The sequence below is a fragment of the Erinaceus europaeus genome, chromosome 17 (assembly GCF_950295315.1).
Source record: "Erinaceus europaeus chromosome 17, mEriEur2.1, whole genome shotgun sequence".
Classification (NCBI taxonomy): domain Eukaryota; kingdom Metazoa; phylum Chordata; class Mammalia; order Eulipotyphla; family Erinaceidae; genus Erinaceus; species Erinaceus europaeus.
The window spans coordinates 67,270,028-67,330,975 of record NC_080178.1 but is presented as its reverse complement, the minus strand read 5'-3'; the positions used below and the strand labels follow the sequence as shown (position 1 = coordinate 67,330,975).

Below are 60,948 nucleotides of genomic sequence, written 5' to 3'. Positions count from 1 at the left end.
AGACACCTGCAGACCTGCTTCACTGCCTGTGAAGCGACTCCCCTGCAGGTGGGGAGCCGGGGTTCGAACCGGGATCCTTATGCCGGTCCTTGTGCTTTGCGCCACCTGCGCTTAACCCACTGCGCTACAACCCGACTCCCCCTGCTATTTCTTATAATACCAATAAAGTGGGCTAAATAATGAAAGGTTTGGGCACCTTTAGTTTTAGGTGCTTTGAAGGCATCTCTACATTGAATTGCTCAGTATGTCTTTAGGTTCAATACATTAGCCCTCTGCCTTAAAAGGAATGAGAGGGCCCTGGATGGGAATATTCCTTCTCTTTGTCCTCCATGGCCTCTGGTCACTCACTCATCTTCTGCCCACCCGGAACTAAATCACTAGCCAGGGCATCTGCAGTAATCATTGCGCCCATCATTCCTTGTTTCACATTTGCAGCGCTTTTTTCTCCCCTCCTTCCTTCTCCCCTGTGAATTTCTACCGAGGGAGGAACGATGTGTTCTGCGAGGACTTGGTGTCATAGCTTTATGTTCAGCAGCAGAGAATGGGTGTTAAACATCTGGGTTCCAGTCTGATTTCACCACTTACTTGTGACTGCAGGCAAATCACTTTATCCCTCTGAATCTCAGCCTCTGCCGCGGGGGTGGGGTGGGGGTGGGGTGTGTGTGTGTGTGTGTGTGTGTGTGTGTGTGTGTGTGAGAGAGAGAGAGAGAGAGAGAGAGAGAGAGAGAGAGATGAGGGCCTTGACTGCACTGGGGCCGGTGAGGGGCTGAGTGCACAGAAAGGCTTTGATCGCGAGTCTGGCACAGTGCGAGCGGTCGATGCATTGGCGAGATTATTCTGGCCAGCACCGTGTCCTCACTGCCGCTCCACCAGGACTGCAGGGAGAGCAGCGGCGAGCGAGCGCCGCCCAGCAGGCAGCCTCCCTGGGGGGGACCCCGCCGCTCGCGTCCCACCTCCCCGGGGGCCCTGCAGGGCGCGCAGGGTGAGTGCAGGGGGCTGGGGCGGGGCTGGGCTGGGCCAGAGCTCGGGGGTCCGGGGACCCGCCGACAGGGGTGTGGGCGGCTGGGGGAGCCGGGCCGGTGGAGGGGAGCCTGGGGAGCGGGGGGCTCTGGAAGACCCGGCGTCCCGCGGGGCGGGGTCTCCCGGCGAGACACAGCAAGTCGCCCCCGGGGCCTCGCGCTCGTGCCCGCGCCCAAGATGGCGCCCCGCCCCCCCCTCCCCGCGCGCGCCCCCGCGGCCCCCGGCGCGCCCCCGCGGCCCGCGCGCTCCTGGGCGGGGGATGTTGTGATGGAGAAGCGGCCGCCGAGCCAGAGCCCCGCAGCCTGAGCTACCTCCGCCGCCCGGGCCTGGGGCCTCCCCGCGCAGGTAGGAGCTGCCCCTGCTGGGGCCCAGCCCCGGCGGCGACGCGATCTCGACCCCCCTCCCCCAGCGACTGGCCGGCCCTGAAGCCCCTTCCTCGCGGGGTGGGTGGGGGGTCACAGGCCTCAGCCCCGCGGGTGGCCCTGTCCCTGCGCGCCTTCCCTGCCGCCCCTCCTCCAGGAAGGCTCCGCTTGGGTCTTCACACCACCTCCTCCTCACCTTCACCTGCCCCCCACCCCCGCTCCGGGAAGGAAGGATGGCGGCGAGTCTGGGGGTGCAGGTGCAGGGCGGTGGGGGACGGGTGTGGGGGAGGGGGGTCACGGGCGGGAAGGGGGAACCCGGTTGGCAAGGTAGGTTGGCTCGGATTTCTGCAGGGTCCCAGGCCTGCATCTGTCAGGTCGCATTCCGTTGCCCTCGACGACCGAGGGGTGTGCCTTGGGGCCCCGCGCTGTCCCCGGTGCATCCCCAGGCCCTGCGCTCACAGCAGCAGCAGCTTGCCGTCCTCCTCCTGCAGGCCCCGAGGTGATCCTGAGCCCGCTTCCTATGTGCCATTGCGTTGTCTGGAATTTAGGAGCCACCTCCAGCGTAGTCCTGGCTCCAAGCCCTGACTCTGCACTTGCTGTCATTTCCTTGTTTCCATTCATTCTGAAAACAAAACAAAACAAAACAAAACAAAACAACCCACACCACTGTTTCTGTCCCCCCCCCCCACTAAAATTGTTCAAACCAAGGTCACTGGAGACCTCCATGTGGCCCATCGACACTTTCCTGCTATCGCTTGGTACCTTTTAGTAGTAGTCACTAAGCTCATTCTCCTTGAAACATTTCCTGCTATCTTCTCCTACGGCATTGTCTGCTCCTTTTAATCTCATTTGCTGCCTCCTTCTCCTCCCTTTAGATGCTTGGAGGAGGAGGGGAACCTGATGATTCTTGGTTTTGTCCTGAGCTACAGTCCCTCATTGTGCACTTCTAGGGTTCTTTATACACGTCCAACTCTCCAACTTATATGTATATGCTATATGCTGATGAACTCTAGATTTATATGTTAGAGCCCTACTTTTCCCCTAAACTCCAGGTGTAGTATCTACCTGCTCTCATGACATCCTCTTGGAAATTCAACAGGAATTTCATGCCTACACTTCAAACGCTGAAACATCTACCCTCTGTTACTTCTCTCTCTCTCGCTTTAATTTTTTATTTTATATGTTGTTGGATAGAGACAGCCAGAAATCGAGAGGGAAGGGTGAGATAGAGAAGGAGAGAGACAGAGAGACACCTGCATCCCTGCTTCACCACTTGTGAAGCTCCCTCCCTGCAGGTGGGGCTCAGGGGCTTGAACCTAGGCCCTTTTTGCACTGCAATGTGTGTGTTCAACCAGGTGAGCCACTGCCTGGACCTCCCTCTATTCCTTCTCTACTCTACTTCCAAATCAATTCTTTCTTCACATTAGGAATGTCTAGTCAGTTTTGCAATCTGGAATCAGGGCAACATTCTGTTAGCTCCTCTCTCACTTTCTACATCTAATGCCACTAAATTCTTTGATTGTCTGCTCCCTAACTGTTTTCCAAATCCATTTGTTTCACTGTGTACCCACTGCTTCCAGACTTAATCCAGGCTACATCTCCCCCCTCCTTACTGTCCTAGTAGCATACCTTCTTGCCTGCCTCCTATTAACTATCTTCAGCATAACATTGTTTTTTATATTTATTTATTTATTTATTATTGGATAGAAACAGAGAAAAATTGAGAGGGGAGGGGGAGGTGAAGAGGAGAGAGAGACAGAGAGAAACCTGCAAGCCCAGTTTCACCACTTGTGAAGCTTTCCCCTGCAGGTGGGGACCATGGCCTTGAACCTTAGTCCTTTGCACACTGTACTGTGTGTGCTCCACCCCCACCCCCCCAACACAGCATCCTATATCCTCCTTTTTAAAAGAATCTGATTGTTTATCCATTCAGTGAATATGCTTTGAGCAGCTGGTGTGAACCAGGTACTGTGTTAGGTGCTGGAAAGATGTGTTGATGAGCAAAATCTCTAGGGTCCCTGTCCCCATGGAGCTGACAGTCAAAGAAGAGACAATTAGATAAGAATAAAAGTACAAGTGTAGTAAATACCCTGAAGGGATGAGGTATGGTGCCTTGAAAACATAAGAACACAAGCGAAACTGGTCTGGGGCATGAAAGGAGGGTCAAGGAAGGCATCTCTGAAATCATGATATTTGCATTGAGATATAAAGGATGGGTTGGAGTTAGTTAAGCTTCCCCTAGTTTGAGAGGGTGGGGGAGAAGGTTCCAGGCAAAAGGATTATTACCTGAAAACAGCTCAGGGAAAGAGAAAGCAAGATGTCTTTGAGGAATCCAAAGAAGGCCAGTAAAACTGGAGAGCAGGGTGCCAACACTGTAGAGGAAAGTGGATTGAGAACTTGGGTCGTATTAAGAGTTTTGACCGCGAAGTCTCCATCCTTATTGTGCATGATTGATAGTAGTGAGTGTGGGGTGCAGAAAAGACCCAACATTTTCCTTGGAGAGAAAGCTGCCAGTGGCTGGAGATGGATTGAATATGGGGGAGCCAGCGGGGGGTAGATAGCATAGTGGTTATGCAAACAGACTCATGCCTGGGGCTCCAAAAACTTCAGATTCAATCCCCTGCACATCCATAAGCCAGAGCTGACTAGTGCGCTGGGAGGGAGGACAAGGGAGAAAGTAATGTGAATGTATCACTATTTTTGGCTTATCCCACAGAAATATGAATGGGCGGGCATATAATAATTTCATGAGCCAGGAACCCAAGAGAGGGCCTGTTTGGGTGTGGGAGAGAGAAACACGAACGGTATGTTAGAGAGAGAATGCATATATGAGTCTGGAACTCAGATGAGGAGCCTGAAATGAAGATGCAAATTAGGAAATTCTCCATCTGTTTCAGTGGTAACTGAAGCCATAGGCTGAAGGAGAAAAGGGTATAAGGAGACAGCAAAGATGTCACTACACAGTGCGGAAGAAAATCAGAAGCCGGCGTGTGTAGAAATCATGGATGAAAGTTGAGTGCGAGGTCCCCGGTGTCAAATGCTGTTGAGAGAGAGGACAACCGAGATGAAGGCTGCAAGTGTCTGGGAGCTGAAACGATGAAGGGGGTCATATTGACCTTGGTAGGAGCTGTGACTGAGGCACGCTGAGAGTGAAAGCAGGGGCTGGCCAAACAGTTCACCTGTTTTGCCAGATTGGAGCTCAATCCAGGTTCGAACCTTCATGGTAGTACTGTAGTGCTTGGGAAGCTTCTCTGCCTTAGTCTCTCTCTCTCTCTTTCCCCTTCTTTATTTCACCATAACACTGCTCAGCTCTGGCTTGTGATGGTTTGGGGGATAATTTTTTATTTATTTATTAATTATTATTATTATTTTGCCTCCTATAAATGGGTTATTTCTGGGGCTTGGTGCCTGCACTACAAATCCACTGCTTCTGAAAACCATTTTTCCCATTTTTTTGCCCTTGTTGTTAACCTTCTTGTTGTCATTATTATTGTTTTCATTGTTGTTGTTGTTGGATAGGACAGAGAGAAATCGAGAGAGGAGGGGAAAACAGAGGGGGAGAGAAAGATAGACACCTGCAGACCTGCTTCACCAACCGTGAAGCAACCCCCCTACAGGTGGGGAGCCAGGGGCTCGAACTGGGATCCTGGTGCTGGTCCTTGTGCTTTGCACCATGTATGCTTAACCCGCTGCACTACCACCTGACCCCATATGATGCGGGAGATTGAATTTGAGAACTTTGGAGCCTTAGGCATGAGAGTCTCTTTGCATAACCATTATGCTATCTACCCCCCTGCCTTATTTATTTATTTATTTACTTATTTATTTTTGTCTCCAGAGTTATCACTGGGGCTTGGTGCCAGCACTATGAATTCACTGCTCCTGGTGGCTGTTTTTTCATTTTATTGGATAGGACAAAGAGAAATTGAGAGGAGAGGGAAGATAGAGAGGGGGAGAGAAAGACAGACAACTGCAGACCTGCTTCACCGCTTGTGAAGTGACCCCCACCCCCTGCAGGTGGGGAGCTGGGGGCTTGAACTGAGACCCTTGCATGGGTCATTGTGCTTTGTACTATGTGCATTTAACCCCATGCGTTACCCACCCCCACTCCCGCTCTCTTGCTCTCTCACTCTCTCTGAAAAAGTCAGCCTAGAGCTGTGAAGCCCTGAGAATGACAAAAGAAGGGATGACTGAAAAGGAGTGGGGGTGACAACAGTGAGTACTGTCAACTCTTTCAAGAAGTCTGTCTGTGTTGGAGAGAAGAGACAGGAGGAAGGCTGGATGAGTGCTGAGTCAACTAAGATGCTGTTTTTAAATCAGGAGGTAGTGAATCCCATTGACAAGAGCCTAACTGTATACACAAGAAAGAGGAAAGAGTGGTATAAAATTTCCAGAAAAGCATGAAAGGAAGAATTGAACCAACAGGCGAAGCAACTGTTTTACATAGAAGGAGAGAAAGAAAAGGCCAGATGCAGAAGTCAGTAAGACAGTATGTTTGGGGGTAGATTCCCAACTGATGACTTCTGTTTCCTCCATGAGTCAAGACTAGGTGTGTATGTTTGCGTGTGTGTGTGTGTGGGGGGGGGGGGTTGGGGGTGGTGTCATCTGCTCCAAGGGAAGAGTGGTAAACAGGGGTAGTCCAAGGAGAGTTGTGTTCTTGTCTCAGCTTGGAAGTTACCTCTTTTTTTTTTTTTTAATGATTTTTTGCTGATTTTTAAAAATATTTATTTATTTATTCCCTTTTGTTGCCCTTGTTGTTTTATTGTTGTAGTTATTGCTGTCATTGATGTCATCTTTGTTGGCTGGATAGGACAGGGAGAAATGGAGAGAGGAGGGGAAGACAGAGAGGTGGAGAGAAAGATAGACACCTGCAGACCTGCTTCACCACCTGTGAAGTGAGTCCCCTGCAGGTGGGGAGCCAGGGGTTCGAACCAGGATCCTTACGTGGGTCGTTGCACTTTGCACCACCTGCGCTTAACCCGCTGCGCTACCGCCCGACTCCCAGAAGTCACCTCTTGGTTCCCATGGTGCTCTGTTCTTCACCCACTGTAATATGCAATCACTTATTCACTGGGAGCACTTACTCTAGATAGTGGGGCTATACTGTATAGTGTAATGACTTGTTCACTGTTTCCTGCTAGACTGTGAGCTGGGAAGGTTCCAGCTGGGGATATAGTGCTGTCAGGGTAGAAGACCCTTCACCTTGAGCAGTTTGTACCCTTCCCACCCTTATGGGCTGATATGACCCCTTTTTAGGTTTAGTGGCTGCTGCTTTAGTTGATGCTTTGAGCCAAAATCCATTTGCCTTTTTCCATCCTTTGAGAGGCTCTTCGTCTGAATAACCCCACTGAGAGTGAGAAGTTGTGTCCTTGTGGATTTTTTTCAGTTTTGCACAGATTTGACTCTCCTTTAATTTCAAAACAGTGAGGTGGTGGTTTATCTACCTCTTTGAGGTGTCAGGCTTCTGCACTCCTGACAGAGCAGAACTTCCCCTCCCCTCCCCGAGTGACCTGACTCTTCACTCACTCAGACTGGAGGTATTTGTGCCCTTTCAGATAGCACCTCCAAGTCCTAAGGAGAGCGGTCCCATTTTGAGTATCTGAGAACCTGGCTCCATGCCCCAGTGCTTCAGAGAGGGGCTTGTCATCCCTCTGGGCCTGTGAGCTTGGCAAAGTCATGGGATCTTCCTCCTCCTGTAACTCATAGAGGTGACACTGCTGAACAGCCTTTGAGCCAGGACTTGGCTTAAGCTAATTCTTTTCTCTCTTTCCCTTTCTTTCTTTCCTTTTTTTAGAGGGATTTTTTTTTTTTTTTTTTGCCTCGCCTCCAGAGCTTTTCTGGGACTCTGTGCCTTGCTGATTGCACCTCTCATGGCTGACTTTTTTTTAATCCTCAGGTAGAGGGTGAGAGACATAGAGAGATAAAGAGATACCACAGCACTGCTCCACCACTCATCAAGTTTCCCATTTTGTATGCTGCTCCCATGTGGTGGCCAGGGGCTCAAACTGAGGACCTCATGCATGGTAAAAGTGTGTATTCTACCAGGTAAACTATCTCCTGGCCCTGTAACTCCCTTTTTCTATAGCTCATCCCTCACCTCTGGGTACCCATCTTACTTTCTTTTCTAGGACTCTTTATTATATTATTATTATTATTATTATTGTTATTATTACCAGAGCATTGCTCAACTCTGGCTTATGGTAGTGCAGGGAATTGACTCTGGAACTTTGGAGCCTCTGGCATGAGGGTCTCTTTGCATAACCATTATGCTGTTTTCCCCTGCCCTCCAGCACCATTTACCCTTTTTTTTTCTTTTTTTTAAAAATATTTAATTTATTTATTAATGAGAAAGATGGAGAGAGAGAGAGAGAGAAAGAAACAGACAGCCGCACTGGTACATGTGCTACCAGGGATTGAACTTAGGGCCTCATGCTTGGGAGTCCAATGCCTTATCCACTGTGCCACCTCCAGACTACCCTTTTACTCTTTTTCTAGCACTCTCCCTAGCACTCCCATGGCCTGTTCACACAAGCCTTTCTTGGTATCTTTCTCCAAGCTTCCTGATTTCTAGCTCCTCTCACTGTTCTGTCTGTCTCCGGCATCCTTCCATCCCCTCACACCAAGGACTGCACTCGGAGGCACATGCTCACACAGCACACTCCCCTGGGTACTGGGGATGCAAAGTGGAGTAACAGTCTCGGGCATTCTCACAGAATGTGCTGTTGGCCATTGTGAGACAGGAAGGAGGGCACGATCCTCTCGTCCACTTGAGGAGGGGGAGAGAGAATTGGACAGGAAAGACAACTGACTATTCAGCAGCTGTGACCTCTGAGCCAAAGTTTGAAACATGAGTAGAGGTTCCCACAAGCGGAGACAGAAGCCCAAACCCAGAGAGCAGTGTCAACAAACACCCAGGGCTGTGAGCAGGTGGCATGACCTGGAGCCCACCCCACTGTATGCAGCTGGAGAGCCAGGTGTGAAGGGAGACAGGGAGCAGGAGGAGGTCTGTGATGTCAGAGGGCCTGGCTTTAGGAGGCTCCTGGGTGCCTTGCTACCAAGCACAAATATGATCCCAAAGACAGCGGTGAGCCATCTACTTTTTCAGAAGAGGGGAATGACACAATCTGGTTTCCATTTTTGGAAGATTGCTGTGGTTCTGGGTAGAGACAGAGCTGTCTATTTTTTTTTTTTTCTCATTTATCCCAGTGACCACGAGTTTTCTTCTTGCCCAAGTGGAGCCACACCAAATAGTTCCACGTGAAGCAGACACGGGGACAGGAGCCGCTTCTCCCTGCACTTGGCACACGGAAACTAGAGCATTGTGATGGGCTCTGAGGAGCTAATCTTGCCGGAAGGGAAGGAGAGCTGCGACTCCTGCCTCAGGACCATACAACGCACCTGAGAGATGGTGCAGCCGAAAGTGTCTCACCCCGACCTGTGCTTGGTGTTGAGGGCTACCTGCAGATGCAGAGGGTCAGGAAAAGAAAGTAGCCCTTAGTGGGGAATGCAGATGAAAAATTGGAAAAGAACTGTGTGGTGGGGGGGCCGAGAGCAAGGTGGTGTTTGGTAGGGGGATGGAGGGAGAATTAAGTTCTGGGTGTTTAGGGATCAGTAAATATCAAGTGTGAGCTCTGAGTGAGGAAACCAGGTTGAGAAGGGGAATGTGGCTGAGGCCAAGGGATTAGGGTGAGAGAGAGCTGAATGGTGTTGGCCAGTTGTATGAGATGGGGCCAGCGAGGGTCCAAGAACTGAGTCCTTCATAATGGAGGTCAGCAGGAAGTCAGGGAGAAAGCAGGCCCCTTGGAATGGACCCTTAAAGGGACAGGGACATGGACTGTCACTGTGGAACAACTGATTTTTTAAAAAAATTATTCATTTATTCACTTTTGTTGCCCTTGTTTTATTGTTGTCGTTGTTGGATAGGACAGAGAGAAATGGAGAGAGGAGGGGAGGACAGAGAGTAAGATAGACACCTGCAGACCTGCTTCACCACCGATGAAGTGACTCCCCTGCAGGTGGGGAGCCGGGGGCTTGAACCGGGATCCTTATGCCGGTCCTTGCGCTTTGCACCACTTGCGCTTAACCCGCTGCGCTGCTTACTGCCCAACTCCCTAACTGATCTTATCACCTGAAGGACAGGTGCATTTTGACTATGACCAATGGTTGAGACACAGTAACATGACCAATGAATGTTTTCAGTCACTAGAACTCCAGTGCGATATCCATTGCACCACAGAGCCACCTCAATGAATGTTTTCTTTTGCATTTTTCTACGGCACATGGGGGTAAACTCAGGGTTTCACCATACACTATACAGCTGAACAGCTTCTGAGTCCAAAAATTTTACTTTTTTTTTTTTTAAAGATTTTATTTATTAGTGAGAAAGATAGGAGAGAGAGAACCAGACATCACTCTGGCATGTGCTACCGGGGCTCAAACTTGGGACCTCATGCTTGAGAGTCCAAAGCTTTATCACTGCGCCACCCCCAGACCACCAAAAATTTCACTTTTTAAAGGAGAGTGAGAGATGCAGAGTGAATGAGGAAGGGAGGGAGAAGGGAGGGAGAGGTGGGTGAAAAGAGATGCCTCAGTGCCACTTCACCATCCATAGAGCTCCCCCAGTGTTGCCCGTGGTGCTCCCATGTAGTGCCAGGGCCCAAGTCATGTGCCTGGCAGTGTGTACACTTTGCTGGGTAAACTATCTCCTGGCCCACCAAGTGTGTTTTTTGAAACTGGCAGAGGAGATCCCAAAATGGTCTTAGAGGAGATGAGAGGGTGGTTTGACATATTATTTCCACAAACAATTACTGGGTTCCTATTCTGTGCCAGAAGGACCATGCATGGTTGTGGATCTAATGCATAAAAAAATGATGGGGGCAGACTGTGCCACACCTGGTAAAGCACACATGCGTCTGTGCACAAGGACCCAGGTTCAAACCCAATCTCCACCTGTAGGGGAGAAGCCTCACAAGCAGTGGAGACATGCTGTTGGTATCTCTCTTTCTCCCTGTCTCTCTCTTTCTCTCTGCCTCCCTTTCTGTCTTCCCCTTCCTTCTCAATTTATCTCTGTCTTTATCAAAAGAAATAAAGATTTGAAAAAAAAAAGAGGGGGTCAGGCGGTAGTGCAGCGGGTTAAGTGCATGTGGCGCAAAGCGCAGGGACCGGTTTAAGGCCCCTGGTTCAAGCCCCCAGCTCCCCACCTGCAGGGGAGTCACTTCACAAGCAGTGAAGCAGGTCTGCAGGTGTCTATCTTTCTCTCCCCTTCTCTGTCTTCCCCTCCTCTCTCCATTTCTCTCTGTCCTATCCAACAATGAACGACATCAACAATAATAATAATAACCACAACAAGGCTACAACAACAAGGTCAACAAAGGGGGAAAAAGGCCTCTAGGAGCAGTGGATTCATGGTACAGGCACTTCTTCTTCTAGCATTTGCCCTTCTTCCGTAGCCAGTCAACAGCGTCAGGTTGAGCCTGATGTAAAGTTTCGAGACCTCCTTTGAATCTGGAGAGGTGGCAGTCGTTGACTATGTGGGTCATAGTCTGTCTGTAGCTGCAGGGGCAGTACAGGCACTGAGCCCCAGCAATAACCCTAGAGGCAAAAAAAAAAGAGAGAGAGAGAGAGAACAAAATCCTCTCCCTGTGAAACTGAAATTCCAGTTGTGAGACAAACTAAGTAAATAACAACAACTTATCAGATGGTGGTAGTTGCTGGGGAAGGGTTTGGGGGTGGCTGAGAGAATGTGGTGGTCTGTGGTTATGGAAAGGGTATTCAGGGAAAGGCTTAAGGAAAAGGTGACATTTGTGCAAAAATATAGAAGACCGGAGATGGGGGGGGGGGGTCAGGTGATGGCACAGCGGGTTAAGCGCATATGGTGCAAAGCACAAGGACCGGCACAAGGATCACGGTTCGAACTCCCAGCTCCTTACCTGCAGGGGGTTGCGTCATAGGCAGTGAAGTAGGTCTGCAGGTGTCTGTCTTTCTCTCTCCCCTCCTTTCTCGATTTCTCTCTGTCTTATCCAATGGCAACAATAGCAATAAGGATAACAACAAGGGCAATAAAATGGGAAAAATGGTCTCCAGGAGCAGTGGATTCCTAGTATAGGCACCCAGCCCCAGCAATAACCCTGGAGGCAATAAATAAATAAATAAATAAATAAATAAATAAATAAATAAAACTGGAGGTCCACATCAAAGGCACGTGCGCTGACCCAGACATGGGCCACTCGTGGGACTGATGCTCTAGAGGGATCCCCCCAAATGTAGTACTGACTGCCAGAGGAGCCCTGAGTGGAGTGGAAGGCCTCCCTCTGTGGCCTTCTCAGCGCCAGGTCCTGGAGAGCTGGGTCTGTAGCTCATTCTCGCCTGTCCTCACAGTCCCTGGCTTGGGGTGGCACCAGAGGTGGGTGCTGATGGGACCCAATGCCCAATGGTGACAGGAACACAACCCAGGGCAAATTCCATGGTGAGGCTGAGGCTCACAGTGTGGCAGGAGAAAGGGGGCTGTCAAGGTCCAGTGTCCAGAGCCCATGAGCCTGCCCCACACCAGCTATGTCCTGGCACAGTCAGCCGCCGCGGGATAAGCTGGGGTGGGGAGGCACAGAGAGCCATTGTGTGGAGGCTCTGCTGTGGGGAGTGGGGGCAAAGTGGGCACTGACTGTGCTGTCCCAGAATGCTCAGGGCCAGTGAATGTGGGTATGGTGGGGACTGTGGGCCCAGGCCTTGTCTGTGATGGGAAGCAGGACTTAAGCTCAGTCATTATCATGGGGAACCAGCTCAGAGGATACAAAGTGGTGTGTGTTCTCCTAAGCTTGAGGAGATGAAAAGGGGTGGGATGCAGTCCTGAGGCAGAAGCGGGGATGCTGCTCTCTGACCTGGGGCTTCAACAAGGTCTCCCCCTCCCCATCCTGCAGGATCTGCCAAGGCCATGTCTGTCCCATCGTCACTGAGCCAGTCGGCCATTAATGCCAACAGCCACGGAGGCCCGGCGCTGAGCCTGCCCCTGCCTCTGCATGCTGCCCACAACCAGCTGCTCAACGCCAAGCTGCAGGCCAGCGCCGTGGGGCCCAAGGACCTGCGCAGCGCCATGGGGGAGGGCGGCGGGCCTGAGCCAGGACCTGCCAATGCCAAGTGGCTCAAGGAGGGCCAGAACCAGCTCCGGCGCGCTGCCACAGCTCACCGCGACCAGAACCGCAACGTGACCCTCACCCTGGCGGAGGAGGCCAGCCAGGAGCCAGAGACAGTACCTTTGGGCCCCAAAGGGCTGATGCACCTCTGTTCTGAGCTGGAGATCTCCGCCCACAACGCTGCCAACCGAGGGTTGCGGGGACCCGGCCTGATCATAAACACCGAAGATCAGGAGCCAGATGAGGGAGAGGAGAAGGCAGCTGGGGAGGCTGAGGAGGATGATGAGGAAGAGGAGGAGGAAGAGGAGGAGGACTTGTCTTCTCCCCCAGGACTGCCCGAGCCCCTGGAGAGTGTGGAGGTCCCTCCGGGGCCCCAGGCCCTTGCAGATGGCCCCCGGGAGCACAGCAAGAGCGCCAGCCTACTGTTCGGCATGCGCAACAGTGCGGCCAGCGATGAGGACTCAAGCTGGGCTACATTATCCCAAGGCAGTCCATCCTACGGCTCCCCGGAGGACACAGGTACTATGTGGGGAGCTCACGCAGGGGATGGCAGAGGGCAAGGAAGGCAGAGGTCAGCCCTGGCATGAGCCCTTGTCCTCAATCCCCAGCAATCCATACCCAGGTTTCTTGAAAGAAGCCATTTTTACCTTCAGAGAATGCTAGAACAAGACCCATTCCTCAGGTGCGCCCTGATCAACAGTAGATGAGACCTGTTGTGTGTGTGTGTGTGTGTGGGGGGGGCACTCACTAGGGACCGGCTTTCTGCTCAGCATCACTGTACTTAATCTTCACAATAATGCTTGAGCCACTGTATTGCCCATGTTGCAGATGGCACAAAAAGAGGACTGGAGAGGTTTAGTAGATTTCTCAGAAGTCATAGGCATTCTAAGGTCATAGTTGACCTGAGATCTAAACCAGCTGAGTCCGTGCCCAAGCTCTTGGCCCCCATGCTACACTGCTGTCTGTGGGTACAGCACAAAGCCCCATGGTGCCTTCAGCCAGATTTTAACAGACCAGGTCTAGAGGGAGCTGCAGTATCTTCCCAAGGGCAGATTTGGAAAGTGTGTGCAGAGTGCCACACTGGGCATTCTAAAGATATTGTTTTGCCAAGAGTAGGATAGGAATCAAAGGAAGAAGAAAAGCAAGGAAACAAAGGGAGAATAAACATGTATGTCTTTCCAGCAGGCCTGGGGCCAGAACAGATACGAGGGCTCTAAAGAGTGATCATTAAATGTGCTCCACTTAAATAGGTCGAGTTTGCTAATGTTACACAGGGATGTAGCAGAACCGAGGAGTAAAGGGCAGAGGTGATGTATTATAGCTGCGAGCTAGAAGCCTGTGGATGGGAGTGTAAGCAAAGAGCAGCAAAGAATCCAGGCAGTAGGCACACCCAGCCCCCAAGGTTGTGGGCCTTTTGCAGGGAGCATGGGATTCCAGTGAGCCAAGAGCAGCACACCATCCTGCTTCAAAAAGCTTATGATGGACATTTTATTTTTATTTTATTTTATTTATTTTTTTTAATTTAAGAAAGGATAAATTAACAAAACCGTAGGGTAGGAGGGGTACAACGCCACACAATTCCCACCACCCAATCTCCATATCCCATCCCCTCCCCTGATAGCTTTCCCATTCTCTATCCCTCTGGGAGCATGGACCCAGGGTCATTGTGGGATGCAGAAGGTGGAAGGTCTGGCTTCTGTAATTGCTTCCCCGCTGAACATGGGCGTTGACTGGTCGGTCCATACTCCCAGTCTGCCTCTCTCTTTCTTTTATTTTTTTAATATTTATTTATTTTCCCTTTTGTTGCCCTTGTTGTTGGAGTTATGATTGTTGCTGTTATTGATGTCATCGTTGTTAGATAGGACAAAGAGAAATGGAGAGAGGAGGGGAAGACAGAGAGGGGAGAGAAAGATAGACACCTGCAGACCTGCTTTACTACCTGTGAAGTGACTCCCCTGCAGGTGGGGAGCCAGGGACTCTAACTGGGATCCTTACGCCAGTCCTTGCGCTTTGCACCACCTCTACTTAACCAGCTGCGCTACCGCCTGACTCCCTATTTTTTTGGACATTTTTAACACATACAGAAGTAGCATAGAATTATGAACCTGGGACAGGGGTAGATATCATAATGGTTATTCAAAGAGACTCTCATGCCTGAGGCTCCAAAATCCCAGGTTCAATCCCCTGCACCACAAGCCAGAGCTGAGCAGTGCTCTGGTAAAAAAAAAAAAAAAAAGTGAAGAAGAAAAAAAAGAATTATGAACCTGATATACACATAACCCAATTTCTTTAAAAATTTTTTTTATTATCTTTATTTATTAACTGTATAGAGACAGCCAGAAATCAAGAGGGAAAGGGGGATAGAGAGGAAAAGAGACAGAGAGACACCTGCAGCACTGCTTCACCACTCGTGAAGCTTTCCCCCTACAACTGGGGACGGGGGACTTGAACCTGGGTCCTTGCACATTGAAACATGTGCGCTCAACCAGGTGCGCCACCACCTGGCCCCACATGACCCAATTTCAACAATTACCAACTTGTGGGTAATTTGCTGTATCTCTACTTCCACCTACTCCCAACATAGGTTATTCTGAAGTCAATATGTTTATCTGTTGTGTGTGGGTCCTTGTATTTCTGAAAGACAAAACTAAAAAAAAGAAAAAGAAAGAAATCCACAATCCCATTTTCTTGCCTATTAAGATTTAACTGTAGGCCCTTAATATTATCAAATACCCAACCTCTGTTTACATGTTTCCAGTTTTTAGTGAATGCTCTCTTCCCCCTTTTAATATATATATTTGTTGTTTTTATTTGAATCAAAATCCAAATAAGTCCAGATCTTCCATGGTTGATCAACTTCTTAAGGTTTCTTTTGATCCCTTTGTCTCTGTTTTTGCTTGCATATTTAAAAATTGGAGACATTGTGTGGTTTGTGCTGGGGTTCACCATGTCAGTGTTGAACATGTTCCTCTTCGTCTCGGTGTCTTATACTTGAAGGTAATGGGTTCTAGAGCTTTACTAGATTCTGAACTGAGAGTCCTTTGCACTTTGTTTTTGCAAGAACGCTTCACTGGTGGCACACAGTATTTCTATCAACATTAAAGTCTGGTTACTTCTTTCATGTGGTCGTAATGGCCTTTAATGGTCATTGCCTGGACCCCTTTAATGGGAATGGCTGCTACCCTATTCTAGCCAATAGGAGGGGATGGAGTAAAACATACTCTCAATGTTCATGTAACTTTTTAGGGCAAACTGAAAAGGTAGGTATTGGTGTGAAAGAGCCCAGCTTCTGGTAGCAACTATTCTGCATTTTAAAAAGCACTCCACAGTCACCCAGAATCTATCAGAGGCTTGCAGCAACCTTCAGGTTGCTAATTTCCAACCACTGCTAGAAGGGCTGTGAGTCAGAGGCCACCTAACTGAGGGCCTCAATGCTCCATGGATCCTGGGATGGTCAATGTGGGGGACACACTTATGAGTGTTCTGAGAGGAGCAGGACAGGACGGCTGAAGCACTGAGAAAGGTGTGCTGATGCAGACAGCTGTTTCGGCAAGGGTTTTCTGGTGGCAAGGAGGTGGTCAGGGTCGTGCTGGTGGGAATGGTGGGCATTGAGGAGGATGGTATGGGGCCCAGCTAGGGAGGGGACTGAGTACCTGCGTCCTCTTCTTTTGTGATATTACTGCTGTGACCATGAAGGCCACAGAGGAAGTCTGGGCTCTGTAGGAATTGTGTGGAACTGAGCAAAAATTGTTTTCTCCTTCCCAACCTAGGATCCCCACAAAGTAGTTGATTGAATATATATGTGTATGAATGAATAGATGAGTTGGTTATGAATGACTTTCCCTTACTTATTTTTTTAGTTTTGAATTCTCACTTGATGCCAGGCCTTGCCCTTAATGCTGAGAATGCACCCTCCAGAGGACAACTGTTCCTGCCCTTATAACACTCACAGACTAGTGGGGAGATGGAAATATTTAATTGCCACTAGTGTTATCGCTGGGGCTCGGTGCCAGCACTATGAATCCTTAGCTGCTGACGGCCATTTCTTTTCTTTCTACTTTATTTTTATTTGACAGACCAGAGAGAAATTGAGAGGGAAGGGGAGATAGAGAGGGAGAGAGAAAGATAGGCACTTGCAGACCTGCTTCACTGCTCGTGAAGCATCCTCCCTGCAGGTGGGGAGTGGGGGCTCGAACCCGGGTCTTTGTGCATGGTGATATGCATGCTTAAATGAGTGTGTCACAGCCAGTCCCCGAAATAAAAATGTTATGATCAGTACGATGAGCTCTGGGTGGAGGAGGTACAGAAGGGCTTGAGGTGGGGAGCAGGTGGTCAGTTCTGATAAGTGACCTTTGCACTCATGCCTGAAGGAGGAATAGGTGGGAGCCTGGTCAAGATGGGTGAAAGGGAGGCTGGGTTCAGAGAAGATGAGGAGCCTCGTCCCCAGCAGAAAGAAGGGAATGGAGAGGCGACGATTAGGGGCTTATAACAGCACAGCGACTCTGGAGGAAACTGGAGTTTTTCCTGAGGGCAAGGAGAAAAAACAAAGAGTATTAAAATGCAGAGTCACTTCACTGAGGATGAACCATCCAGGCTGCAGTGTGCAACCCAGATAGAGAAGACTGAGCTGGAAGAGGGAGACTCCTTGGAAGGCATTTGCGCAGTGGTTCAGGTGAAAACTAGAGGAGCCTGGACTTTGGTAGTGATGGGGTGGAGGGAAAGAAAAAAAAAAGCAACAGTAAGCAGTGTACTAATTCCTGAGGAAATACTGTGCCTAGCTTAGCTAGGAAGGCATGCATAGATAACTGGACGGGTGAATGAGTGAATGATATGTTAATATTTGTGCCTGCACACACACTCCTGAGTGAGCTGACACAGGAGAGAAGGTGTGCATTCCCCAATAAATTGCACGCATGGGGGACTGAAACCGGTGGAGCTGTGCTTGGAGATGTGCCAAGCTCCAGAAGGGCCTTCCAGATGGTCAAGGGTGGGGGTGGAAGAGGGCCCCTCCAGGGCAGATCGGAAGCATGCAGCTTTTTGAAGCAGGAAGGTACAGGTTGACTGGGTGGCAGATGGACGGCATGTGACTCAGTGAGATGAAGGCGAACTGGTCCCCAGATTCAGGAAGTGTGTGGCCCTGGAAAGGCGTGACTGTGGAGAGCATGGCTGTGCTGGTGCTGGTGTTCCTGGAAGGGCTGGAAGGAATGATCTGAAGGCAAGGGAGAGCAGCTATTCCAATGCTCAGGGTCTAGGGTCCAAGAGGAGGGGAGGGTGTGTGCCTGTTGTGGGGGAGTGGGGGTAAGGCAGTGGCGGTGGTTATCTCAAAGTCTAGATGGGAAGTAAGAGCCTCTCCTCTGTGGGGTCGACCTCCCTTGGAGGCCAAGCTTTCCTTGGCTTCCACCTGGTAACTCCCATGTCAGGTGTGCAGCTGCTGTGGTTGGTGCCACGCCCATTCCCAGCTGGCTGTGCTCAGCCCATCGCTCAGCAGTCTGGGTCTGGGGACTGAATGCCTGTCCCTCTGTGCTTCCTCTTGGACCAGTCAGGATTCCTGGTTGCCTGGGTAACGGCAAGCACGTCAGCAGTCTGGGCACTCCCAGCCAGTCCTGGTGCTGTGGTTGCCGAGGAGACGCTGCAGCCTAGCAGGGCCCTGGCAGGTGAGGGGGGGTGGTGCTGGGAAGCCCCAAGCCCAGCCTCAAGCTTGCTGGGGCCCCGGCCCTCAAGGCCCACTCTAGGGTTCAGACAGCTGGGCAGTTTCTGGGCTGGCAGGGACATGGGGAGGGGACCCTTGGGAGCTTTGAAGCCACACCCTATTTGTGCTGAGAGCTTTAGGTTTGCTGGGGGGGGGCACCTGGAGGTGGCAGCTATGCCCAATGGGCTGAGCCTCCTGGTGTCCCTAGCACCGTGTGTTTGAGGCTAGCACAGAGGTGGCCACTGCAGAGTGTGATGAAGGTCCAGGGCTGGGAGAAGGGAGCCAGGAGTAGAAAGAAGAACTGTTTGCAGAAAGGGATGGGGTCTCCTGAGTGCCCCCTCCTGCCCCAAAGACATTCCTTCCTGTGGTGGTCCCAGCCCCTCCCTGGTGAGCTCCAGGCGGCGGGGGGGGGGGGGGGGGGGAAATCTTGCCTGGCAGGCGCTCTGCCCTGGTGAGAAGGGGGAGGGATGAGCTTTTCTCTGCAGCCCAGCACCAGGCTGTGAGCCCAGCTGGCTGGACTGGAGGGGCTGCCAGGAGGGAGGGTGGCGGCAGGAGGGGCTGGGAGTGAGCGCCATGTTCTCCCAGGACTTTTTCCTGGCCATCATCCTCCAGGACAACAGCCCAGGTGAGGGGCTGCATGGCGGGGGTGGGGTAGGGTGGTGGTGATGGGCATAATGCGGGTGGGGCTGGCAGTGGTGCAGAGGCAGAGGAAGCTTGAGCTGGGCTCCAGAGCTGGAGCGGCACCTGCCGAGGGAGAGGGGTGCATGGCACAGGTGCACAGTGTGGGTGCTCACTGCACGTCTGCCTGCACCTGTGTGGCAAGGGCAGGGGCTGAGCATCTGAGGTGCCTGCACACATGTGGCAGTGCTGACCTATGTCGTGTCTGACTCACTGTGTGTATTGGGGGTCATCGCAGGTGTGGTATCAGCACACGCAGGGGTGTGTGTGTGTGTGTGTGTGTGTGTGTGTGTGTACAATGTCTGCATTAGTACACGGCCAGAGTTGTGGTGTGCTTGCCTCGAACTTCCTGTGCCCCTGTGTGTTGTCCACTGTCTGTGATGGTATGTCCTGCGTGCACACCCTGGAGGTTGTGGTGGCCACCCAGGTGTAGAGGAGAACATGCATGTGCTGTGTGTCTGTGTGCATACGTGTGCGCAGGAGCTGGTGCATGTATGCACCTGAGATAGTATGGTAGGTTAGTATGGTAGGTCAGATGGGGCCACCTGTCCCCCCTCCTTCTGCCTGTCTCCTCCTTCCACATAGCCACAGTGGCTGAGAGCAACACCCAGGAGGGGGCCTGAGCCATGGCTCCTGCTGGTGGCCCCCCCCATGCTGTGACTTTCTCCAGACTGCAGGCTCTGGGAGGAAGCCCTTCTCCCCACAATAGGGGAGAACTGGGGGAGCACTGGGTGGAGAAGCTGCTGTCTCCTTATTGTCTGGGCAGAGCCTCACCAAGCCCTTCCCCTAACCCCCACAGATTCCTTCTGGAACCCCAACGCCTTCGAGACGGATTCCGATCTGCCAGCTGGATGGATGAGGGTCCAGGACACCTCAGGGACCTACTACTGGCACATCCCAACAGGGACCACCCAGTGGGAGCCCCCAGGCCAGGCATCCTCCTCACAGGGGAGCAGTCCCCGGGAGGATTCCTCCCAGGTGAGGCTCACTGACCAGATGTTTTGGGCCCCAGAAGATGGAGGGATGGAGCCCCTTGAGCAAGATGAAGTCCCCCCCCCCACACACACACACACTCTCATTGCTTCCATCCCTTTTCCTAGCTCACCTGGACTGGCTTCACCCACGGAGAAGGCTTTGAGGATGGAGAATTCTGGAAGGTGAGTGAGGGCACCTGCTTCACAGCAGGGGAACCAGAGGGGACAGCATTTCGGTCCTCATTTCTCTCTCCCTTCCACAAGGATGAGCCCAATGAGGAGGCTCCAATGGATTTGGGGATAAAGGACCCTGAAGAGGGGACCTTGCCCTTCCCAGCTCAGAGCCTTAGGTGAGTGGCACAACGTCATGAAGTGGGGTAACTGTGTGATGGATCTATCTGGAAAGGGCCTTGGGGGAGAATTCCCCAGATGGAGGCCCTGTACCATGTGTTACCATCTGCCTCTAGCCCAGAGCCATTGCCCCAAGAAGAGGAGAAGCTGCCTGCCCGGAATACCAATCCAGGAACCAAGGTTTGCTCAAGACCAAGAGCCACTCCCTAGACTGGGGCCCTGCTGCAATACTGGAGACCCCCTCCTTGTCCCAGGCAATCTCCAGCCTCAGTACATCTGCCCAGTCCTGAGTGAGGGGCCTTCTTAGGCTGGCACAGATCCTTATGGCCTAGTGGAGGTGTGTGTGTGTGTGTGTGTGTGGGGGTGTCCTTCCAGGCCTGGCTCTTATGCCTCCTAGAACAGGGGTCTGACTGAGGTCTCCTCTGACACCAGCACCTTCACATTAACTGTATCCTGTTGGAGGAGCTTTCCTGCCTTAGAAGCGGACACCTTCATACACAGCACATTCTGAGTCGGGGGAATGCTCTGGCTTCATCACTGGGGGATCCTCCAGTTCTATCACACGCACTCCCCCTCCTCCCCCTTTCTGTGTCTGGCAGTGTTTCGCTGTGCGCTCACTGGGCTGGGTGGAGATGACAGAGGAGGAACTGGCCCCTGGACGCAGCAGTGTGGCTGTCAACAACTGCATCCGTCAACTCTCCTACCACAAGAACAACCTGCACGACCCCATGGCTGGGGGCTGGGGAGAGGTGAGAGCCAGACCTCTGGGTGGTATGCAGGGTAGACTCCGGGGTGGGGGCGGGGGGGGGGATGTGTGGCAGGGAGCTGAGCTGCCCAGGCAAAGGGTGTGAACCTCTCCCAGAGACAGCCTAGAGGGGTGGGTGTGGGATCCCAGAAGGTTCTCTGACAGCAGTAGGGATGCTAGTAGGGACTCATGGAAGAGAAGACGTGACGTGACTACTAGAGTGATTCTGAAGGCTGGGTTGTCCCACGCCAGAGTAAAGCCCCTGGACTGTGGCTGAGATCTGCCACCTTCCAGCTGGGCGGTCACTGAATGCCTGCTTCCCCGGGCCTGCAGGGCAAGGATCTGCTGCTCCAGCTGGAAGACGAGACGCTAAAGCTGGTGGAGCCACAGACTCAGGCCCTGCTGCATGCCCAGCCCATTGTCAGCATTCGAGTGTGGGGCGTCGGGCGGGACAGTGGAAGGTGGGAGCCCGGCCTGGGACCCTGGGGTGAAGGTGGGGGCTCACCCTGCAGTCCTCGTGGGTCTTCCTTCCTGACTCTGTTTTTTGCCTCTCCTGTGCTGCTGGACCCAGAGAGAGGTATTATGCCTGTTGGCCTCGACCATTCCTTCTCCCACACCTGGGCCAGATATGCCTTGCAGTCTCCAAGTTTCCCAGTGCTGCCCTCCCACCCGACCCCCCCCTGCCGCTGTGCTTACCCATTCTCCCCGAACTCCCTGCATGCTTGCCTGTCTGCCCTCTGGTCAGAGGCAGCACCCACAAGCCCCCATCCCAAGGGCAGGAGCCCTGGAGGCACTTTGAGGGCCAGGGAGGGTGTGGGTGTGGTGAGGACAAGGCTCCCCACTGGGTGTCTCTGGGAAACACTGAGGTGCTCCTCCCCCAACAGGGACTTTGCCTACGTAGCTCGTGATAAGCTGACCCAGATGCTCAAGTGCCACGTGTTTCGCTGTGAGGCACCCGCCAAGAACATCGCCACCAGCCTGCATGAGATCTGCTCTAAGGCACAGCCCCCACTGCTGCTGGGACTAGCTGCCCCCTTTGCCTTACAAGGGTGTGGGTGGGGCCGCTGTGTGGGGGTAGGGGCCTCCAGGGTAGTGATGCCTTAACGTACCCTCCCGTGCTCCGCCCCTCCTCTCCTCTTTTCCTCAGATCATGGCTGAACGGCGCAATGCCCGCTGCTTGGTTAATGGGCTCTCCCTGGACCACTCTAAACTTGTGGATGTCCCTTTTCAAGGTCAGCATCACCACCCTGCCAGGCCCAGTTTAGCTTTGTTGGCAGAGGTGGGGTGGCCCGAGAGGATGCATTGGACAGATTTGGTAGAAAAAAAAAAAAGACACAGGAGGTCTAAGGTCTTGGGTCACAGGGGCTGGACGGTGGTGTACCTGGTTGAGCTCACAGGTGCCAGGGTTCAGGCCCCCACTCTCCACCTGCAGTTGAGGAAGCTTCACTAGCAGTGAGGTGGGGCTGCAGGTATTGCTCTTTCTCTTTCCTTCTCTATCTCCCTCTTCTCTCCCATTTCTGTATTATCAAATAAAAAAGAGGAAAAGGAAGAAGGGGGTCGGGCGGTAGCGCAGCGGGTTAAGCACACGTGGTGCAAAGCGCAAGGACCGGTTTAAGGCTCCCGGTTCAAGCCCCCGGCTCCTCACCTGCAGGAGAGCCACTTCACAAGTGGTGAAGCAGGATTGCAGGTGTCTGTCTTTCTCTCCCCCTCTCTGTCTTCCCTTCCTCTCTCAGTTTCTCTCTGTCTTATCCAACAATGACAGCAATGACAATCACAACAACAACAATAAAACAACAAGGGCAACAAAAGGAAAAAAAAAAACAGCCATCAGGAGCAGTGGATTCATGGTGCAGGCACCGAGCCCCAACAATAACCCTGGAGGCAAAATAAAATGAAATAAAATAAAATAAAATAAAGGAAGAAGGAAAAGAAAGAAACAAAGAAACAAAGAAAGGAAGAGGCACATCTGGGAGCAGAGGCTTTGTTGTGCTGGCACCGAGTCCCAACAACAGTCCTTGTGGCAATTGGCAGATAAATTCTTTGGATTGCAGGCTTCAGTTAGAGGGAGGTGGTGGTGGTGGTGGTGGTGGCTACGGAGGGAAGGCCTTAACTGGGTGGATGCCCTGGGGCTAAGGACTTGGTAGCAAGATCTTCTGCCACACTGATCCTCGTCCTCTTTCCTACAGTGGAATTCCCAGCACCCAAGAACGAGTTGGTGCAAAAGTTCCAAGTCTATTACCTGGGGAACGTGCCTGTTGCTAAACCTGTTGGTATGTGCATCCTTCGCCACTCGGGGACCACTGCCTTGATCCCAAAGCTCTGGCCCCAGGGTCTCTCTCGCCAGACTTTCCTTGTGCTTGTCTCTACCCTGCCTCTTAATGAATCTCTCCTCCTGGGCTTCGGTCCTGCTGTTCTGTGTCAGCCTGGAGCAGCAGCTGACGTATCTTCTAAGGTTGAGCCAGAAGGGCAGGAAAACCACTCTCAGATCTATGGAAAAGCTTTGGCTGCAATAGGGGCAGGCCACAGATGACTAGAAATTCCAGGCAGCAGCCTGGAACTGGACTTTGGCCATTAGAGTACCAACTACAGGTGCCTAGAGGGGAGCAGGGATGCGATTGTCACATACTTTATTGTGGGTAAAGTCCTTTCCTTATGTGTGTTGTCATTTGATTCTGACAATCATATGAGGTTGGGATGATGCTTATGCCCATTTAGATTTTTTTTTCTTTATTTTTTCTTTACCTGAGCACTGTTCAGTTCTGGTTTATGGTGGTGCAGGGGAGTGAACCTGGGACATTGGAGCCTCAGGCATGAGAGTCTCTTTGCATAACCATTATGCTATCTACCCCTGCCCCTTATGCCCATTTTGTAGACAGGAAAACGGAGGGTAGAGATGATTAGGCTCACTCTGATCATCTGATAACATTTGATAACATATCTGATAACATTTCTGTTATTTACTTGTACATTTGTGTAGAAAATACCTGTGAAGTCTACCAGGTGCCAGACCCTGGGAGAACAGTAACCATAGTCCTGCCTTAGTGGAAGTGACAGTAGAAAAAAACCAAAACAATAACAAAAACAGGAATGAATCACACAGTAGTACAGTATAATTTCAAATTGTCACTCATTGAAAGAAAGTAGCAGGTGTGATGTAACTATGTAACAGGGACTTTATCTACTCCAGGGAGTTAGAAATGACTCTCTTGAGAAAAGTGGCAGTAGCATTGAGATTAAAAAAAGAAGGGGGGGAGGGAGAGAGAGAGCCTGACACTCTCAGAGTGAGGTAGAGAAAGGCCAATCCTTTCAGACTTAACAGTGACAAGACCCAGCACAGGTTGGGCTTGGTAGCTCACAGACAGTGGGAGAAGGCCAGTGGTATACTGTGCGGTTGGGATCTGGACAAGGGTCAGATGTGTGGCTCCTCAGTGGACACCTTAACAATTTTCTTTTTACCCCAGTTGCAGCAGTGAGCTACTGAAGACCTTTTAAGGGCTTGGCACAATCATATTCAAATGTCACCAGGCTCACTGTAACTCTGGGAAACAGTGTTCAGTGGCTGGAGGAGGGTGTGAGGAATGCATTGTGGTTGATAGTACCTTAGAGCTGAAGAGGGATGTGTAGAGTCACAAGGTGTTCAGACAATTAAAAAAAATCAACCCTGGTGACTGAGTGGATGTGGGGTGAGGAACATAGGCATTGAGAGGGACTCCTTTTTCAACCAACTGGATGGTGTGGTGCCATTCTCTCTCTCTCAGAGCACTGCTCAGCTCTAGTTATCGTGGTTCGGGAGATTGAACCTGGGACTTCAGAAGCCTCAGGCATGAGAGAGTCTTTGCAGAACCATTAGGCTATCTAACCCCCCACCCCTCCATGTGGTGTCAATCTCTAAAGGCAGCAAACATTCACAGAGGACAGTTTGGGTGTGGAGATTATGAGTTCAGTTTGCTTTTATTTTTTTAATATCTTTATTTATTTATTGGATAGAGACAGACAGAAACTGAGAAGGAAGGGGGTGTTACAGAGGGAGAGAGACCCCTGCAGCACCGCTTCACCACTTGCAAAGCTTTCCCCCTGCAGGTAGGGACCGGGGGCTTGAACCCAGGTCCTTGTGCATTGTAACATAGGCATTCAACCAGGTGCGCCGCCACCCAACCCCTGTTTTTATTTTATTTTTTTTAATTTTATTATCTTCATATTATCTATCATTTTTATTATCTTTACTTATTAGGTAGAGACAGCTAGAAATTGGGAGGGAAGGGGGAAACAGAGAGGGAGAGAGACAGAGAGACACCGAATTACTATTACCTGCAGGTGGTAAACTCCAGGGGGGCCAGGTGGTAGCACATCGGGTTTGGGCCAGGGGCTCAAACTTGGTTCCTTGTACATTGTAGCATGTGCATTCAGTTTGTCCTATAAGTTCATTTACTATTTTCTTGTTTTTATTTCAATGAGAGAGACAGAGTGAAAGATACATGTAGAGAAATAGAAAGAGAGAGAGGAAGAGAAAGATACACACAGAGAGATAGAAAGAGGCCAGAGCTCTGGCATAAACTAGTGCAGGTAGTTGAATCTGGGACTGTGGAGCCCGAGGCATGAATTTTTTTTTTTACAGAACAATTATGTTATCTCCCTTGCTTTGAGTTCCGTTTTGATTTCTTTAATGTTTATTTTCCCTTTTGTTACCCTTGTTTTTCATTGTTGTAGTTACTATTGTTGTCATCGTTATTAGATAGGACAGAGATAAATGGAGAGAGGAAGGGAAGACAGAGAAGGGGAGAGAAAGATAGATATCTACAGACCTGCTTCACCAGCTGTGAAGTGACTCCCCTGCAGGTGGGGAACTGGGGGCTTGAACCGGGATCCTTACGCTGGTCTTTGCGCTTTGTACCACATGCACTTAACCCACTGCGCTGCCGCCCGACTCCAACTTTGAGTTCAATTTTGACCACATCATATTTGAGGTGCTTTGGGGAAGATGAGTGGCAAACACAATTTGGCAGTTGGAGTCTTCAAAGAAGAGGTCTAGGCTGCAGAGACATATTTGAGCATAATTAGATTTATAGAGGTAAAGCCACACATGTAAAGAAAATGGAACTCTGGGGGCCAGGTGGTAGCACATTGGGTTAAGTGCACATGGCGCAAAGCCCAAGGATCCCAGTTTGAGCCTCTGGCTCCCCACCTGCAGAGAGGTCGTTTCACAGGCGGTGAAGCAGGTCTGCAGGTGTCTGTCTTTTTCTCCCTCTCTGTCTTTTTTTCTTCCCTTTCAATTTCTCTCTGTCCTATCCAACAATAACAACAGCAGTAACAACAACAACAAGGGCAACAAAAATGGAAAAAAACAGCCTCTAGGATCAATGGATTCAGTAGTGCAGGCACCAAGGCCCAGTGATAACCCTGGAGGCAAAAAAAAGAAAAGAAAATGGAACCCCCAAAGTGGGTGCCCAGCAGCAAGAAGTGAAATGAGGTCCTCCAATATCTAGTGGACTGTGGAAGAGGATTAAACTGTCAAGGACAGTGAGAATAAAAGGAGAGAGGTCAAGGGAGAGAGAAAAAAAAGGAAGTGGGGGGAGATTACTTCAAGAAATGTTCAAGTGGGGTAGTCCAGGAGATGGCGCAGCAGATAAAGTGTTGGACTCTCAAGCATGACGTCCCAGGTTCAATCCCCAGCAGCACATGTGCCAGAGTGATGTCTGGTTCTTTCTCTTTCTCTCTCTCCTCCTATCCCACTCATTAATAAGGAAATAAAATATTTTAAAAAGTGGGCTTAAGAAAATGTTCAAGTGGGACGTAAAAAGGCATCTAGGAAGAATGGAGTAATGTTTGGAGAATGACTAGACAAATCAAGACTTGCCTGTGATGACATCGCTGGCAGATGGACTCAAACTCTGCTCGCCCTCCTCAAACTGTTGCTGACTTCCACAACCAGAGTGCTGTGTTCAGGGAGGGAACTCTTCTTGGAAAAGGTCAGGATGGAGCTGGGATGGAAGGGAGGATCAGTGTTAGGGAGAGGAGTGCTCTAGAGGTGGAGCTGGAGGTAAGGAGTGCAGGTTCAGTGAGCAGAGAAGAAGTTGTCTTGAACCCTGGACTTTTACTTTTGCTCCTCTGTCCCTCTCACCCCTGATTTCTTTCTTTTTTTAAATTTATTTTATTTTTATTTTTTTCCCTCCAGGGTTACTGCTGGGCTCTGTGCCTGCACCATGAATCCACCGCTCCTGGAGGCCATTTTTCCCCCCCCTTTTGTTGCCCTTGTTGTAGCCTCGTTGTGGTCATTATTATTGCCATTGTTGATGTTGTTCGTTGTTGGATAGGACAGAGAGAAATGGAGAAAGGAGGGGAAGACAGAGAGGGGGAGAGAAAGACACCTACAGACCTGCCTGTGAAGCGACTCCCTTGCAGGTGGGGACCCGGGGGCTCCAACCGGGATCCTTACGCCGGTCCTTGTGCTTTGCGCTACATGCGCTTAACCCATTGCGCCACTGCCCGACCCCCTTTTTAAAAATTTTTTGAAGAATTTGATTTATGGGGCAGAGGATAGATAGCATAATGGTTATACAAACAGACTCTCATGTCTGAGGCTCCAACATCCCAGGTTCAGTCCCCTGCACCACCATAAGCCAGAACTGAAAAGTGTTCTGGTTAAAAAAATATATATATATTTATTTTTTAACCTTTTTAATTTGTTAGTGATTTAATAATTACCAACATGATTATGGGATAAGAGGGGTACAATTCCACACAATTCCCACCACCAGAGTTTCATATGCCATCCCCTCCATTGGAAGCTTCCCTGTTCCTTCTTTCTTTCTCTCTTTTTTCTTTTTTTAAAATTTTTTATATTTATTTATTTTCCCTTTTGTTGCCCTTGTTTTTCATTGTTGTTGTAGTTATTATTGTTGTTGTTGTTGATGTCATTGTTAGATAGGACAGAGAGAAATGGAGAGAGGAGGGGAAGACAGAGGGGGTAGAGAAAGATAGACACCTGCAGACCTGCTTCACAGCCTGTGAAGCGACTCCCCTACAGGTGGGGAGCCGGGGGCTCAAACCGGGATCCTTATTCCGGTCCTTGTGCTTTGTGCCTCATGCGCTTAACCTGCTGCGCTACCACCCAACTACCTCTTTTTTCTTTTTTTAACCGGAGCACTTCTCAGCTCTGGCTTATGGTGGTATGGGGGATTGAACCTGGGACTTCAGAGCCTCAGGCATGAGAGTTTCTTTTGCATAACCATTATGCTATCTACCCTCTACTTGGAAGCTTCCCTGTTATTTATCTCTCTGGAAGTATGGACCAAAATTCCTTATGGGGTGCAGAAGGTGGGAGGTATGGCTTCTGTAACTGCTTCTCTGCTTGACATGGGCATTGACAGGTCAATCCATTCCACCAGCCTGTTTCTATCATTTCCTGGTTTGTTTATGTATTAATGAGAAAGATAGGAGGAGAGAGAGAGAGAAAGGGAGAGAGAGGGAGAGAGAGAGGGGAAGAGAGAAAGAACCAGACATCACTCTGGTACATGTGCACTGGGAATTGAACTCAGGATCTCATGCTTGAGAGTCCAGTGCTTTCTCCATTGCACCATCTCCCAGACCACTCACCCCTAATTTCTTAGCCCTTGTTGCCTCTTCTATTCCCTGCCCCTACCCCACACCTAATCCTTTCCGTCTGTCCCCTTATTCTCACCACATTCAGTCCTCTCTCTGCTCACCTTCATTGCCTTTCAGTCCTTTGCTACCCAGCCCACTTGCTCCAGGGACGTGGGGTTTAAACCACGATTTTCACACCTGTAGTCTCCAAGCCCATCCATCCCCCACTTGCTGGCAAGTTTAGCACTCTAGCCACTGTGTCACCCACCGGGTCAGCCCCTTGCTTTCGTAGACTTTCCTTTTCATCACCAGGAGTTTAACATTAGCTCCTGGTACTGCAGCTTTGGTGCTCATTCATTTCCATTGAGTTTCCAATGACCATTGAGTTCCTAGCACTATGCGAGGCTCTTAATGACCAAAACAGATTTGTCTGCAAGCAGCTGACGTTCTAGCCAGGACAAGCAAGCTAAACCTAATGGTTATGCTGTGTGTTGGAAAATAACTCTCTCTCTCTCTCTCTGTGTGTGTGTGTGTGTGTGTGTGTGTGTGTGTGTGTGTGTGTAGCATAGCAAGATAAAGAAGGTTGGGAGTCTAGGATTCTGGGAGTCTGGATAAAAGTTGCAGTGCTACGTTGTTACCCCCAAAGTGACAAACTTTCCAGGCCAGTGGTTCTGCTGCTTTGCCACCTCTGCTTATCTTGCCTACACAGAGGTTAGGCTCCTGCCATAGCCCCGTTTGCAGACCCTGATGTTACCACACTGATCTAAATGTCATAAACATCACAGCTCTCAGCAGTCCCACCTGGCTCACTCACTCTTGCCTGCACAGGGCCCTTCTGGGAACTCCTGAGTCAGTACTTGCTTCTATTATTTGGGTGATCTATGCATTTGGTGTTTCAAGGGTATCTTGCTCGCGTGTATGGAATTACTTTAGTAAATAAATTCTGTGTGTTTGGAAGGGACATCGAGGTGAATTCAGTTTCTTCTCTTTCCTTGAGATGGCTGCAATCCAGCACAGAATAAGGTCTTCCAGCAATTACAAGATGTTGTGCTCTAAATTGTCCCAGGAATGTCCTCTCTTTGCCCTGCAGCAGGGGAGGCCTCTCAGGCTTGAAGGAACCCTGCAGGATGATAATAGACAGTGTTCAGACAGCCTATGGGGGGAGGGTACACCAGACAGGCAGTTCCCTCAGTTAGCCTGTGTCCCTAGAGGGCATTACTTTGCATTCTCTTACTTTGTATTCCCCATCTGCCTAGTGGTGTGTTTGCCAAGATTAGATATTAATAAATGTTACAAGTCATCTGAAGCTCAGGAAGCAGTAAAATATGAGCTCTGACAGCACAGATGAGGCCAGTTTTAGAGGACTTACATGCTCGGGAAAGGAGTTTGGCTTTCGTCCAGCCGGAGGTAAGATAAGCAAGGCCAAGATGTGGGGAGACTTTTGAAGAAGACGTGTCCTCTGCTTTGTCCTCTGCCCACAAAGGGTCCATGTGGCCTGCTCCTTGTGTGAGCTCAGAGGTTACAGAGGGGACAAAAGCCTGGGGATGAGGGCACTGCTGCAGGGCCTTTTCATGTCAGCATTATTTACTTTAACTTCCTCACTGCAAAGTTGAAGGCACAGTGGAGTCCATAGTTCACAGTTGGCGCAATTACTGAAACCCCCCCCCTCAAAAAAAAAAAAAAAAAAAAAACAATTGCCTCTAGTTCTCCACTGAGCACAGGTGAAAAAATGGGATCCCAGGGTGGAAATGTGTCATATCTGTTTGGGATTAGGAGGTCAATACATTATAAGGAAAAGTCAGTGATCTAAAAGCCAAGGACCTCAGGTGCCTTGGCCTTTGAGCACCTGGTAGTAATTATTGACTGCAATTAAGATTATGATAGCCCTCTGGTTCTGAAAAAATAACAATAGAGAGAGATGTCAGGGAAAAGGGCTGGCTAAGAACTCAAGCTCTGGAACCTGATCCCTGCTCCTCTTAGGGCCTCTGGTTTATTTGATGCAAACTTCAGCTTCCTTATCTATAAAAGCCATGCTGACAGAATCTATTGTGAGACAGTTGTGGGGTGTAAATGAGATAGTTACCTTTAGTGACTCAGTACAGTGTGACTTAAGAGTAAATCTATCTATCTATCTCTCAAATCTATCTTAGAGGCAAAAATAGGGCTTATCTTTTTTTTTTTTTTTCTTCCCCTTCTTCTTTATTGCCACCAGGTTATTGCTGGGGCTCGGTGCCAGCACTATAAATTCTTGGCTCCTGGCATACACACACACACACACACACAAATTTTTACTAGATAGTTCAGAGAGAAATTGAGAGAGAATGGGGAGATAGGGAGAGAGAAAGATAGTCACCTGCAGGCTTGCTTCACCATTTGTGAAGCAGAACCCCTGCAGGTGGGGGCTGAGGGGCTCAAACCTGGGTCTTTCTTTGTGCATGGTAATATGTGCTCTTAACTGGATGCACCACTGCCCCGGCCCCTGGGGTTATCTTAAATGGAACTGCAGGCTGTCTGTTAGGACAGAAGTAGCCTGTGTGGGCAATTTGGGAGTTGTCCTTTTTGTGACGCATCAAAAAGTCTAAATGTGGACTAACACTGAGGATAATAGATGGGGTGTCAGAGCTTGGGGGAGGTGGCAGCCCACTTGTTAAGTGTGGAAGAGGCAGATTCAGTGAAGAAAATCAAACCTGGGATTCAAGATCAGAAATAACAGAAGATTGCCACGTCACTGAAATCAAAGCGGATGGAGTACACATGCAGCACTGTCCAGAGCTGCAGGCTGGTGAAGTCAGGGTGCAACAGAGGCCCTGGGTTTGATGAGGGAGAATTGGGGTATCCTCTCCCCACCCCCCTAGTGGTGCCATATCTGTGCCCATGTCTTCCAGGGGTGGATGTGATCAATGGGGCCCTGGAGTCAGTCCTGTCCTCCAGTAGCCGTGAGCAGTGGACCCCCAGTCATGTCAGCGTGGCCCCTGCTACCCTCACCATCTTGCACCAGCAGGTAAAGACCTGGCATGCAAGAAGGCAGGGCTGTGCCTTTCCATGGAGGGGAGATGGGTGGGGATGGTGGAAGAGCAGGGCAGTAAGGTGGACATGCCCAGTGGGACCCAGACGGTCCGGCTGCTTCCCTTCTAACTGGTTTCCCTGAACCCCTCCACTGTCCCACCAGACAGAGGCAGTGCTGGGCGAGTGTCGGGTGCGCTTCCTCTCCTTCCTGGCTGTGGGCAGAGACGTCCACACGTTTGCGTTTATCATGGCTGCCGGCCCAGCCTCCTTTTGCTGCCACATGTTCTGGTGCGAGCCCAATGCGGCCAGCCTCTCAGAGGCTGTGCAGGCTGCATGCATGGTAAGTGGGTGGGGTGGTGGGGTGTTGATGCCCGCCCACAGGGGACAGGCTGAAGAGTGACTACCTGCCTGCCTGCCTGCCTCTCTGCAGCTCCGTTACCAGAAGTGTCTGGATGCACGCTCCCAGGCCTCCACTTCCTGCCTCCCAGCACCCCCTGCAGAGTCCGTTGCCAGACGTGTAGGGTGGACCGTCCGTAGGGGTGTTCAGTCGCTGTGGGGCTCCCTGAAGCCCAAACGACTTGGGGCCCATACCCCCTGAAGCACTTGGTCTGCCCTCTACCTGCTTGCGTTGGGCCCCAGGCATCTCAAGGGTATGGGGTGGGGTGGAGCTCTAGAAGGTATTTTTAGGCCTCCATCCCAGGGACTTGGGGTTCCCTGCCTTGGGGCCAGGGAGGGAGAGATCTGGTCCCTGCAAGGATGTGACAATACTGGGTTGGTGACAAGAGTCACAGGAAGCAAGGCCAGCTCCAGGCTCTCCATCCCTGTTCCAGGTGAAACAGGAGGAACTGTTCAGGCCAGGCCCCACCTCTGGAAGGTCCAGCAGGGGCAGGAGGAGGGGACTGGTCCAGAAACGGGCCTCCTCCCCCCTTGCTCCATGGGCTCTTCTGCTGTACTGATATCACTAATAAAGTCTGTCTGCCCTGCTGAGCTGTGTCCTCTGCTGTGTCTACACCACACCCTCTCACCCATGTCACCCTGAAAACAGTTATGATCTTGGCCCCAAGGCCCCCTTGCCTGGTCAGTCCCCACAGAAGAAATCTGGACAGTCACAAAGAGATCTGAAGTCATAGTCTCTTATCTTTATTTTAACAGCCTGGTGACAGGCAGCAGCAGTGCAGAGTTCCTGGATGGCCAGCACAGGTCTGGGGTGACAGCTGTCTGGTCTGCTCAGTAGAGCGCCAACTTAGATCCCTGATCCAAGGCCACACAAGGACAGCAGGCACAGGCAGAGCAGTCAACCCTCTCTCATACCTTGCTAAAGCAGCTCCGAGGACGAAGATCCTATTTCCTGGTGTGCTTGGGCTCTGCAAAAGGCTGTTCCACTTCCATCCCCATCACAGCGGCCCTCTGGGACTTTTTTTTCCCCCCCAACACTGAGCCCTGGATATGCTAGCAGAAAGGTGGCCGAGGTTGCAGGCTCTGGGCATCGAAGAGGCTTGCATCTGGCACCAGGTGGCGACATAGAGCAGGACTGTCAGAGCGGGCAGAGAGCTGGGCACATAGGGTGGTGAGACGGCAGGGTGTGCCACAGGGCTCCGAGGGTGGGTGTCCTTTATGGTAGAGAAACCAGAACGTCTGGAATAGCTGAGTGTCACCCCGCATGCGGTAAACCAGGTCGTGCCAGGCGGCAGGCAGAACATTGGGCAGCCCATAGGTTTCTCGAGCTGTGTAAAGGTGCTGCCAGTGTGCTGTGGCTCCTGGCTTGTTGGCCTCCGTCAGGTTCAGGATGTAGGTCTCGTGATCCAGCACCACATGAGAGCTCCCAGAGTAATTGCCATCTATCTGGTAGACCCGATAACCTACAAGAAGGGAGCCCTGACTGGTGAGGGGAGGAGGGCAGGCTCTTAGAGGCCTGGGCTCTGACGCACTCCTTTCTCTGTCCCACCACCATCCCTCGCCTCACTCACCAGGATTGAGACCAATGTAGGTGGTGGCACTGGGCGCCAGGAAGGCTACAGACACTGGCCGGCTCAGAGTCTCCTCGTCATAGAAGATCTCAAACTCGTCCACGTGGGTGTGGCCAAAGAACTGAGCAGCCAAGGTGTTCTCATACCTGGTCAGAAGGTGCTGATTATAACCAGGAGGGTAGGTGGGGAGCTCTGGGGAGGCAGGATGCTTTCTCCATCCTGTTAAAGCAAGTAGCCTCCCTACCTCCATGGCAGACGCACAAAGGAGTTTCCTCCTCTCCACCCCCACTCCCTCCCCCATCACCTCCATCCTACCTGGCAACAATCTGGTAATAATTCCAGCTCCAGCTCCTAAGGCAGTGCCCTGGGGGAATGTGTCCGATTATATGTACCTTCAGGGTAAGTTAAGGCAAGTTAGTCAAAGCAAGAAAGGGCCAGGTAGGCCTGTTCAAGGGGAGTGGGTACTTCATCTCTTATACACAGGCAGTGAATGAGAGGGCTTAGAAATATGACTGAGTCCCTCCCACTCACCCCCCAGGAGACACTGGTTCAATTGATGCCAGAAAAAGTCCTGCCTTTCTGCTCATTGGAGTCTGCTCCCCCAAGCCCCATCAGCACCTCCCTACCACCACGCTCCCTCACTTTGTCTCCTCTGTCCTCAGCAGCCTGGAGCTCTCCCACCAGCCACTGGAGCTGCCCAGCAGGATCTGTGGAGTTGATTAAGAGCCAGAAGTTCTCACGGGAACAAAAATTCATATTGAGAGAGATGAGGCGGAGGCCAGGGCGTGGGGAGAGGGCATAGAACCCCCCAATTCTGCAAGAGAGTGAACATGGGAGTTTAGTACTTGCTCAGAATCCTGGTCCCACACTCCAGTCCTGTGTTAGGCAGCTGAGTGGGTGGGGGGCAGAGGTACACAGAACAGCAGTCCCAGCCCACAGCAGTTCGCCTTCTAGCTGAAGACCAGAGTTTGACTGTGGGACCCATGTGACCGGAGGGAATGGTTCAGAGAGCTCAAGGCACCAAGAATTCACTGGGCTAAATGGGAAGCCAGGCCATTCAGATGACCAAGGTCTGCTGACGTAGGAGACACTGTGGTATTAAAGAGGAGGAGCAGACAACTTAGAGACTAGTATGGAGGCCGGCCGGGTGGTGGCACACCTGGTTAAATAGTTATCACCAACTACAACAATAAAAAAAAAAGGGCAACAAAAGGGGAAAAAATTGAAAAAAAAATAGTTATCACCAAGCAAAAGGACCCAAGTTCAAGTCCTCAGTCCCCGCCTACAGGGGGGGAAAGCTTCACAAGTGGTGAGGTAGGGCTGCAGGTGTCTCTCTGTATTTTGTTCCCTCTCTGCCTCCCCCTCCTCTCAATTTCTCTGTGTTCTATCAGTTAAAATAGATAAAGTTAAAAGAAAAAGAGGGGGGGTAGATAACTTAATGGTTATGCAAACAGACTCTCAAGTCTGAGGCTTCAAAGTCCCAGGTTCAATCCCCTGTACCACTATAAACCAGAGCTGAGCAGTGCTCTAGTAAAAAAAGAAAGAAAGAAAGACTGACTAGTATGAAAGTCTCTGCTGTGCCTGGAGATAAGGGTGGGAATGGAAGGTGGGGTCAGATTAGGGAGATTCCAGGGAGGCAGTTGGGGTTTGGGCTAGAGCAGTCACAGATAACATCTAGGTTCCCTGCTCCTTTCACCACACCCTCCTCTTCCCTTCCTGGATCTCCATGGACCTCCAGTACCTGAGGGTGTGAAGAGCCTCAGCAGGCAGCCAGGGCTCCCAGGCCTGAGCCATAGCCTCATAGAGCCATCGGGAAGAGTGGTTGCCCTCTATGAAGGGGGGAGGGAAGCCGTTGACAGGCGTGCTTTCATGGTTGCCCACAGCAGGGTACACAGGCACCGGCCCCAAGAACTTCTTCACAAGGGCAGTGACAGTGGTCAGGGCCCGCAGCTGGTCCTGCCGAGACTGGTGCCAGATATTGTGGGCAGGGATGTCTCCTGTCCAGTACACCATGTCAAAAGGGCCAGCTGGGCCCAGCCCACTCAACATGCTCTCCAGAGTCCTCAGGGGCAGGTCACACTTGCTGTACTCGCCCCAGTATCCGGCACCTGGGCGGGAGGCAGGCGGTGGGCCTGAGTCCCGGCGGCAACACAGAGGGTCCTCACAGTTGGGGTCCGTGCCCTCCAGGTAGTCATGATCCCAGTGCAGGTCGGTGAGGAAGAGGACCCGGCTGACCGGGGCCCCAGGAGCTGGGGGCTTGGGTGGTTGAGGGGTGGGCTTTGGCACATCCGGCAAGGAGATGTTCCATGATGAAAAGATGTCCCATTTCCCACAGGTGGAGCCCAGGATTAGGCCACAAGCCTCTGAGGGGCTGAGCACTGAGCGTGTCCACACCTCCACCATATCGTCCTCAAACAGCTGGATGGTGGACTGGCACACGGCAGGTGGTGCTATCTTCAGCCTCATGCACATCTTGGTGGCCACGGAGCCCACCCATGCCACGCCAGACTCCCTCTGGGGAAAGGGGAGGGAAGAAGTGGCATATGAGGTCAGAGGCCAACACCAGATAGAATCTGAATACAAGAATCCCTGCAGGAGCTGGGTGGACCCAGTGTCACCATGGCGGAGAGGCCCCAGTGTACTTCTGTCTTCCTGTGACTCAGGCAGCACCAGCACTTCCTCTTCACAGCTGACCTTGGCCCACTGGCTGCTTCAGGTACTGAGTGCAGAGTGACAGATTGCCCAAGGTTTGGGGACACACACACAGGGACAGGATCCCCCAAGCCTCATCTATTCAGCAGCCGCTATCTGAATTCCATGAAGCAATGCAGCCCTATCAAGCCTCACACCTCCTGGATCTTCCTCCCTTTCTTCCTTTCAAGCCTCACACCACCTGGGTCTTTCTTTCTTTGCCTCCAGGGTTATCACAGGTTTGCCACTTGTGAAGTGTCCCCACTGTAGGTGGGGAGCCAGGAGCTCAAACCCAGATCCTTTCATTTAGTATCCTTGTATTTAGTACTATGTGCGCTTAACCGGGTGCACCCGACCCCCCACTGTTTCTTAATTCAAGTTCCTTGTGGGTGACTAGTATTGAGACATAGTGCTTGGGAAAGGAGGAGCCAAGTGCAAGACACAGGAGAGTCTGAGTCAGGTACAGGCTGGGTGGAAGCCCCAGCCCTCCGGAGGCGTGCGACAGACTTCACCTCTCTGGGACTGTGTGCACCTATCAAAACCAGATGTGAACCACCTCAGTGCAGATTTGACTAAGTGGCAAAAGGCGGTTAGCATAGTACTCCAGGGTGTAATTTGCACTGCCCTCATCATACAAGGTCAAAACAGGCACACAGTCACAGGATCTCTAAAGCAAAGCAAGTCAGCACAGGCTGAGGAGGGCAATCTCTCCATCGAGGAAGCCTCTGGGACCCTCAGGGCGCTGATCCTCCACCCCCACCACCCCAGCTCGGTGCTCCCAGTGACCTGCCCCACCGCCGCCCCCCTTAGCGCTCACCTTCAGCCCGAAGTCGATGGCTGTGAACAGACCTTTGCAAGCCGGGCAGCTGAGGTTCCACCACCCAAAGGCGGCACGGAGCTGGGGTACTAAGCGGCCGAGCACGTCAGGGCCTTGGATGGGAAGAGGGTGGGCCCCAGCCCTGGAGTCAGACAGGGCCAATGCCAGGGCCAGGGCCAGGGCCACCCACAGGAGCCCCAGGCTGGGGGACCCCGAGGACTTGCTCGGTGCCTGCTCCCGGCCAGTGGAGCTGGGGTGGCCGCGGCTGTGGCAGGGAGAGCCTCCGAGGCGGGGCATTGCCTGAATTCCTAAACCGGGCAGCTTCGTCCTCCCGACTCGCTGTCGCCTTCAGACGGGGCTGGCCCGCCTGGGGCAGCAGACGGCGCCAGTGACAGCAGCCCCAGGCTCACGACAGCCGGCCCAGCAGCTCCGCCCCTTCCTCTTCCTTGGTTCTGCAGCTGCTGTTTGCGGTCCACGCTGCAGAGGCGAGGGGGGGCGATAGGCGGGCCCCCTTCCCGCCCAGATCCCGCCCCCATCTCCGCCCCTATCCCGCCTCCATCCCGCCCCCGCCCTGACCAAGGGCTGAGGTGGGGGTGGCGGAAAAAACATCCCAGTGATCCCAGCTGCAGGAACCTCCTCTGGCTTTGGAGCGCCTCTAGTGTGACTGGTGAAAACCCATCCCAAGCACCGCCTCCCTCCAGACCTGCGCTCAAAGCCCCCACTAGCTCCCAGCCCAGCCCTGGGTAAGCGAGGCCCAGCTGGGCTGCACCTGCTCGCCTCCCTCCTCCTTGAGCGCTTCTGCAGAGCGACTGGCCACACTCAGTCACTGTTACGTGCACCCTTGGGTCTCCCTGAGAACCTTTTAGTCATATTTGATTCAGAGTTCTCCGGATGGAAGGGACCCTGTTTCATGAAGGTAAACCCACACCTTCATTTTCTGGTGAGGAAATTGAGGTTCAGGGGGTGGTGAAATGGCTAAGAGGTCAAGAGCAGACAGGCAGGCAGGCAGGCAGGCAACGACTCTAGAATTGCAGATGGCTTCACCTCCTTGTAGCTGGTCATGTGGCCTACGAGATGACACTGAAACCTAGGAATGTCGCTGCACGGTTTCAAGCTCTTTATAATTACTAATTCTAAGAACTCGCATGCTGCTTCCTCCCGCCATTCTCCAGATGGGGAAACAAGTATAGAGATCGTAAGTGGCAGAACAATATGAAACCTGAGCTGTCTGACTGTTTCTCCCACATCCACAGAGCTAACCAAGTCCCTTCAATTCTTCCTTTTGAGACTTTCTACCAAGTGACTCTTTTTCCTCACTTCTTTGGTCATCATCTCAGAAATGTTTGCCTTATATTTTCCCGCTTTTGTTACTTTATTAGTATATTTTATTTATTTTTATATTTATTTATTTATTTTTGCATAGAAACAGCCAGAAATGGAGAAGGAAGGGGGAGATAGAGAGACAGAGAGACACCTGCAGCCATGCTTCACCATTTGTGAAACTTCCCTCCTGCAGATGGGGCCCCAAGACTTGAACCCAGGTCCTTGCTCACTGTAACATGTGCACTCAACCAGGTGCTCCACCACCAGGCCCCAGTATATTTTATTTATACTTATAGAATGGAGAAAGAAATCAAGAGGGAAGGGAGAGATTGAGAGAGAGAGAGAGAGAAAGAAGGAGACACACGGCAGCATTGCTTCACAGCTCAGGAAGCTTCCTTCTTGCAGGTGCAGACCAGGGGCTTGAACCCTAGGTCCTTGTGCATTGTAACATGTCCACTCAACCAGGTGTGCCAACACCCGCCCCCCACTCTGTTTTTGTTTTTATTAGTGATTTAACAGTGTTTGACAACATTATAAGATCTCAGGGTTGTAATTTAACACCCACAGATAGTCTGTGTAAGTTGCCACACCCTCCATCAAAGTTCTATACAGCTCTTTGTCCCTTCCCCTGTCTTGACTTATAATAAAAGATTAGTGAGGGGGGCTGGGTGGTGACACACCTGGTTGAGCGCACACATTACAGTCTGCAAGTACCCGGGTTCAAGCCCCTGGTCCCCATCTGCAGGGGGGAAAAGCTTCACAAGTCGTGAAGCAGGACTGCAGGTGTCTGTTTCTCTCCCTCTCAATTTCTCTGTCTCTACCCAATAAAATAAATAAATAAATAAATAAATATTAAAAAGAAAGAAATTTGTGAAGGTATAAATATCCCTATATGATCCCAGGTTTGCTCTTTGTCTCCAGTTCCTGAGACAGAGCTCCTAATGGTGACCTTCTTGAGTGATAGGAATAATTTTGTTCTTCTTTTTTTTCTTTGTTTTTAAATTTTTTCCCTTTTGTTGCCCTTGTTCTTTATCGTTGTCATTGTTGTTGGATAGGTCAGAGAGAAATCTAGAGAGGAGGGGAAGACAGAGGGGGAGAGAAAGACAGACAGACCAGCTTTACCGCCTGTGAAGCGACTCTCCTGCAGGTAGGGAGCCAGGGGCTTGAACCGGGATCCTTAAGCCGGTCCTTATGCTTTGTGTGCTTAACCCATTGCACCACTGCCTGGCTCCCATGATCTTGTTCTTTATTCAAGTCCCTTAGATAGCCTTAGGTTGGGGCTGGCCACTAGGGGGAAAAAAATGATTAGAGGATGAAGATGTTCAGCTTTTCACCACCTCCACTCCCCACTTCCAGGGAGGGGAGGAGGACTGGAGATGAACCTGTCTGAAATCTCACAGAGAGATTTCAAACTGCTGAACAGGGGCCAGGGCGGGTGGCACACCTGCAGAGAAAACGGAAGCTGTGACGCTGGCCTCCCCCAACATTCCTTTCCCTAGTCATCTCTTCCGGTTTTTCTTTCCTGAGTTGTATCCTTTATAACAGAACAGTAAATATGAATTAAGAGGTTTTCTGCTATCTATGAATTTCTCTAGTGAATAGTCAAACCCAAGGAGCTAATCATGGGTCCCCCTAGCACAGGTAGCCTCTGACTGTGACTGTGACTGGCATCTGAAGTGGGGACCATCTTGGGGGCCTGGTCCCTTTATTAGGGTTTCTGGTGCTAACTACAAGTAGTGTCAGGATTTAATGGTTATACGACTAGTTGGTGTTAGAGACTGGGGCATTGGTGTCAGAGAAAGCATGCCGGAGTCAGCATTAGAAGTTGGATTTACTAGATTGGCCCTGAGTCATGAAAACATGTGGTTTGGAGAGAGAAAAGATGAAAGGGTAGGGGACAGGGAACCTTTAATTCAGGGTTGTTCATGGCGTGGAGTACTAGTTGTGTTGTCATCAATTACTAAAGGTAAAATCGACGGGTAGAATTCAGAGATGGGTCCAACTACAGTTAGTTCACTGGATGCTTAAGGAAGTGGAAAATAATAACAAAACAGCAAAAGATGGGTAAACTTTGGGTTTTATTGTTGCCAATAACAGTTAACATGAAAGTAAGAGGTTGTCAGGTTGAACTTTGATGGTAGATGAAACTCAGACTCAGGAGCCACAGAACCACCTCTCTGAGGGAAAATAGTGCATGGAGAACATGACTGTGGCCACTGAGAAGACAGTCTATGTGAGGGACAGGATAGAAACAAGAAACTACTGATACCAGGGGGTATAATGCAAAGGGGTTTTTAAAAAATATTTTTTTATATTTATTTATTTTCCCTTTTGTTGCCTTTGTTGTTTTTCATTATTGCTGTAGTTACTATTGTTATTGATGTTGTTGTTAGATAGGACAGAGAGAAATGGAGAGAGGAGGGAAAGACAGAGAGGGGCAGAGAAAGATAGACACCTGCAGACCTGCTTCACCGCTTGTGAAGTGACTCTTCTGCAGGTGGGGAGCCAGGGGCTCAAACCAGGATCCTTACACTGGTCCTTGTGCTTTGTGCGAAGGAGTTGTTTTATTTTGTACATCAGCATCACTACCAACTTCCGAAAGCATCCTTTCTGAGGTGGGTTGTACAACTGATGGATTTAGGGGCACTCACTTTCTCCCCCCCTCCAAAATGCTTTGTTAGGGAGATGATTTGCAGGACCTTTGCCACACCCCTTCTCATTTTTAAGTGCCTATGGGGTGGAAGGGCATGTTTGCATTCTTATAGGACTAAGGGGTGATCCCAGAAGATTATTTCTGAGGAAATGACCAGCCAGCTAATTTGGGTAAAAGCCACTCTGTTTACCACGAGGTAAAAGGGACTGTATTGTTACTGTCACAGGGAATGTCCCAGATGAGCCAGCAGATCTGCTTCCCATGCAAGTCACGTGGGACTAGTTTTCTGCTGGCCTGGATTTTCACCCTCTGACTGACTCTGCCTGTTACCCAGGTCATGTAAATACTGTGGCTAAGTGGGTCCTCTTTGGAATGGACAATGGCAGCAATACATCCCCATGTCACTTTACTGCCGCAACATTGAGCAACAGTCCAAGAAGCCTCACTCAATTTGTTGTCCCACTGTCTCCTAGAGGGTCTTATAGATGCTAATAAAATTTTTAACAAGAGAATGAAATGACGTTGAAGAAAGTCTATAGATTCCTTCATGTGGCTATTAAGAATGAAACAGAATGTTAAGACAGGGCCTGGGAGGTGGCTCAATGGTAGAAAAAACAAAAGCCAGATTTTTGGATTCATCTCTGGCACCACACAAGAAAGACAAAAGCAAATAGAGCATCACAAATCTCGGAGCAGTGCTCTGGTCTTTCTCACACGATAAACAAACAAACAAAAAGGCAGAGCTTTGCATCCAAACAAAGGGACCTCTGGTTGGTACCCCCCCCCCACACACACACATACATATTAAAGGAAGTTGAATAAGTTTACTCTGTTTGCTCCACTTTGGAGGAATGTTTAAATCTGGAAGGCAAAGGTTACAATGAGAAATACGATCTGAAATCTTCTGGCAACAGGCAGATTAATCATGATAATGACAGGCAGAAGAGCGTTTGGCTCAGCCCCTCCCCAGGCACCCAGAGTATCCTGTGTGTACAGAAGAGGGGTAATGTGGACAAGCAGTAGAGACCAAGGCCTCCTTACATGGGAACCTCATGCACTTTCCACTATGGTCCCAAACATGGGGAGCTGCCATTGATGGAGAGAGTGTAGTGAAGTGAGGGGAGCTGGAGCTCGAGTGAAGGTCTGAATGAGAACTGGAATATTTAGACAAGCTTTTTTTTTTTTAAATCAGAATTAAAAATATTTTTTGTGTTTATTTATTGAATAGATACAGCCAGATGTTGAGAGGGAATGGGGTTATAAAGAGGGAGAGAATCAGAGAGACACCTACAAACCTGTTTCACCACTCGTGAAGCTCTCCCCCTACAGGTAGGGACCGGGGGCTTGAACTCAGGTCCTTGCCCATTGTAACATGTGTGCTCAACCAGATGTGCTACCACCCGGCCCTGACAAGCTTATTTTAAAAAATATTTATTTATTTATTTTCCCTTCTGTTGTTTTTCATTGTTGTTGTTATTGATGTCATTGTTGTTAGATAGGATAGAGAGAAATGGAGAGAGTAAGGGAAGACTGAGAGGGGGAGAGAAAGAGTGACACCTGCAGACCTGCTTCACTGCCTCTGAAGCGACTCCGCCACAGGTGGGGAGCCGGGGCTTGAACCAGGATCCCTATGCCGCTCCTTGAGCTTTGTGCCATGTGTGCTTTAACCGCTGTGCTACCGCCGGACTCCGGACAAGCTTCTTCTTCTTCTTTTTTTTTTTTAAAGGCACTAGTTCTCCTTGAATGTGTTATGGGAATTGTCTCTGAGAAACACCTCTGCTACCTGCCCAAACCTGTTCATGAAGCCCTAAGCAAGGTCAAAGACACAATTTGGATAAAATCTACTCTGTTTAAATGGTTACCATTCTTACCTGAGTGAATGTATCATCAGAACGGACACTGTTTCTCACTAGAGGACTGGGTCTATAAAACACAAAATGTGGGGCTGGGTGGTGGCGCACTTGGTTGAGTGCACGTGTTACAGTGCTCAAGGACCCAGGTTTGAGTCCCTGGCCCCCACCTGCAGGGGGAAAGCTTTGCGAGTGGTGAAGCGGTGCTGCAGGTGTCTCTCTTTCTCTCTCCCTCGCTATCTCCCCTACCTTCTCAATTTCTGGCTGTCTCTATCCAATAAAGATAATTAAAAAAAAAAAAAAACACAAAACATGTATGTCCGCCCTTCCAGCAATATTAACAGGACACAATAAATGGGAACAAATAAGATTGCCCAAGTCTACAGAGTGCAGAGGAGAAGCTGTATGCTGCCATCCTCTGCAGAGTGTAGACTAAGGAAAGCCTGTGAGTACCTCTCAGCACTGTCCACGTGTTTGGAAGACAAATAAACAGACAAACAAAAACTCTTCAAACCTGAACTGCCCACACGAGAGAAATGCTCTTAAAATGTATGTGGGGAGGAGGCGAGAGGGGAGAGGAAATCAGAGAGGGCAGTGTCTAACAGAGGTGCGTAATGCAATGGGGGTGGTTTCTGTAGGATTATACTATCAGGAGACTGTAAGGAGGAGACACTCATGAACAGTGACTCTCTTTTCCCGAAGGCTGACTCTGGAACTGTGTGCAGACCTGCTGGATTCTGTTTTCACTCAGACAGTACCCTGTAAACAGCATTTTTGCACTAACAAAGAACTGCTTGAGAGAACTTTGGTGACTATCCTTGGGGGAAGGAATTTGGTAGTGGGTGGTGTGAAGCCAGACCTGTTATCTTATAATCTTGTAAATCACTAATAAAACAAAAACTTAAAATAAACCAGGAGATGCTGATGTCTACTAGAAAACTCTCTTTTCAAGGACTGGATAGAAGACTCAAGATATGGCACCTGCCTTGTCATGTACTCAGTACATGAGTACTAGAACCCAGTACCACGTGGGGGTACGACGTTGCTTCTCCCTTTTTCATTTTCTGTCTGAATAAAAAAGTTACCTAGAGCAGTAAAACTGACAATGCATGAGGCCCTGACTTTTTTTTTTTTTTTTTTTTTTTTTGTCTCCAGGGTTATCGGTGGGACTTGGTGCCCGCACTACCAATCCACTGCTCCTGGAAGCTACTTTTTTCCCATTATTGTTGTTGCTGCTACTGCTGTTGCTGGATAGCACAGAGAGAAACTGAAAGATAAGGGGAAAGACAGAGAGTGGGAGAGAAAGATAGACACCTGTAGACCTACTTCACTACTTGTGAAGCTATCTGGGGGCTCAGACTGGAATCCTTGCATGTGTCCTTTGTGCTTTGCACTGTGTGTGCTATGCACGCCCCCTTGACTCAAAATAAGTAAATGGGATCCACTTGGATAAAAAAGGGAGGGGGGAGAGGAGGGTAGATAGCATAATGGTTATGCAAAGAGACTCTCTTGCCTGAGGCTCTGGAAGTTCCAGGTTCAACACCCCTCCCACCCCCCTCATACACCCTGCACTACCATAAGCCAGTGCTCTGGTTAAAAAAGAAAGAAAAGAAACAAGAACCCCCCTTTTCATATTTGCAACAAGACTGGAGACAATGAGCATGTATTAAGGTGTGCTTTTCTGAGGTGGCCTCAGGGCTCATGGAATGGATAGATATTAGAGGCCTGCAGAAATGCTGAGGTAGAATCTGAATATTTTCTGCTTGAGCCCAGGAAGCACAAAATGACACTGAGAACTGTTCTGTCAGTAAGAGAGACAGAGACAATAATGCTTTTGTGGGAGCTACCTGGGCCTTGGGGTACTTGGAGGGGGGGAAAGGAAGACCCTGAATATTGCTGACAAGTCAGACTGATGCAGCTTCAGGACTCTACCAATGACCTTGACAGGAAAGGACACTGACTCTGGACTGGCCTCTGCTTACCCATGGGAGATAGGAATGCCCCAGGACTTAAAGAAACTGGAGCAGATGTCATGTCAGTTTGGATCACTAAATCACATCTATTGAGAATAAAGAAAACCTTTGTGTATGTGTGTGTATATTTTAATTTTTTTTACTTTAAAATGGTATTTCATTTCATTTATTTATTTTGTATATTTTTAAATTTCTTTATTGGGGAATTAATGTTTTACATTCGACAGTAAATATAATAGTTTGTACATGCATAATATTTCCCAGTTTTCCATACAACCCCCACTAGGTCTTCTGTCATCCTTTTTGGACCTGTTTTTTCAAATAGAGACAGAGACAGGACAGACAGATGGGCAGATAAATAAATACAGCAACTCTGAAGCTTCCTTCAATGCAGTGGGGGCTGGGGTTGCACCTGGGTTATACAGATGGCAAAGCAGAATGCCATCCAGGTAAGCTATTTTGTCAACCCCTTTTTATTCTAACAGTGGGGAGAGAGCTTGTCTACTTTAGTAATAATTTGATAAGGAATTGGGATGGGCCATTGAAACACTGATTGTCTAAAGTGTGTGTGTGTGTCGCTAGCATAACAGAATGGCTTTCACACTTTCACAAGTGTGTTCACATTTAACTTGGGTAGTTCCTCTGTTTTTTTTTTTTTTTTTTGGGAGGGGGAAGGCTTGGTGTGGAGACATTCCAAGTAGGAAGGACACTGGCTTGACAACTAGGCTTTTGACTTTCCCCCATGTCACCTCAGCTTTCTCTTTCTACCTGATGCAGTGATCTTAGGACCAGTGCTACAACTCTACGTGCCAAATTGAGAATGGCTCCTGACCAAGTGACTGTCACAATATGTTGCAATCTCTATGTCGGAATTCCTAAGGGAATTAGGTAGGTTGTGCCTTCACCCTTCTGGTAAAATTGGTGCTGGCAGTGGTAAAAATTGTTCACTACTTATTTATACATGTGAGTGTAGACTGAGGGGGAGGAACTTGCTAGGCTAGTATGATTGTCTGTAGTGCAAACCAGCACAGAGGATAAACCTAGTGTCTTTCTCAAAGGTAGAGAAGTTTGGGTCGAAATGGGGAGAAGGTAGATTTGCGACTGAGAGTAATGGATGAATACTTTATGTAGTGAAAATGTTGGGAGTCGGGCGGTAGCTCTCATGACGCAAAGCGCAAGGACCAGCATAAAGAGCTGGGTTCAAGCCCTCGGCTCCCAGGGGAGTTGCTTCATAGGTGGTGAAGCAGGTCTGCAGGTGTCAGCCTTTCTCTCTCCCTCTCTGTCTTCCCCTCCTCTCTCCATTCTCTCTGTCCTATCTAAAAACAATGACATCAATAACAACAACAATACTAACTACAACAACGATAAGAAGCAAGGGTATAAAAAGGGAAAATAAATAAATATAAAAAAATTAAAAAAAAGAAAATGTTATATCAGTACCTCCTGAAAGGTTCAGAGCAAGAGGTAAGGCTGTCTTAGCTCAACAATATCAGATGCCTGCTTTGTAGACAAAACTAGAAACTATTATAATGTTGTATGTTAATTGTACTGCAATCTATTAAAATTTACAGTAGACAAAAGGGTAAAGTTATTTAATATTGAGATCAGTCCCATCTATGAAATGGAAGTCTGCAAACTGGGCCTTCTTAGAAGACATTTTTATACAAAATCATGATGGACTTGATTACTTCTTTTTTCTTTTCTGTTTTTTCTCTTTGATAGGACAGAGAGAAATAGAGAGGGTAGGAGGAAATAGAAAGGAAGAGAGAGGGAGCTGAGCAGTAGCACAGCTGGTTAAGTGCACATGGCACGAATCCCAAGGACCGGTGTAATGATCCCGGTTCAAGCCCTGGCTCCCCACCTGTAGGTGAGTTGCTTCACAGGTGGTGACGCAGGTCTGTAGGTGTCTATCTTTTTCTCTCCCTCTGTCTTCCCTTCCTCTCTCTATTTCTCTCTGTCCTATCTAACAACGACAGCATCAATAACAACAACAATAATAACTACAGCAACAATAAAAAGCAAGGGCAACAAAAGGGAAAATAAATAAATGAATATAAAAAATTTTTTAAAAAAAGGGAGAGAGAAAGATAGACACTTAACAGATCTGCTTCACTGCTCGTGAAGCTCCCCCCACCTGTAGGGGGAGAGTGAGGGTGGAACCCAGGTCTTTGAGCATAATAACATGTGCCACTGTCTGTCCCCCACTCCCGGCTAATTATGCTGATTGATTGCGCACAGGTAACGTGCTAATAATACCTTTTAACTGGTTTTTTTTTTTTTTTTGCCTCTAGGGTTATTACTGGGGCTTGATGCCAGCACTACAAATCCACTGCTTCTGAGAGCCATTCTCTCCCCCTCCCATTTTATTAGATGTGACAGTGAGAAATTAAGGGGGGGGAGTAAAGAGAGGGAGAGAGAAAGAGAGACACCCACAGACCTGCTTTACCACTTATGAAGCTTCCCTCCTGCAGGTGGGCAGCGGCATCTTGAACCTGGACCCTTGCCTGGGTCCTTGCACTTGGTACTATGGGCACTTGACTGGGCGTGCCACTGCATGGCCCCTGTGTCTTTTACTGTTCAGCTTATTTTGCTGTATCTGTCCTCAAAGCAATCCCAATAATAAGCAATGTGTATTGTTCTAACAATTATAGGAAAGGGACTTTTTCCTTCTAAGCTCCTCTAAGGATTCTAGACAATCTGAATTTGTCAAAAGTTTCAAAATTCAAGGAAACTCAAATGATTCATTTATGCTAAAATTAAAATTTTATTTTGACATTGTGATTTTTGAAATAAAAACAGATTGTGATTAAATAACTCTGAGGATTATTCTCGGTCACTGAACTAGATTATTGGTGGATTTTTATTTGTAGAACTAAAGACATCTCTAGATGTATAAAATGTGATTATTTGGACTTGGTCTTTCTTCATCTGGCTTGTCTCACTCATCATGATACTGTTAAGTTCTGAACAAGAGATGCAAAAGAGACAACCTCTTCATTTAACAGTTGCATAGTATTTCACTATATATGTACCACAACTTTCCCCCCTTTTATTTATTTTCCCTTTTGTTGCCCTTATTGTCTTTTTATTGTTGTTGTAGTTATTATTGTTGTTGTTATTGATGTCGTTGTTGTTAGGACAGAGAGAAATGAAGAGAGAAAGGGAAGACAGAGAGGGAGAGAGAAAGATAGACACCTGCAGCCCTGCCTGTGAGAAAGATAGACACCGGCAGTGAAGCAACTCCCTGAGGGCTCTAACCGGGATCCTTATGCGGGTCCTTGCGCCTTGCGCCACGTGCGCTTAACTCGCTGCACTACCGCCCGACTCCCCATACCACAACTTTCTTAGCCACTTATCTGCTGTTAGGCATCTGGGTTGCTTCCAAGTTTGGACTATTACAAACTGTGCTGCTGTGAACATAGGTGTGGACAGGTCTTTGTTTCTCTTGGGTAGATCCCCAGGAGAGGGATTGTCAGGTCATAAGGTAGGTACATTACTAGAGTTCTAATACACCTCCAGACTGTTTCACACAGGGTTTGGACTAATTTACATTCCCACTAGCAATGCAGGTGTGCTCCTTTCCCCCACAGTCTCTCCAACCATTAGTGTTTGTCTTTTCTTTCTCCTTCTTACTATTCTTCCTCTTCTTTTCTTTCTTTCTTTCTTCCTTTCTTTTCTTTTTTTTTCTTTTTACCATTTTTATTGGATAGAGACAGCCAGAAATTGAATGAGGAGGGGAAGATAGATAGAGAGAGACAGAGAGACACTGCAGTCCTGCTTCACCACTCCTGAAGCTTTCCCCCTGCAGGTGGGGACCAGGGGCTAGAACTCTAGTCCTTGTGCACTGTAACACATGCGATCAACCAGGGGTGCCACCTCCTGGCCCCTTTCTGTCTTTTTTTTTTTTTTTTTTTTGTCTCCAGGGTTATTGCTGGGGATCAGTACCTGCACCATGAATCTACTGCTCCTGGAGACCATTTTTTCCCCTTTTGTTGCCCTTGTTGTGGTTATTATTGTTGTTGCTGTTGTTGGATAGGACAGAGAGAAATGGAGAGAGGAAGGGAGACAGAGGGGGAGAGAAAGATAGACACCTGCAGACCTGTTTCACAGCCTGTGAAGAGACTCCCCTGCAGGTGGGGAGCTGGGGGCTTGAACCGGGTTCCTTACACCGGTCTTTGCGCTTTGCGCCATGTGCGCTTAACCCACCGGCACTACCGCCCGACTCCCCCTTTCTGTCTTATCTAATGTGAGACATTCTCACAGGTGTAAAGTGGTATCTCTTTGTTTTTATTTGCATTTCACTGATATCAGCGACTTTGAGCACTTTTTTTCTTTATTGGAGGATTAATGGCTTACAGTAGACAGTAAAATACAGTAATTTGTACATGTGCAACATTTCTCAGTTTTCCACATAACAATTCAGCCCCCACTAGGCCCTCCTCTGCCCGCATGGCCCAGTACCTGAACCCTCCTCTCCACTCCCCAGGTCTTTGACTTTGGTGCAAGACACCAACTCCAGTCCAGGTTCTGCTTTGTGTTTTCCCTTCTGTTTCTTGTTTTTCAACTTCTGTCTATGAGTGAGATCATCCCATGAACACTTTTTTCATATATCTGTTAGCCCTTTGCATATCTTCTCTAGGGAGGACTCTGCCCATGTCCCCCACCCCCACTTTTTAGTGGGGTTATTCTTTTATTACTGATTTTGGTGAGTTCTTTATGTGTTTAAGGGTCATGATGTTCCAGTAGCCTGTGGATTAGGCCTTTTTTTTTTTTCATTTCTGAAGGAAAATCCAGGTGGTGGCTAGCAGTTCTCATCACACACTTATTCCCAGAAAAAGGAAGGGACTTAAGAAAGGGCACAGATGGTGTCCAGGAGCTAGCACAGTGGATAAAGCATCGAAGTGTGAGGTCCTGAGTCCAATCCCCAGCGCAGCACATGTACCAGAGTGATGTTTGGTTCTTTCTCTCTTCTCTTTGTCCTTCTACTTTCTCATTAATAAACAAAACCTTAAAAAAAAAAGAAAAGAAAAGAAAGAAAGGGCAAGATCTTGTGTCCTCAGAGTCATGATAATCAGGGCTTCGTAGCAGGGCTGGTGGGATGCATTGGATCGACCTTCTCGTGGTGCATCCCGTGAGTACCCATTTATTGGGGAAACTGACGATCCTTCCTAGCCGACTGAATCCACATGGATCCCAGTCACTTTCAAAGCCAGCAACAAGCAGACATCAGGCTCAACCTGACGCTGTTGACTGGCTACGGAAGAAGGGCAAACGCTAGAAGAAGAAGAAGAAGAAGAAGCAGGGCTGGTAGCAGAAGTGGTAAGCAAGAGTTTGTATTTCCTCTGGGTTTTAGAACTTCTGAGACCTATGGGGGAGGCTTCCAGGCTATTGGACAATGGGTGGAACTGGAGGAAGAGAGAAGCCTGGGTTTAGACATCTAAGCACAGCTCCTGCCACTAGAGCAAACTGAGTGCTTGGTAAGTCTGGGCTGCCAGGCTGAGGCAGACAACTGCTTAGTTTATTTGAGCTACTTTGATCAATGACGTACTTAGGATGCTTTTGCACCAAGGAGCCAAGAAGGCCAGCTGCTTATGATGCTACAAATTAAACCCTTGAGGCCAATAAACACTCTGTAATTATTAGGAAAAGGTCGCCCTCTTGTGGAAAGTGTTAGGAATTACCAGAGAGTGAGGCATCTAAATCTAAGGGCACAGACTGAAGAAAAGTTAGCTCCTGACAGGCAGTTCCAGCAGCAAGTATGCAGAATCCTCAGAGGTTGGTGAGGTGGCTAAAGAGAAGAGCTTTTTACTCAGGGACCTAAATTGGAATCCTGGCCCTGACACTTGCTAGTTGTGTGACTCTGGACAAAATATGTCACTTTCCGGCTTTCATTTTCTTCCTGGATGATGTAAAGAAAGTGTGAGCTTTCAGCAAGATAAAGCTGCAGCCGTGCTGAGGTCTTGTGAAACAGCTCACTTCCAGCAAGGGAGACAGCATAATGGTTATGCAAATACGATTTTCATGCCTGAGGCTCTGAGCTCCCAGGCTCAGTCCCCAGCATCACCATAAACCAGAGCTGAGCAGTGCTCTGGTGTTCCCCTCCCCCCTCATTAAAATTAAAAAATATATATCTAAAAAATGACTAGCTCAAGGGGCTGGGTGGTGGTGTATCTAGTTAAGCACTCATGTCCGTGCGAGGTCCCCACCTGCAGGAGGAAAGCTTTGTGTGTGGTGAAGCAGTTGCTACAGGTGTCTCTCTATCCAATAAATAAATAAAAGAGAATTTTAAAAAGATAGCTCAATTGGATAATGTCCTGCTTTACCCTGTGCACAACCCAGGTTTGAAACCAGCAACCACCACATTGAAGGAAGGCTTGGTGCTGTAGTCTTTCACTCTCCCTGTTTCTCTACCTTTCTGTTTCTATTTTTAAAAGTAGCCACAGTGATAGTTACTTAGAAGAAGCCTCTCTAACTATTGATTTAATAGTTGATTCAATTCCTGCTTTCCCAGCTCCCCCTGTCCTGTTGACCATGCCTATTGTCAAGAGAGAGGAACTCTGACTCAGTGAATGAGGACCTACCCTTTCCATACTTTTCATTCACTTTTCTCATATTTCTTTACTTTAAAAATTAAAATTTAGTCGGGCGGAGGGTAGATAACATAATGGTTATGCAAAGAGGCTTTCATGCCTGAGGCTCCAACATCCCAGGTGCAATCCCCCCCCCCCCACCATAAACCAGAACTGAACAGTTCTGGTAAAAAAAAAAAAAAAAAAAAAAAAGTGGTCCAGGAGGTGGCGCAGTGGCTAAGAAACTAGACTCTCAAGGATGAAGTCCTGAGTTCAATCCCTGGCCGCACATGTACCAGAGTGATGTCTGGCTCTTTCTCTCTCTCTCCTCCTATCTTTCTCATTAATAAATAAATAAAATCTTTTAAAAATTCAGATTTAGTCTATTTATTATATATGGAAGAGTTTCACATGAGCCAGAGAGGTGGAGGAGGACGAAGAGGAGGAGGAGGAGGAGGAGGAGGAAACAGGTAGGCCAGAGTAGCATTGATGGTATGTGCGATGCTGGAGATCAAACTGGGAGTCTCAAGCATGAAAGTCCAATGTTCAGCTAGTTGTGTTATTTCCCCAACAGCTTTCCAACTGGAAACAGAGAAACTGAGAGGGCAGGGGAAACTGAGAGATACCTGAAGCACTGATTCACTGTTTGTGAAACTTCCCTCCTGCAGGTGGGGATCAGGGTCTTGAACACTGTAATGTGTGCACTCAACCAGGTGTGTCACCACCTGCCCCATCTCATATTTCTTATTTTGATTTTTTATTAGTTATTTAATAATGATGAACAAGATTGTAAAATAACAGGGGTAAAATTTCACACAGTGCCCACCACCAGAGTTCTGTGTCCCATCCCCTCCATTGGAAGCTTGCCTACTCTTTATCTCTCTGTGAGTAAGGACCAAAATTATTTATGGGTGCAGAAGGTGGAAGGTCGGGTTTCTGTAATTGTTTCTCCGCTGGACATGGATGTTGGCAGGTTGACCCATACCCCCAGCCTGTCTCTATCTTTCCATAGTGGAGAGATGAGGTTGTCTGCCCAGGGAGGTCAGGATATTCTCCTCATATTATTATTATTTTTTAAAAGATTTTATTTATTTATTAATGAGAAACATAGGAGGAGAGAGAAAGAGCCAGACATCACTCTGGTACATATGCTGCCGGGGATTGAACTCAGGACCTCATGCATGAGAATCCAATGCTTTATCCACTGCACCATCTCCTGGACCACTCTCCTAATATTCTTAATGGCAGTTCTAGCTCTATATTTATTTATGTGTGCACTTGATTAATGTCTCCCTTTCCAGTGAACTGTAAACTTACTTCCCATTATATATATCTAGTGCTTTCTATAATATCTGGCAATGTCTCAATATAAATGTCTTCCAGAACAAACTAGAAGTGGGAGGGAGTGTAGGCCAAAGGTATAAAACACTACTTAACAAAGAAAAAAAACAATCCAAACGTTTAGATGAATATGTGTATATTAAAATTTTTTTAAATTAATTTTCTTTTACCAGAACACTGTTTATCTCTTATTGATGGTGTTGCCAGGAATTGAACCTGGAACCTCCACGCCTCATAACCACTGTGATATCTCCCTGACCCTGGATGAGGACAATTTGGGGGAGAAATGCAGGGGAGAGAGGTAGACAGGGGCTGGATCTTGAAGAGCTTAATCCCAATCTGGAAATTTGGTCATAAAAAGATTTCATCCTGGAAATTTGGTCATAAAAAGACTTTCATGCTGGAGACTCTGACATTCTAGGTTCAATCCCCAGCACCACCTTTAAGCCAGAGATGACCAGTGCTCTAGAAAACAATAGTACCCCAATTTGTCCTGGTAAGATACAGAGCTGCAGTAAGGATAAGACAGAGAGATCTGCTGCTAAAGAATGACAACAGGGGTGGGGGGAGATAGCATAATGGCTATGCAAAGAGATTCTCCTGCCTGAAGCTCTGAAGTCCCAGGTTCAATCCTCCCAAACTGCCATAAACCAGAGCTGCTCAGTGCTCTGATAAAAAAAAAGAAAAAATAGGGGCCAGGTGGTGGCACATCTGGTTGAGCGCAAGGATCCAGGTTCAAGCCTCTGGTCCCCACCTGCAGGGGGTGAGGGGAAGCTTCACAAGTGGTGAAGCAGGGCTGCAGGTGCCTCTCTATCTCTTTCCTTCTCTAAATGCCCCCTTCCTCTTGATTTCTGGCCATCACTATCAAATAAATAAAGATAATACAATTTTAAAAATAATTAAAAAAATGAAAGAATGATAACAGGTTCAGTCCCTTGCACAACCATCAGCTAGAGCTGAGCAGTACTCTGGTTAAAAAAAAAATGATAACAAGGCAGGGTGGGTGAGGGGTTTGGCGGGCAGTGGTGCACCCGGTTAAACACACATATTCTAAGCTCAAGGACCCGGGTTCGAGCCCCTGCTCCCCACCTGCAAGGGTATTCTCTCCCTCTCAATCTCCCCCTTCTCTCTCAATTTCTCTCTGTCCTATCTAATAAAAATTAGAAAGAAAAAAGACAAGAAAAGAAAAAAAAAATGGCTGCTGGGAGTGGTAGATTCGTAGTGCTGGAACCAAGCCCTAGCAGCCACCCTGGTGACAAAAAAAAAAAGGATGGTAACAGGTAAAGTTAGAGATGATGATGATGATGATGATGATGGATTCTGAAAGGTAGAAGAGAAGAGGGGTGTTCCATAGAGGAACAGACAGAAGAAACTTTCAGAAAACAGCTTCAACACAACCAAGCTGATATTGTGGGAGAGGGCTTACGATTCCTTCTAAGTAGCCTCTCAGATCCATAAGTAAACAACGGAGAAGAGTGAGAACCCAGAATTAGAGTCAGCAAGATTTCCAGTTTGGGAGAGTAGCAGATGGAGCACTGGACTGGGATGAGAAAGGGATGTGGTTATTCCGGAGGCTGAAGGTGTTGTTCTCCAGACTCATGGAGGGGAGGGGGAAAACAGAGAAGGGGAGAAACATAGCCCTCGCACCCTCCACCCGGCCACACAGACCTTAGCATGTGCTGCCTCTTCTTCCTCACTTCTTGTCTTTCAAGCTTCAGCAGAGCCGCTTCACACACACTCGGGGCTCTCACAGTCTTCCCACCACATGCACATCATGCCCAAGACAATAATCAATGGCTCTCCTCCTTTCCCACCTCACCCCTCCTCCGTGGTGCTCGGGACATTGCAGAGGCTCACTGTTTGCTCAAGACAAAGGAGTGAGCCTGTGTCTGTGACTATCCTCTCTTTTTCCCATTCTGGTTACATCCTCAGAGTCAGAAAACATATACGGCACTGAATGGTATTATGTGTCTATCCTTACTCTCTTACAAGTGATGAAACTCAGGTGCAGAGAGAGACAGTAACTTGTATAATATCACAGAGCCAGAAAGTAATGGAGCTTTCTTCTGGCTAGAGGAAGGCCTTTTCCTTCTACTAAGGGCCAACATTTTTATATTTCTATCTCATGTCACTCCTGCTCAGGGGTCTAACTATAGTGTTTTGGTCATCTCGATCCACAACCAAGGAGTCAGGTGTCTTCTCAGGGTCAAGAGCTCTTAGACAATCCCAGGGCCCTCACCTACCTTTCTGACATTGATAAACTCCAGATTATCATCTCCAGTCTCCATCTCTGAATGCAGACGTCTCTAACTTAACTGTGTTTAAAGTGGAATGTTTAATTTTGCTTCCTCCATTGGGCCCTGATCCAGTCTTCTCTATCTGGAAATTAATTCAATCTACAGAATTATTTGTCCCAGAACCTTGTAGTTACCTTTGGCATCTCATTTCCCTCTTTTCTCCAAATTTTGTTCTTCATCAGGGCTAATCAGTCTAGCCCTCCACAATCTATCCTAAACTCAGCACTGCTAACCACCTGTGCAGCTTCCCACTTTTTTGTAAAGATACTAACTCTTGTTGAGCTTATTTCCGGTTTCTCCCTTCCACTCTTGCCACTACCCTATAATGTCTTTTCCCATAACCCTTCCCACTCCCATAATCTTTTTCACTTTGTGCTCAGCTGCCGTGTGTGGAGTTCTCTGAACAGGTGGCTCTCAGGACGTTTGCTTGTGTGGCTCTTCAAATACCTGCCAGTCCTTTGACCACCTGGCAAATTCTACTCATCTTTTCAAATCTCAACCTCTGTGTTGCTGCCCCCACCCTCACATATCAGCCCCTCCCCTTCGCCCCGCCCTGTGTTTAGGTGACTCCATGTAGAAGTTCACTTAGTTTTGCTTGATTGTATACATGCATGGGAGTGGGAGAGGACTGAGGAGGGAAGGGCCTATGCTGTGCTGGGGACTGGAAGAAGGGCTTGGGGCAGGGGTCAGGCTTTGTGGGGGCACTTGGTCTTTGTGTAACAGGACTGTGGGGATACTGAAGATATTGCTTGGAAGAGAGAAGGGGTAAGGTGACACAAATGTGTGTGACTTGGTGTTGGAAGACCAACAATAGGTGTGAGCCTCAGGCAGGCATGGGTGGGCTTCCCAGAGTTCCTGGGGTGAGATTAATGGCTCCGATGCAGCCCAGCCTCCTGACAAGACTTGGGCCCAGCTGTGGCCACACCTGGAGCATGGACACAGGCACACAGGCCAAACAAGATGGAAAGCCGGGATGACCCGTGGTCAGTCTTGGTCTTTCTGAAGACCAGAGGGAGGGGAAGAGACATGGGGGAATCAGATGGGACCTGCCTAGTTCTTGGGGAGCTAATAGCCTCCTGAATACCACTCATGTGCCCACTGGGCTCTGAGTAAGGCTCTCTAATACTGAGGTGCAGAGGGTCTTAATGAAGAGGCTCCAGGTCACCAAGAGGCCCTGGTGTTTGAAAGTCATGAGCCACTGAGTGTGACCACTAGTCCCTGTGAGGCTGGAAGAAGGGGTCTTGTCAGTGAAGCCCAAATACATGTTGCTGGTCACTATTAGGCCTGAAAACTCCTCAATCGCTATCGAACAGGCCATGGCCGGTGCGCCGCTATGTTCCATCGCTGGGGAGCCAGAGACGACCCGAACTGCCCCTGCGGCTACAGACTATGACCCACATAGTCAATGACTGCCACCTCTCCAGATTCAAAGGAGGTCTCGAAACTTGACATCAGGCTCAACCTGACGCTGTTGACTGGCTACGGAAGAAGGGCAAACGCTAGAAGAAGAAGAAAGGCCTGAAAAAGGTTCTGGTCTTTAGAACCCTGGTCACTAGAGGATTGATCGGGGTCTTCTGATGTGTGAAGTCTCAGTGAGGGACCCTCTTAGTGGGTGCTTTAGGGAGAGGCCACTAGACAAACCCTGAGCTGAGGTACATGAGGAAGGCATCCCTATGCCCCTGGTCTGTGCTGCTTGCTTCTGCATGTGCCTAGTCTTACCTGCATGGCTCAGTAGGGCCAGCAGATGGCACTGTGGCCTCATAGGCAGCTTAGATGCGGGGGTGGGGGGGGGGTGGGGGCAGATGGCAGACAGTCCTTGGGGTGCAACTCAGATGAGGTGGGCTCAGGTGCAGCCTCCACCAGCTTTGGGAGCTGCAGGTGTGGTGTGGTGTGGGGAGGTAGAAGAGAGGGATTTAGATGGACCCTGTCCAAACTCCCTGGGGTGGTGGTCAGAGGCAGAGCCCAGGGAAGCCGAGACTTCTGTGCTGTGACCTAGGAGTGTTAGAGAGCTCAGAACAGACCCTAGCTCAACTTTGGCCTAATACACTGGACAGGAGAGTCTCTCACCTCTGGACTTGGTGGCCTGAACCTGTGCACGTACTCAACACAAATGACCAGCCACTCTGAACATCTTAGCTTGTGTTTTGCAGAGTATTCAGAATCAGGGCAGACATCACATCCCGGGGCCTGGTAGCATTCCAGGGCCATGTCCTACTCCAGCGCCTTGTCACACTCCAGCCGCAGACACAGAGCAGGCTCTGACACCCCAGCACAAAGGCTCACCCCAGCACCTCCTCTCCATTTAGTGAGCAAACCAGGGCCAGTCCTGTCATGTACCATGCTGCCCAGGGTCCTGTCAAAGCCTATGGTTGGTCTGAGCTGTGACACCTAGACTGTGACAATGGTGGACGCATGACCAGATCCTGAAATTGACTGGATTTGAGTGATGGCAGGGCCCTGGGCTGCGACTTTATTCATAGTGCTACAACTGGCCCCTGGGTCCACACCTGGGAGTTGGACCAGCATTAACTGGTCCACTTGAATAGCACCACATTCTCCGCAACAGTGACACTGGATGGTGGCCACAGCGCATGAAGCCTTGCTCCTCTGCCCATCTAGGGGGGGTCAAAGCCCAGTTTTTTTTTTTAAATATTTTATTTTATTTATTTATTCCCTTTTGTTGCCCTTGTTGTTTTATTGTTGTAGTTATTATTGTTGTTGTTGTCGTTGTTGGATAGGACAGAGAGAAACAGAGAGAGGAGGGGAAGACAGAGAGGGGGAGAGAAAGATAGACACCTGCAGACCTGCTTCACCGCCTGTGAAGCGACTCCCCTGCAGGTGGGGAGCCGGGGTTCAAACCGGGATCCTTATGCCGGTCCTTGTGCTTTGCGCCACCTGTGCTTAACCCGCTGCGCTACAGCCCGACTCCCCCAAAGCCCAGTTTTATTTTTAAAAAAATGTTTTGATTCATTTTAGACTGACACTTTTGTAAAATTCACTTAAAGTGCTTGGAACATGAAATCGAAAAAAAAAGGCATACAAAATATAAGTCTGTATTTCAAAATAGGTAGACTTTATTTTAGAATAATTTGTAGACTTGTGGAAAACTTACAGAGAGCAGAGTCACCAAATAGCCCTCCCCTAGTGTTAATATCTTACACAACTGACACATTTGTCAAACTCAACAAGTTCACATCGGGTACAGTACAATTAAACTGCACACTCTCTTTGGATTTCAGCAGTTTTGTTGTCGTCAGTTTTCCCTTTCTGTTTCAGGATTTACTTCAGAATATCATACTGCATTGAGTGTACTTTTAAATTATTAGATTTAAGGGACACATCCTGTCAAATTTTATAAGAGTGTTTTAAGCACTTACTGTTAATTTCTAAACTTATCACAGATGGAAAACAAATGATCTGTCGCCTGGCTCTAGTATGAAGAACTGCCGTATTTGCAGTGTTGCTGCAGGGGAGAGAGAAGGGTGAGAGGAATTAGAATGAACAGCTGGAGCACTGGAGACTGAGACAAGAAAGATGGCCGTCATCTGGGTGGGTCTTGGGCATGACTCTGAAGAAACAGAATGGTGGGAGTGGGATATTTTGGTGAAATAAGTCTCAAAAAAATATGCCATAAGGCTGTGGTTCTGCATTTGTGTGAAGTGCACTAAAGTTTCACCAAGCTTCACTGTGACAGCTCTGGTCCTGATGAATATGAATGAGCTCAATGAGCCAGAAAGATGTCTGGGTGAAAAGCTTAGAATTTTGAAAAGACAAGGTTGTGTAGATGGGCCCAGGAGACTCTGAAGTCTGACACTGCCAGTCTTTGAGTCGGGTATAGTATTAGAAAGATCTGGCGGTGGGGTGGGGGGTTGGGCAGTAGTGCAAGGACCAGCGTAAGGATCCCAGTTCCAGCCCCCGGTTCCCCACCTGTAGGGTGGTCACTTCACAGGCAGTGAAGCAGGTCTGTAGATGTCTTTTTCTCCCCCTCTCTGTCTTCCCCTCCCCTCTCCATTTCTCTCTGTCCTATCCAACAACAATGACATCAATAACAACAATAATAACCACAACAATGATAAAACAACAAGGGCAACAAAAGGGAAAAAATGGTCTCTAGGAGCAGTGGATTTGTGGTGTAGGCACCGAGCTCCAGTAATAACCCTGGAGGCAATAAATAAATAAATATTTCTTTAAAAAAAAATCTAGGGAGTCCGGGCAGTGGCACACCTGGTTGAGTGCACATGTTACAATGCCCAAGGATATGGATTTGAGTCCCTGATCCCCATCTGCAGGGGAAAAGCTTTTCAAGTGGTGAAGCAGGGCTGCAGGGATGCATCTTTCTCTCTCTCTCTCTCTTTCTTTCTCTCTCTTTTCTCCAAAGTACTTCTCAGCTCTGGTTATGGTGGTTATATGGGACTGAACCTGGGACTTTGGAACCTCAGGCATGAAAATCTCTTTGCATAACCATTATGCTATCTACCCTCACCCCTCTCTCTCCTTCTCTATCTTCCCCTTCCCTCTTGATTTCTGACTGCCTCTGTCAAATAAATAAAGATAATTAAAAAGAGAGGAAGGAAGGAAGGAAGGGAGGAAGGAAGGGAGGGAGGGAGGGAGGGAGGAAGGAAGGAAGGAAGGAAGGAAGGAAGGAAGACTTAGGTCCCAGATTGCACATCAGAAGACCAGGAAACACACAGAGAGGTTCAGGGATGGCAAGCTCCCTGGAGAAAGGAATAAGCCAGGACAAGTCATGCGCATATGCCTCAGGACTCCCTTTGTCCTCACTGTGATGCGATGTGATGCCACTCTCTGGGCCTGGTCCTAGGCTTCCCCCCGTCTGTGAAGCAGGGAGCAGGGAGGATGAATAATGTAACTTCAGCGAAAATTTGGAGAATGAAATGAGGATCATATAGGAAGTGGCATGGTACCTGTGTCCCCCTCTAGACAGCCCAGTTATGGGCACCAGCATTCGTGTCTTTATCATTTCCTTTTCCTCCAGGAAATTGGAACCATGGTTCTAGCGGGAGTTTCATGGTGGAGGTCCCATCGTGCCCCTGGCCTGCCCCCATTCCTACCTGTCTCGTCTTTGCACCTGTGCTCACTTAGCCATTAGGTGTTTGAAGGAAGCCTCCAGGGGCTTACTGTCTTATCTACTGCCTTGGTTCTAGGACCCAGCAAGTGCCCGGTCTACAGTCAACACTTGATAAATATCCGTTGCATGCATAACTGGGAGGAAAATATGTGATTTTTCCTTTCAACAATGTTGAGTGTGGGTAATAGAGAGAAATGCAAAATGTTGGTGTATTGCACTAAAGTAAAAGACTCTGGGGTGGGTGGGGGGGGAGAGTACAGGTGCTGGAAAAGGATGACAGAGGACCCAGTGGGGGTTGTATTGTTATGTAGAAAACTGAAATATGTTATGCGTGTACAAACTACTGTATTTACTGTCGACTGTAAAACATTAATCCCCCAATAAAGAGATTTTAAAAATGCAAAATATAAAGCCAAGTGTCAAAAGGATCATTGGTAGGTTGGCTAGAGAAAAGATGGCATGGGGCCAGGAGGTGGCCCACCTGGTTAGGTGTACATATTATATCAAGTGCAAGGACCCTTCATGAGCAGTGAAGCAGGTCTGAAGGTGTCTATCTTTTTTTAAATTTTATTTACTTATTTTATTTATAAAATGGAAATACTGACAAGACTACAGGATAAAAGGGTAAAACTTCACACAATTCCCACCACCGGAACTCCATATCCCATCCCCTCCCTTGAAAGCTTCCCTATTCTCTATCCCTCTGGGAGCATGGACCCAGGGTCATTGTAGGTTGCAGAGGGTGGAAGGCCTGGCTTCTGTAATTGCTTCCCCACTGAACCTCGCTGTTGACACCCCAGGTGATGGAGTGATCTGGCAGTAACAACAACAACAACAACAAAGCTGCCA

The 60,948-nt window shown here is 49.1% G+C and overlaps 2 protein-coding genes across 6 annotated transcripts; one reads left to right on the top strand and one right to left on the bottom strand.

Moving 5' to 3' along the window:
- Window positions 1-766: 766 nt before the first annotated feature.
- APBB1 (amyloid beta precursor protein binding family B member 1) lies at window positions 767-32,519 on the top strand. Of its 4 annotated transcripts, none has more exons than XM_007527759.3 (14): window positions 767-982; window positions 12,296-13,027; window positions 19,675-19,853; window positions 19,976-20,032; window positions 20,114-20,199; window positions 20,317-20,380; window positions 20,800-20,949; window positions 21,279-21,406; window positions 21,830-21,944; window positions 22,093-22,177; window positions 23,132-23,215; window positions 31,412-31,527; window positions 31,696-31,872; window positions 31,963-32,519. In XM_007527759.3, the coding sequence occupies exons 2-14, from the start codon at window positions 12,310-12,312 to the stop codon at window positions 32,128-32,130; spliced, it is 2,127 nt and encodes a 708-aa protein (XP_007527821.2). In that variant the 5' UTR covers window positions 767-982; window positions 12,296-12,309; the 3' UTR covers window positions 32,131-32,519. The 4 variants fall into 4 exon arrangements, with proteins under 4 accessions (XP_007527821.2, XP_016045744.2, XP_060032932.1 ...); XM_016190258.2 differs by lacking the exon at window positions 767-982 and adding an exon at window positions 1,217-1,365; XM_060176949.1 differs by lacking the exons at window positions 767-982; window positions 12,296-13,027 and adding an exon at window positions 1,229-1,365.
- A 132-nt stretch (window positions 32,520-32,651) lies between these two features.
- Window positions 32,652-37,481, bottom strand: SMPD1 (sphingomyelin phosphodiesterase 1). 2 transcript variants are annotated; one of them, XM_007527766.3, is made up of 6 exons: window positions 37,008-37,480; window positions 35,241-36,013; window positions 34,142-34,313; window positions 33,815-33,891; window positions 33,500-33,645; window positions 32,652-33,391 (listed from the first exon to the last, which is right to left on the bottom strand). In XM_007527766.3, the coding sequence occupies exons 1-6, from the start codon at window positions 37,302-37,304 to the stop codon at window positions 32,982-32,984; spliced, it is 1,875 nt and encodes a 624-aa protein (XP_007527828.1). In that variant the 5' UTR covers window positions 37,305-37,480; the 3' UTR covers window positions 32,652-32,981. The 2 variants fall into 2 exon arrangements, with proteins under 2 accessions (XP_007527828.1, XP_060032933.1); XM_060176950.1 differs by having other exon boundaries at window positions 33,273-33,411; window positions 37,008-37,481.
- Window positions 37,482-60,948: the final 23,467 nt, after the last annotated feature.

Excerpts from the sequence above, each read along its gene's own strand:
- APBB1 (XM_007527759.3), top strand. The coding sequence starts at position 12,310 with ATGTCTGTCCCATCGTCACTGAGCCAGTCGGCCATTAATGCCAACAGC. Across the intron at positions 13,028-19,674 it reads CGGCTCCCCGGAGGACACAG|ATTCCTTCTGGAACCCCAAC; the intron begins GTACTATGTGGG and ends TAACCCCCACAG. Across the intron at positions 31,873-31,962 it reads CTGTGCAGGCTGCATGCATG|CTCCGTTACCAGAAGTGTCT; the intron begins GTAAGTGGGTGG and ends GCCTCTCTGCAG.
- SMPD1 (XM_007527766.3), bottom strand. The coding sequence starts at position 37,304 with ATGCCCCGCCTCGGAGGCTCTCCCTGCCACAGCCGCGGCCACCCCAGC. Across the intron at positions 34,314-35,240 it reads GAGGCTCTTCACACCCTCAG|AATTGGGGGGTTCTATGCCC; the intron begins GTACTGGAGGTC and ends ACTCTCTTGCAG. Across the intron at positions 33,892-34,141 it reads CTGAGGACAGAGGAGACAAA|GTACATATAATCGGACACAT; the intron begins GTGAGGGAGCGT and ends CTTACCCTGAAG.